This window comes from Pectinophora gossypiella, chromosome 5 (genome assembly GCF_024362695.1).
Source record: "Pectinophora gossypiella chromosome 5, ilPecGoss1.1, whole genome shotgun sequence".
In the NCBI taxonomy this organism is placed as follows: domain Eukaryota; kingdom Metazoa; phylum Arthropoda; class Insecta; order Lepidoptera; family Gelechiidae; genus Pectinophora; species Pectinophora gossypiella.
Genome location: NC_065408.1, coordinates 140790 through 212878, shown reverse-complemented (window position 1 = coordinate 212878; position 72089 = coordinate 140790). Strand labels below are relative to the sequence as shown.

General features: G+C 40.2%; 1 protein-coding gene across 1 annotated transcript; it reads right to left on the bottom strand.

The window, feature by feature from the left end:
- Positions 1–51862: 51862 nt before the first annotated feature.
- Positions 51863–63973, bottom strand: LOC126366907 (uncharacterized). The gene is made up of 5 exons (XM_050010251.1): positions 63750–63973; positions 56235–56395; positions 55177–55674; positions 54720–54937; positions 51863–52910 (listed from the first exon to the last, which is right to left on the bottom strand). The coding sequence occupies exons 1-5, from the start codon at positions 63971–63973 to the stop codon at positions 51903–51905; spliced, it is 2109 nt and encodes a 702-aa protein (XP_049866208.1). The 3' UTR covers positions 51863–51902.
- Positions 63974–72089: the final 8116 nt, after the last annotated feature.

Below are 72089 nucleotides of genomic sequence, written 5' to 3'. Positions count from 1 at the left end.
GAAAGAACTAAACATATTTGTTTATTTCTCTACAAAATCTTGTGAAACATCGTCCCAAATAGGTACGTCTCTATCTCCTACATTGACCCAGACAAATAAATGACTACTATTTATAGAGCCAATATCGCATAAACTGTCTATCGCGAGCCATGGTTCTCTCACCGACTTTATAAAGACATATGATTCTCATTTATAAGGTCTTAAAACAAATTTGCATCATCATTATTTATTTTAAATCTGAGTTAAATTAATTGTATGAATCAATAATATGCATGTATTTGTTAGAGGCGATACATAATTGATTGCAAAAGGAAATCGAGATTATTTTTTAAATTTATACCATTTCGTGCTATGGAATTAATATTAATTTGAAAATGATTTATTTATGAATCCAAAAATAGGATATACTGTTAGGTCAATCTAGGTTTCTAGTTATATTAATCCTGACAAATATAAGTTGAATCTAAATATTACTTAACTACAAAGCGTTTGTTTACAAAACTGATCATAATTATTGTATCGATTTTTAATTTTCAATCACTAACACAAACTTTCCCAGCAGTTTTTTTCTCTTTCCTCCGTTTACGCTAAATAAAACAGTTGTACACGTTTTTTCTGTTCGTTTTCGAAGGTCGAACCGATATACAGGGCTTTCCCCCGTCGTCGTGGAGCGAGGCAGCTGATCCGCTCCACTGAGGGCTAATTTCTCCTGGTTTTTGCTCCACCACTTTCTTCGCTAATTGACAGTAAAGGCTAAGTGCAGCCGGGGGCTAGTCTATTACACCTCAAGGTCTAATTCCAGTTGTAAAACCACCAGTTGATAAGTAGAACTTGTGATGTTTACAACCTTCAGTGAAATTGATGAGTTTGAACGTACTTACAAACGCGCTTTTTTCTTACTCCGATATCGACTGGCCTGCATATTTCCCTTACAAGAAAGTACGTAACTTACTCCACCATGCTCCTTCTAAACGACGCAGAACAAACGTAGGTAATACCTAGCAAATTCCCAGTACCTAACTACTCTTACAAGTGTCAAGATTGTAATGTTTGCGGTACTTATAGGATTTCAAAACACTGTTCGACCATTTGCTGAGGTATTCTCTGATAAATAACCTATCGACCGGAAAAGTTTTCGACACCATGTTTTTTTTTACTTTACTTATTACATTTGTCGCAAATGGAATTATCGACTTGGGCGAAGTTCGACACCACCACAACCTACCATGACCATAACTTTTTGATAAATGTCAAACAGTTCAGCACTTGCTGGTACGGGCGTTCAAACTCCTGTTACCAGGCGAACCGAGTCTAGTAGGAGCGAACCTTGACCCGTGGTATCTGACAGTGCGCTGGTAGTTTCAGCGGGAGAGCCTCGCTCGAGGCTCGCGTCCGACTGGTCGGAAGGCCGCCCCAATTGCGGGCAATTACCCGCGCGTGTGTTCCACGCTAATTACGCTAATTAAGACGCCTGCGCCCGCGCACCACAATCCACGTCTTACTGCGGCGACACCACACATATCTATCATGGAATCTGATTGTTATTTTCTTTCTTATCTGATGTCCGCTGAACTAATCTTGATCCTTTTACTTTAATACTAGTTTTGATAAGTAGTAAGGTAAGTACTATATTTTCAATTTAATTCTGATAACATTTATCGGCAATGAATTGTTTCAATCATAGTGCTGTAGAAATCAAATACACATTTGTATGCATGGCATTGTAAATTATGGCACAATCTTTCAGAATTAAACCTACCTGTATAGGATATTAAAATTATATAATTTCCATTAACTTTCTAAAGTACATTTTAAATTTAGATATACCAAATCTAAACCACGTTTGTATCTGAAGACAAGAACAGTTAACTTTTTACAGACGTGCCACGGTAGCACGCACGAATCTGAGCGATGCGCGCGCGCATGGCGGCGATGTCGTAATGGGAATAGGTAATTAATACTTAGCGGTAATTATCGCCGCGTTTTTGTATCGTTGTCAACGTAAATCTTCCACGGGTCGCATGTTTTGATAACTTACTGCCGTCAAATATTTTTTACATGAGCTAACTTTTATTTTCTCAATCGCATTGTACAAATAGCGAATGTTAGTAATAGAAGTTATATTCTACATACATAATACAAATATAATAATAATCAGTACAAGTTCTTTAATAAGTAATAATAATTGACATTGCACACTTTATTACTCACAAGACATTTACAGGAAAACTTATACTAATGCAGGGAAAGGCGGCCTTATCGCTGAAAGCGATCCCCCAGACCTTCGGAAGTATATACCTACACATGAATAAACCGCAGATTAATGCGCAAATACGAGTAAATGGGTAAAGTACTTTCCTTTGCTTTACATTTTCTTTGTAAGTACACGAAGAATTAAACAAATTCAAATTAAAATAGTCCATGATGCTATGATGAATTTATTTATTTATTTATTTATAAAGTACAACCACATCACATATATTAAAACATTTTACATATAAGGTTACGGTATTATGACTAATATATATGACAATTACGGCGTACATAACTTATACAATTAAGGGTACTTAAATATTTAAAAATAAAGTAAAATTAAAATTACACAACAAACTTAAATATTAGAAATTAGAAAGATATAAGTATAAGTAAAAAAAGTAAAATATAAGTAAGTAATTAATATCTGTTGAGCTTTAAATAATCTAAAATTTTTCTCATATATATATTCAGCGGATCATGGAACACATCAAGATCTAAGATTTTGTTACAAAAAGAGTTGTATTCTTTAAAAGTTCTGGTTAGCGGGGCTTGAAGACCAAGATTCGTTTTACAGCGGGGAGTATAAAATATATTTGTTATTTTATGTCTGGTATACTTATATGGCACGCTGAGTGAGATGCTCTCGTGAAGGAGATAGCATTGTATAACTCCATTCACAAGTTTGTGCAGAAAGCACATATCCAACAATAGTCTACGATCGCGTAAGCTTATCATGTTGAACTTATCCAAGCGTTGTTGGTAAGGCTGTCTGTGGGAGAATCCGCTGGTGTGAAATGCCAAGTACCTGGTGAAGGCGCGTTGTATGCTCTCAATACGTTGTGAGTGTACTGCGTAAAATGGACTCCATGCGATACTTGCATACTCGAGATGGCTGCGTACAAGAGCGTTGTAAAGAAGAGTCTTGGTTTTATTTTGTTTAAAACCAATACAGTTTCTTTTAAGGAATCCAAGCATCTGAGCCGCCTTAGTAACAACTTTGTCTGTATGTGTGATGAAATTTAATTGACTGTCTATTATAACACCCAGATCTCGGATCTCCTCAACCTCTTCCAATGTGACGTCGCCAATCTTATACACAGAAGCAAGTGGTTTTTTCTTCCGGGTATATTTTATATGAAAGCATTTCTTGACATTAAGAGTCATATAATTAGAGTCACACCAGGCCTTAATTTCATCCAAATCAGCCTGCACGAGGGCAACATCAGAGGGAGACTTGACAGGACTATAGATTTTCAAATCATCAGCGTAAAGGGACTTCCGACAATGCTTGATACGATCTGTAATATCGTTTATAAAAATAGTAAATAATATTGGACCCAAATGAGAACCCTGCGGCACTCCTGATTCTGCGAGATAGGCATCCGACTCGTAGCCATTGATTACCACACTCTGGGGTCTTTGATGCAGGTAAGATTGAAACCATTGCAATAGAGAGCCTCCGAATCCGAACATATTAAGTTTATTTAGAAGTAAACAATGATTCACTTTGTCAAAAGCGCTGCTGAAGTCTGTGTATATGGCGTCGATTTGTGACCCATTGTCCACATCTTTACACAAGCTAGTTATAAATGGTACAAGGTTAGTCTGCGTGGAGCGGCCTTTTCTGAAACCGTGTTGATAATCTGAAATACTGTTTTCAACAAAAGACGTAATTATGGGATGCAAAACTGCCTCGAACAACTTCGAAAAACAAGATAGTATCGATATAGGCCGATAATTTCTAACGTGCGTCTGATCTCCCTTTTTATAGACAGGTACGATTCGTGCCTTCTTCCATTCTTCAGGAAATTTACCTTCTTCCAATGAGCGATTAAATATTAAGGTCAAGGGATATGCCAATACCGACCCACAGCGCTTTACAAATAATGGTGGGATTGAATCAGGACCTGCCCCTTTTAATGAATTTATTTTTTTAATAGTTAGTAACACATTACGCTCATTTAATTTTAAATTATTAACCGAATTGTTTGAATTGAATACCCGGAAATCTTGTGTGACATGGGTAGTGACATCGGTACTATTGATTGAACGAAAATGGTTTGCAAATAAGTCAGCAATATCAGGGCCTGACTCGACGACTACATCGTCCATTTGCATTCTAGCTGGAATGGTAGTATGCCCACCGCGTTTGTTTTTGATAAAACTCCAGAACACTTTCGGGTTTTTAGGAATATTAGACTCAATTTTGTTTTTATAATCATTATAACATTTGTCAAATAGTTTGTGACAGCGAGAACGAAGTATCTGAAATTCAATCTCATCACGAGGGTTTCCGAATTTACGATACCTAACACGCGTTCTTTCTTTTTCACTCAAGAGCTTTATAAGTGCGTTACTAAACCAAACTGGGGTGTTAGACTTGGTGGAGCCGCGTTTCGGCACATACCTACTAATTACGTTATATAAAACATTATATAATTCAGATACCATATCATCAACACATTTACAATCTAATATTTTTTCCTGCCAGTTAATTTTCTTGAGATCCTGTATTATAGAATTATAATCAGCCTTATAATAGTTATATTTAACATTAATCTTTGGACGGAGGTAACTAACACTAGGATAAACAATACTTAACAGAAGACTAGGATGATTATTATACGTTTTAGATATATTAAATAAAGGACTAGTTACAGATATTTGAGGTAGATTACTTAATATTAAATCGAGAAATCTGCCAACACTATTAGAAATACAATTACATTGTTGCAAATTATTTGCCGACATAAAATCTATTAGAGAATGACCTAACGCTGTATTATAATTAGAAGGAGTCATTTTTGTGCTATCTTTCGAAGAAGTCCAGTTAATAAACCAGAGATTAAAGTCACCAAGGATTACCAGGTCATCGGTTTGATCTATCACATTGTTTACGCTTTCTAAAAATCGAGATAAAGTTTCTAATTTTACTGGTGGTGGTAAGTAAACGACGCAGATAGACAGTTTTCTTAATGTGTTATTAACAGAAACTTGAAGCGTGACCCATAGACTTTCCACGTCAATTTCCCAGTTCTGTACTCGAACTGAGGGTATGTTACGTGATACCGCTATCATCACTCCTCCTCCGTCCTTCTTTGTATTATTAGAGCACAGTCGGTCTCTACGATATACTATGTACCTACTATCGAAAAGTTCGTTATTTGAAATTTTTGCATTTAGCCAAGTTTCGGTAAAAGCGATAACCTTGTAATCAGAAGTAACCACGTTTTTAAACAAATCATTAGTTTTAGTTCGTAGACCTTGGACATTTTGGTAATAAATGTCAAGCATTTCTAATACGTAACTACCAAAACATTCGTATCATTAAACATAAGTTAATTAAGATTATTAAGAAAATCTAGGTTTTTTATTAGTAGTGATTGGTGATTTTCATCTTTACGGACGAAAATGCGACCATTACGAACCCAGACAAACTTGAAAGCCAACTCCTTTGCTTTTTTGCGAGCCGCAGCATGTAAGTGTTTATTTGCAGGCGACAGATGTTCAGCAACGTAGACGGGTGATCGAGTTCCTCCAATGCCTAAGTGGTGGGAACTTAGTTTATCTTGAGAATTGGTCTTATTGAACTTCGTAACAGCAGCTAATACAGTATCTCGGACACGTGGGCTTCGTAATTTGGCGACAACAGCTCTCGGTCTATTATTATCATTAGATAACTTAGCCACTCTTGTGACATGCAGAATATCATCCACCTTGAGGGAATTATCTACAGCTTTTGCAAGCTGCACAACGGTATCGTACAGATTCTCCGACCTGTGCTCCGGAACACCGTTGATCTCTAGGTTAGATTCTCTCATGTGCAGTTCGACAGTATTCAGTCGCATTGTCAGATCATTCACTGAAGACTTAAGTTTCTCATTATCCTTCGTTAAATCAGCAATTGTTGCAGTTGTTTTCTCCAAAGTTGACTTCATGTCTTCAAACTGGGTATTAAAAAAGTTTACAGCTTCCTGAAAACTAGCCATCTTTTCATTGATACTCCTAAGTTCAGAAGTAACTAGCTGCTTAATGGTCGCATTCATTATTGAAGGAAATTCTTGTTTCAATATTACTCGTAACCTATCTTCGGTCACATAGTTTAGGCAGCCTTGCGGCGATGACACGTTCTGCGCGGTCTGCAGGACATCTGAATCATCATCATCTGTCAAGGAGCCAGTCTCACATGTATCACGCAATTGTAAGGGTGTTTTAGTATTGCAAACTTTAGGTTGTTTGCAGCACTTCGTACACTTCCAAGCGACCTTATGTGATTGGCTCATAACACCAAATTTCTTATTTAATATTCCTGCGCATTTGATATCGTAATTTAGTTCGCAGACAGAACAAACTAAGTATTCATGCTTCGGTAATGCATTGCAACAGCCCGCGCATTTTTTATCCACCTGCTGAGACTTACTTGCAGAGCCCTTCATTGTGCTTCCCGTTAATAATAATATTATTATTTCCCGATAGTCAAAGTTGGTAGGTAGGTAAGTAGCGAACTAGCGCAATAACGGTCGAGCTTCGCGAAGTTCGCGCACAAAACGTCGCAAGCGCCGTGGAGATCGCGTCGCTTACGCGTATTCGTCACACAGCTCCGTGACCCCGTACTTGACCTCGTATTATTTTGTGTTTTTTCAATAAATTACTTATTAAACATCACTTTCTTCCACTAGTAAACACTTGTCCGAAATCACAACTTTATAAGGAATGTATGAGTATAAATTTTAACTTAAACAGTTCAGTTAAAACCACCGTAATTATTTTTTAAAGTGGAGCAAATAAAAACACTGTTTACCCGGCGAACACAGATGAATCACAGGACTCCAATACCAGGGGGGTTAAAATGGCCACATCGAAGCAATTCATCTAAGAAAGCAATATTGCAATTTGACATTTGCGTATATAAAAGTAAGTGCGCAATGCAAACAAATGTCAAATAGCAATATTGCTTTCTTAGATGAATTGCTTCGATGTGGCCATTTTAACCCCCCCAGACGTAACTAAACTAGTTGCAAGTTGTCTTCTTGTAAATTGTGGCTCTACCCTACCCTATAAGGATTATGGGAGCGAGTCATGTCTGTGTGCCGTACCCACCTGCACCCACCTACATCAAATGGTTCTTTTAATAACCAGTAGCTCTGCTACACTGCACAAGTCCAGTCAAGATGACGCAACCAGAAGTCAGAATTGCTACCCAGTTGCAGCAATGTTGTTAATAGACAATTACTGTGATTGGTTGAACTTTTTATGATACCGATTATGGGCTAAAATGAGTTCAGTTGATGAATCAATCGTCTCTAGTGCGACCACGCCCTTGCTGCCCTCAGTAAAGTATGATTAGAATATTTAGAATTAAAATAACTATCGCAAAATGCGTTAATTACACTTAAGACTGTCAGTACTATTCAGAGGCGGAGGATAGGAGTCCTAGTATGGCTTTGTAATAGACTACTCTGGGCGCAATCACACTTGCGTCAGACAGAGTACTGCGGGGAGGAAGGCAACTGCCCTATTTTTCCTTAAAAAAGTAGCATAGAAAATGCTGCACCGACAAAAGCGTGGCTCTTAAATTAATGACAATGATGACACTTAAAATGACACACACGTATTTATAGCATCACGCTTGCATCCCCAAAGGGGTAAAGCGGTGTATAGTACACACTATTGCAGAGTCTATTGCCGTTAACCGGGTTAAAATCCTGGAAACGTGATATCATCTATGAGCCTTGAATTTATACTCATAAAGTCGAATTCAGTGGTTTACAGCACGGTCCGGGATTCAAACCCGTGACATTACAATGTAAGCCCAGGTCCACGCCTGCGCCTGTCGCAGGCACCAATCTCTCGCCTGCTTCATTAATCTGTACCCGTATACATTGGATATTGTATTTAAGTTATAAGCTAGTTAGAGAAATAAACATTATTTTTTAAGTCACGCGTTCTCTGAACAAGAATATATTAATAATATTTTATAATTTACCTATACTCAAACAGTTTATTACGTCCAACTGCCGAGCACATGCCTCCTCAGCCATCCACGGACGGAACAGAGCACATACTACACCGCGCATCTCTATTGACGGATGAGTTACCTAGTTAATCCTTTTTGCGGGAGATTTCATGCCGCCTTGAGTACCATTTAAACCATTCTTAATCTTAAATAACTAACTTATTTTTGTTGTATATAGAGTTTAATATGTGTTGATATATAGCTTCAATAAATTACGTTAAAATGTATATACTTTGCATTAGTAGACTCAATCTTGGGTTATGCCCTTGATTGCTATGGCCTTACATTCAAAACCTATATTGACAAATTAGAAGCAATACAAATCAGATTTCTAAAGTTACTGGTAAATAAAAAGACTAAAAATAATTGCAAAGGAGACTACAGTAAATTATTCAAAATTTGTAAAATTCTTCCCGTACATTTAAAACATAAATACCTTTTGGCTATTAACCACCATGGCAATCAAGAGCATGACCAACTATCTTTAGCAAGCCATAGTTATGGCACGAGGTCGGTGTGCGCGGGCAAATTCGAAGTCCCTAGAGTTAATAATTACTATGGCGATAGAACTCTAAAAAAGAGACTTCCCTATTTGCTTAATAGTTTGCCTGAGAACATCCGTCTAGAACCAAATAAAACTAAATATAAAAAAATACTTAAACAACACCTTCTAGACTCGTGTCCTAGCTAACTTATTGTATGTTATTAATTGACTATTAGATATAAGTTCATATTATTAGTAGAGACTCTTTTCCTGCAGACAAACTGTTTAAACAATTTTGCAGGGCATTGATAATTGTATTTTTAGTATTAAGATTTAATAAAATAAATAATAATAAAAAAAAAATATATTCTTACTTCTTTATCTAAAGCACCATAATATACCTAATGTTGATCGGTTCCCAACTTTTATTGCAAGTACCTATTGATAAATTATGGAGGGCATAGCGTGTTGTGCCCGCAGGCTGCGCCCGCGCCGTATCGTCGTTCGGAAAACTCACGATATACAGTCGAATCGACGTTTTTCTCGCGACGCGCAAAAAGCTTGCGCGGTCACGCCACGCTGCTGTGCGTTTTTGCGCACTCACAGTTTTTGCGCGCAGGGGACCAGTGTATGCCAACTTTCCATGTTACTGTGCCTATCCTAGACTATGATTTTATCAGCCATCTACATGGAAATAGTCTTAAAACGTCGTTAACAAACCATGAAATATATTTGACGCGCGTTTCTATTTAAAAAAGAAAGTTTTAACTAAATTTTTGTAACAGTAAAAAATAAAATATTTCGTTATGTCCATGGACGGAAACCATTGGAATACTTTCAATGTCGCGTCCTTTGTCCTTCAGTATGGCTGGTGTCTGCGCGTGCGCCATATTCGCGCGATTTTGGCCCGCTCCTTACGGAGCGAGTGACGTCATCACGCATTGCATTGTTGCTATAGCGAATCCATACCATTAAATGTTGAAAACTAAAACGATGTAACTCAAAGTACTTCATTTTTCGACAATCTTTGTAACTCGGTAACAATTTTTTTTTTTACTTTTTTATACAATTTGATCTAACAATATTAAAATGATCTGGGAAACCTCTTAATAAAGGATTGACGTCATTTTACTGTGATTTATTACGACAGCAGTAGCAAATGCTACATTAAGATTTATATTACAATTATTAAGATTAATTTATTACCGGTTTCGAATTACTATAGTAACATAATGAAGTAGGTGAACATTAATTATTTTCTTGATAAACCTTCAATCGTATTCGATGTGAGATGCGATCACGTCTACAAGATTTCAACTATGTAGATATCTCATTCGTCCGTTATACTTAGTGAGATTCCCTATGTCTTTTTTTGTTTCATTTATTAACCTAAGTTATGCGTTGGTTTTTCTGGCTGAAAGGTTTGGTCTTTATTAGTTTCGGACGATGATTCATTATCGTCTAATTCGGAATAATATTTTTAAACGGTTCACAGCATTTCATTACATTTAATTAGAAAAATACCCTCTCTAGCGTACGTTACAACATAAAATTATTGAGTAGGAAAATCACACTTTTATCTACGCTAATGTTACTTCGTGAGGTAACCCACATACCCGAGAAATGCGTTTCGGAAGTATGTGACCTAACCTGTATTGGGCTGGTTTTCCTTTCGCGGGTTAGAAGGTCAGACAGGCAGTCGTTTCTGTAAAAAACCGGACCTGTCAAATCTTCACGTTACGGGAACACAAGATAACGCTAGGGAGATAGATAATGTTCTTTTTTCATGTTTAACAGCTCTGAGTTATTTTCCTGCTGTGCATCTAAGCTGTTGTAAAAAATGATTAGTATCAAGTTATTATTGTTTATTCTTCTGAATTGGGAGGTTAAAATGACCACATCGAAGCAATTCACCTAAGAAAGCAATATTGCAATTTGACATTTACGCATAACAAGTAAAAAAACAATATTGCTTTCTTAGATGAATTGCTCCGATGTGGCCATTTTAACCCCCCTGTGCCTTTTATAAATACAAAAGTGAGATATGTCGATCTGTCAATAAGTGCAAAAGTCACAGGCTAGTACAAGTACTGATGATGGGACGTGAAAGGTACGTATGATGGCGGTCATTGACCCGATGGCAGACGTGAGTGATGCGCTGACGCATTTGGCAACGACATGGACGATGACTCGTCGTCAATATGGAATTTTTTTATTGATTGCTATTTCGATTCCTGGTGGGGACACATCTAACCAAAATAAGACTTTTTGAGGCTATTCCTCGTTTGGTCAGGATATTTTAGGGTGGTAAACAGTCAGTATTAGCGTCGATATTACGTAGTCTTTATGACCTGAGCCAAGTCAGTGGCCTTTGGTGACTCAATAATAACCCTATTGCCAGGGTTGACGATCATTGATCTCACAATCCACATGAGAGAAGAAGATTGAATGTGTTCTCTTTTTTATTCTCTCCCTCTCCAGTACAGAGGAATTTGTATGGGATTGTAAATATTAATATTGTAAATATAGAAGTCGCTAGGTTTCATCAAATCAAATCATTTATTCGCATAGATTCATTGTTTTGTAAAACAGTTGATGGGTTTTATGTTCCAAGTAGGTATCACATGATCCGCTAGATATAAGCATGCGAAAATTTAGGAGGTAAGTAGGTGGGTACTTAATTGACAGTCACATTCGAGCGCACGAGAGAAAAGACTGAGGTCCCCATTGTCGGATACGACAAGGAGGACTATAGAATTAAATCTACTTACTAACTTAACTAACCTAACATAAATATAAAAATAATTAAAGAAAACAAACTTACAATAATTAACAAAAATAAATATATAGCCTCAAAACTCTCTAAACATTATTAATATTAAACTTCTTAGCATCTTCAAAATAATCTTTTATACAATAATAATATTTATCACATAGCCAAATATACAGTTGAGATTTAAAATAATTTGTTTGCAATTCTTTAATGTATCTGGGAATATGATTGTAAATTTGTACGGACATTATGTGACAACTTTTACTGTAGAAAGCGCTGTTACAGTTTGGCTTCTGTAATAGCGTTGGATCCCTTGGTCGCAATGTAGTGTCGTGCTTTGGTCTTAATGGGAAAATCGATGTAAGGATTTCCTTCAGATCCTATTTACAGCTGATTCGGGCGTAATTTGCACATAAATCATATTAAAATTGCCGGAAGATACAATTTCCATCCACCTCCATAATCTTCATGGAAGGCAGGCAGGTGTCTTGCTGTGTTCACGTTTATGGCGCCTATATCTTCAATTATTCCACCATCAATGGCAAAATTGTCCTAATGGACGTCCAATTAAACATTAGTTGGAGTTTGTTTGTGAAAGTTTTACAGCTTCGCCTTGTATCGATTGGAAAACCTGCAGACACCTTGATTAGCTGATTATCGCCGCGCCTAATGGCGGCTAAGCGCCGATTACCGCGCCAATCACCTCTAATTGGAGACTTAATTATATTTGTACAGACGATTCTAAGCGCACACAATGCCAGGTGGAGGCATATCGGTCAGATACCTATTGTTTATCAGCACGTCAGCGGCGCGGCCGCCGGGCCTACCCCAACTCCATGTCACGGACAGTTACAGAGAGAGAACCAATTACCTCGTCAAGTGTAAGATTATAATTAACCGGGCAGGTACTCGCGCGTACATTAAACAAAAGGACAGTGTTTATTGAATTGCAAATTGCCTCAAACATGGCGATTGTGTGCATATATTCATGAAATCACCATTTATTTATCTAATATGAAATTAAGAGTAAGTTATATTTACCGAAGAGCGGCGAGAACAAGCATGTAATTTGGACGTTGATGAGCGACCCCGATGATCACGCGCAGAACATCCCGCAGTTTCACGCGTCGTGCTCGCGCCGCCCTCGCCCCGCGCCGCGCTGCTCTTATGCGCGTGCGCCGCTAATTACTCTCAAAACGATGTTTTTCAGATTTAACGGTACGCTATCTTAATTCGGGTTTACTGCCAACTGATAGCCATCTAAAATGATAGGTTTTGCTTTAATCCCGCGCCGACCCACCGCGCACTGGTCTGCCGACTACAACCAACTATTATACTATATTCTCGCATATCTAACGTTCCATGACAACACTAGAAACTATATAACGCTAATTTACTGTGAAATGCTTCGCGTATTATTAGCGACATTTGTCATAGTACTCGAGATAAACGGCCAATAGAATAACAACCAGTTTCAAGCCGTTTAAGTATCGACAATGAAAACGTGGTAATAAATAAATACCTCTAGTTACATAACGCAATTAAAGGAATCAAACACTGCACAATGCAAACAAATTATATGAGCGAGTACCTTGCTGGATAGCTGTGCATTGAAGAGTTAGTTCCGATGGGGGTTTGACGAACTGGTACTGAGCAAACAGTGTGCAGCGCGCGACGCTGCGCACACGCGTCGCGGCGGCTGCGCGTGTCATTCATATGCATTATGTATGATAACGTGTAATTATAATGTTAATCACTCGCGTACACCGAGGTGTTGAGGATTACTTAATTTTTTGCATAAACTTGTTCTAAACATTGATATTGCATTAAATATTTTAATTAGTAGACGTTAATTTAAATAATATATAAAAATATCTAATACGCTAGTTTAATAGTGTCCAGTTTGCGATGCAAAGGTCGTCGGTTTGAACGCGTGGTACTCGAGACGTTCAAAGAGGTGATATATATAGACAAAGTAACTGCGAATATAACTCGTAAATCATATCGAGACATGCTCCACTAGGTTGCAATAACGCGATCTTGTGAAGGCTACTGATCAGGCCTGTGGATAGGTAATTGATTCATGTAATTAGTTATTAATCACATTTTGTGGGGTTTGATGGACTACTGGCTGTACGGCTGGTGAATGTAATGACATCTGCCCGCGCCTGCGCACTGGAGCTGTATATTTGCATAGAAATATGAACTGAGGCCGGCCACCGTCCACCGGGCCCGCGCCTCCGTTTAGTGTAAATGGAGTAATGACGTTTATTAGTATTAGTTACACGATTTTATTGGCAATATTTTGGCGTAATAAGTTAGTAATATAATGTGATTTCATTTAATTCCAAATTATAATTTACATTCAATGCAAATATTTTATGCATGATATAAATATTTATTATTGAATTTGGTTAGTACAAACTTCTTACAATTTAATGTTGTAATAGTAAACAAACGAATCAAATGACATATGAGATAGACGTACATAATAATCGATTTTGAATAAAATAATGCATTGGTAAGTATACTGTCATACTGTGCATTTAAGCGGCGCTTTGTTTTTAATACCTTCTCTGCCTACCCCAGTAAAGTTATGAGCATGAGTATATATAATTTGTACTTGTATGTATACAAAAGATAGAAAGAAACAATATTTGATAGCTATAGCTTGAAATGAGCGGTGATAATAGTGATGTAGCAGTATGCTCCTGAAAGTGCTACGCGTGTAGCGCGGGCCCCGCCCTAGTGTAGACATCAACGGGATACCGCGACACATTTTAATGGAACTTTTATCATTTTGGTAACTAAAAATGTGATTATAATTACACTTACAAATCTTTTAATTTTAACTAGCGACTGTAATGCAAGCAGACTATTAATAAGATACATTATAACGAATTAATTATTTAATTAGTTGTTAGAAGCCAATTTATAAAATTGGATATACATATTTATGGGAAAAAAATCATTAATTAAATATTTTGATTTGTAAAGATTGACATATGATATAATACGGTACGGTGATATGTCAATCTAGCACAGTGATTCTATTTACCCGACTGCGACGTAGAAAAAAGAAAGTTATTTGTCTGACGGCTATGTATGTATTTATGTACGTCTGTCCCTCCTAAATTCTAAACCACTTGTCTTCTCACTAGAAGCGGCTTGATTGCCCGGTCGGACATGCACTGTACCTTACGCTCTATGTACCTATTATAGCTAAAATAACAATGAGTCAACATGGTTTTTAATGTATAACTGGTAGTCTGCAAAATTTTCGATATTGGTTTAAGTGAAATGTCGATACGTCCAGTCTGTCGAACCTGTGGACCTAACAAGAACTGACACAGTTACAACGCAGGTGTCACGCGACCGTCCGGACCGACTAGTTCCTCCTTGTCACCGTGGAACAACTTGTCTTCAGCCGGTAACGGTGACAGTGACGCAACTGACAGCAACATTCGAACACCAATCTACGAGTGACGATGTAAAGTTGATTGCAGGTCTGAAACGATCGCGCGGATTCATCGAACGGTGATATTTATTTTACCAGGACCTAACCAGGACGATACTGCTACTTTTGGTCACTAGTTCATAACATGAGCCTTGATTCGTCCTTCCCGGTATTCTAAAAACCTCTAGTGTACTCTCTTTATTGTACACATTAATACAAATGATTAATGACAAAAAAAATAACAAAAATAGGTACAAAATATATCAGCCACTAAGTAAGCAAAACAAATCATTTTTCAAACAATTAAAAAGAATATGTAGCGTTCGATTTTTGAAATTAAACCTTTATGGATCAGTGCGGTGGACATGGATGCCTCTTGATGTGTTTGGTTAGAAAATCTTGCGCCCAGTAGCGGGAAATAGTATATATTAATGTATTTATTTATAACAATGTAAACACAAAGTAGTCGTGCTTCATTCCCACCTCTTCACGGCGTGCCCTTTATCTATGTATAGTGCGTAATTATAATTTATTGTCCCGCTGGCTCTAGTAATTCAACCAGCGCTCGTATTTATAGGCCTATGAATTAGACCGGTGACACTGCCTTTCTAACGCGACCTTCGGCAGTCATCGCGCCGCGGATTACTGTCGCATACTTATCACAACTGCAGAATTACTACACGCACATTAAAAAATCATATTATTATTACTTATCAACTTAATTGCTAATTAGCTTGGGTGTTCAATGTACTATCTTTGTTTAAATTAGAGTTAGGCACTTTACATCACAAGCGAAAACGTCGGAAGGAACGTCGTTTAAAATAGAAAATTGTGTGTTTAAATAAAATAGTGTACCTAATCGATCGCCATTACAAATATGATGATATCTTGAGTTATTACAAAATATACATTAGCTCGTTAGTCAGGAGATATCTTCTTAAACTCGCGTCCGATGTCGTCTCGGTGTGCGCTGGGGCCGTCTTCAATCTTTTTATAGACTCTCCAAAGTTGTGTTCTGCTGTCGCCATCAGATCGCGAGATAACGCTCACATTACGTGACCACAGTCCAGCCTACAGTCGACCACCAGTATGCACGCCGACTTGGTCTATATTTCCTCCGAGCTTAGATCCATTTTCTCACGTCATAACATCAACCACTCCGCAGGTGCGCCGGAGTTTATCTAGCAATTAATATCGAGGAAAAACAACTGTCTAGACACGTCAATATTTCTAAACGATTAGCACAATTTGCAGTCTTAAACACTTTATGCAACTATGTTTTTCTCATCCATCAAATGTAATGCACTTGCAATTAGAGAAACACAGGACCTTGTCACGGCAAGTCGAGATAGCGATCTGATTGTGACAAGGTTCCGACTCGAACCAACCCTGATAGAACTATGTGTGTCTAAACAATGATGGCGGCGATAAGGACAGGGTTCTAACGTGCGAGAGCTTATAATCAAATCACGCATGAGACTGTCTAGTAAAAGCCGATAAAATAGTGATTTCCCGTCTGAACGGAGCTATTCATCAATGTGGGATGATGATCATCGATCTTGGGTCGAAGCAAATTTGACAGCAGCACCGCAAGCCCCCGCCCACTGCACAATGCCTGATGGGGCATTATCGATTTTTAATTACACCCAGTGACAGTGACGTCTTTGTTGTCTTGATCCGTGCAGAGCCCTCGCTACGCCGATGATGTATGTTGGAGATATTAAGTTTATCTGAAGCCGCGGCGATAGCTATTGTCGAAAATATGTCCATATTTAATTTGAACTTCTTCTTTTTCTCTCGTGTGGGTTGTGTGGCCAACAACCAACCTCATCAACCGTTACCGGTACCGTACCGGGTGCTATTAAAATTATTACTATTAAATCGCCAAAAGGCCCTGACATAGCTCATGTTATGAGATTATCTGGATTAAGGGTTAAAAAGTTTCTTTTTAATTTTCTTTGTTTAAACACCAACAATTCAATAATATGCAGCTGCTTGTATCGTATACGTAGTAAGTATACATTTTGTTTTACATTTTTTTTTTAATATTCTGCTGATATTACTTGCATAGATTTTGGAGACCTATTGGAAACTTCCTGGCTCAACCTATCACGAGCGTGAATCTGCATTGGCATATTTCTGATAGAGTATCACGCCGCATTTCCTGACTGATAAACTATTAGAAAGGGTATCTATCGTAATCCAAGGTGTGTGCGATGATCAGCTGATGATCGATCACGTTATGACACGACTCCCGCGCACACGCACCCGCCGCCTTTGTTGAGCGGTTTATGCCGGCACGGCAGGATATGACGGGGGTTGGGAGTCACTAACACACAAGCAATATGGAGGTGGTAATAACTATGTCAAATATTGTACTTTTATAGTCTTCTTGGCAAGAGTAACAGGCTTGCTCCCTTAAACATAGCTGGCGAGGAGTGAGTGTTATACTGTACACCTCTGCCTAACCCTTTGGGGACACAGACGTGATAATATGACAGATAGACAGACAGAAGAAACTGCCTAAAGTAAAGATCTTTTTGGCTGTAGAATAATTGATCCTAGTAGCAAGTCACTTATGGATTCATAAGCTCCATTCACGAGATTAAACACCATCACTTTGTTTACACCACAATTTCCAACTAATACTTATATCGTCTATATATAAACAACTAACCGCACGACGCCGACGGTCGATTCCACCTATAATTAATGAGAGCCATTAAACTAACCAAAATCATCACAACAATGAGATTGTAAAAAATCAACAAGTTTCTGAAGATATCTATTACCGCACGACACGACGAAGTTTACTCGAGTTAAAGGTTAAAGTGACTCAATATATCTATGATCCATGAGTTATGATACACGAGCTCGTTTGGCTGACTGACTCATCAAGCCGAGCGCATGTCATGCCGCTCGAGTCACAAACCTAAAACTTCGATAATAACTTATTACGACGATCGAGAAGTCCACAAAAATACATCTAGAGAGAGATGCAGTGTAGTAAGGACCTTTGACAAAGACACCCGAATTCCTTGAACATTTTAACCACTGTGTTTACCACTCAATAATAGACTTTAGCAACCATCAGCAACCCGTCACACCGTAGTGTCACGGGTTCAAATGCCGGTTCGAGTTCTACATAATCTCACGCCTATTTCCCACCGGGGTAAGCAGAGACTATAGAATTCCATTTGCTTCGATCCTGACACACTTCTCTTGCTTCCTCCACATTCATCAATCGCTTCATACACGCACGCCGGTTCAGAGTAGATCGTATTGAACCTTTTCTAAGGACATCTCCAATTTGGTCATCGTAAGTCCTTCTCGGTCTTCCTCTGCCAGCCCTACCATCAACTTTCGCTTTATATACCGAGTTCTAAACCTCTGAATTTGACTTTATGAATTTCAATTCATGTTTCGGTTACTGGCAATGGGTTTGCCCCCTAATACATAGGACTTAAACATAGCTGGCGAGGTGTGGGTGTATATATGGTACACGTCTGCTTCCCCTTTCGGCGATGCAGGCGTGATGTTATGCTATGTTAACCCTCGACAGTGTATAATACTTCCTATCCTAGCAGAGGTGTACTGGTTCTACTCAGTAGTGACACTTACAGCTGCAGGCGTTCACTGCGACCGTACATACATATGTGATGTATTTACTATGATTCATGACAACAGTCATATAAGTCACAGATAGCATCGCGATACCTGTCCCATTATACTAGGTAGATACGCAGCTAGTACGTAGGTAACAGCATTCATACAATAAATTAATTGGCAGTAAGTTTCCGCCCACCGGCGCACGAGTGGAACGCTGTAAAGTATTGCACTTTATTGTACTCATGCCTGTTTACGTCAATACGATAATTGTTATTATATTTATCTTCTCAGGTTACACACATACCAGTGACTGACTATAGTGCGTTAAATGAGTATGAGCAAATATCGTAAAGTTAAGTGAAACTACACCTAACGAACCTAAAGTACATACTAACCTTTGTTTGAGTGACACAAAGCACATAAAAAATATTTATAATATATTTAGATAGGTAATATACTTTATTGAGCACAATGGATACAAGATACAGATATAAGAACAACAGATACAGGAACGCACTACAGACGGCCTTACTGCTGATGCGGCAATTTCTTCCAGGCAACCTTTAAAGACTTCACTTTTTTAGCTATCAGTAAACCAATCAAGTCTTTATTAACAATAACCTAGGTATTCTTCTAAAGAAATCGCTATCTACAAAGTGTTCCACCTATATAATAGACTATCGATCGATACTTGCGTTCACTATATTACTAATTGTTCGTAAGTACATAAAATCTCCCGATCGCTATTACTTAGATTCTCAATATTTTATAAATATAGTGTTTTGCTTGACACCTACTACAAACTTTACCTCTCTATAATACTAATGTAGAGAAGCAGCTTATAATGACAATTGTTTATAATATATATAGGTTGTTTAGGACCTAACCTAACCTAAACTTTAGGTTTATAAACCTTCCCTTATTATATTCTTAATCTGTAACATGGCCAGTTCTTTTTATAATTATAGCCTTTTAATGATTTAATTAATACTTTAATCCTAGCATTGTATCAATAGGTTTGTTAGTGTTCTCATCAGGTTCTACAATCAATACAAGCGATTGGCGAACAAACATTGGACTTACTATGACTATTCTTTGTCAATTAACAAGCTGTTGGGTATTCTCAATAAATACATACTTAAATAAATTACCTTTGCGTCTTCACAACATCATGGCAGCACCAATATACCGCATCCATTGAAGTCCCAACTCTCTCGAGTGCGCTAGTCAGCCCGGTAGGGTATGCAAGGTAAGTCTGCCTGAAGGAGGGTGTTGTGCATTGTCCGGGAGATTGATGGCCGCCGCTGGATTACCAGTGACGTGATGACGTCACACTGAGGTGGAGAAAGGGTGGAGGGCGCGACTCACGGTCGATTAGCTGCGTTATTGAGACGGACTGGTGGCGCTGGATACTTGTTGCCTAGTGAAGTAGAATATGTTTTGCATTTTTTACATACATACTTAGATAAACTACATACGTAGATAAATTGTCGCCCTAATAGAGTAGGCAGAGCCACAATGAATCGGATAATAATTTATACCTACTTTTAGTGGGTAGGTCAAAAAATAATGTAGAAAAATAAGACGGTCACAGTCACCAACCTTGAGATTTTTTTTTATACTTAACAAAAAAGGAAAATCTAATTAGGGTTCACATTAAACACGTGAAGTACCTTAAAAAATTAGGTAAAAAAAAAACAATTTTTCATGATAAAGCCAGTTTAACTTCACACGGCATCGACGGCGTAACATAAGTTTAATTAACTACTTAAACAAAAATAATGTTTTTTGTCACAGCAACCAGTTTTGATAACGTGTCTTTGTTTGAGGAATGCCATTTATTATTAAGCGCGGTTTATCGCGCGGAAATGTAAAAAATAAAATAATTGCCAGCCGCGTGTCACGATGGGCTGGCTGATAGCACGCTGCACGGCTGCCGGCTTATCTACTGAGTTAGTTTTATTATTTAGTTATTAGAAGATTTCCTTAATTGTAGTAACTCACATCCTGCGTCTAAATAGGGATGAATTATGTCGAAGGTTGTAACAACTCTGGTATTGGCCTCTCAATACCTATATAAATGTTATAGTAACATAGCATATAACTTTTTTTCATGATTTATTGTAGGAAAGGAGCGCTGAAAGCTCTCATCTGTTACATAAAAATAAGTCAACAGGCCCGAGGGTACCCGGTTGTAAGCAGGTACCAGCGCCTCGTCTACAATACAATACAATACAATACAATACAAAAACACTTTATTGCACCAAAATAAAAAGAAATAATTACAAAAACTACTAATAGTAGAAGAACATTATTATTAGACATCATAGTAATTCCAACTACGTGCGTACATATTTTACACTACTTACCCTGCTAACCCCTACAGGCGTGATACTACGTGTTAATTCCACCCAATCCAGATCGTTCTATGAAATGTCCGAGCTGATCCGCAGTAGCATGAAACATCCTAAAATCGACAAAACGACATTATATTATATCTTCAAAATCGATAAAATTACCGTGACAAAATTTTATCACGTTGCGTGTGTTAGCCGAAAAAGAAATCAAAACAAATAATGACTTTAAAACTAATGATTCAAAGTGATCAAATTATAAGTTGCTTAACTAAGTGATAATTATATTTAATTGATCGCAACGTTGTTATTGCCATATTTACATAATTATCTATCAGAGCTATCTGACTTGGTGTTAACACTGTGTGCTTAGAACATGTTTAGAATATGATTAGCTAATAAAATAAATGCATTATACATAAGTACATAAACTTACGCCTATTTGCGCAGAGAATGGAATTCCAAAATTCATGAATTATAAATGGATTATAGTTCTATATTTACTAGTTAGTACTAATTTTATTACATATTTAAACCCAGCTACGTCGACTTACCTCACTTTTAATGACATTTGTCCGAAAAATGCGACAAAATTTTGTCGCAGTCATGAGATCGCGTTAATAAAAAAAATTACAACCTAAGTCTAGGGACACCCAGATCCATTACCTCTGAGCTCTTAATATATATATGTGATAGCGCGACAGCGAAATATTGAAAATCTAAATATTATGTTAACTGTAAACAACACGTGCGGCTAGCAAACAAACAACACCTGCACTTGTTTACGACACACGTGCAAGGTACGGTAGTGGGGACAACCCTTATAAGACGGCGAGCCGCACGAGTTGTACCATTCTTGTGTCGAACTCCGTACAGAGAACATCCAATAAAAGTAATCCGTGACAGTGAGCCATTGTTTAACTGGCGCTATGCGTCCTCCACAAAGGTCACTGTTACCTTGGGATCAGAGTATAATATTCGTACTCTAACATCAGAAGTAGAGGATCGTCCTGCTGCCCACCCATTATATTGAAAAAGACTTAAAGTTTCAAATACTCGTATTATCCTGATAAGATAATAATCGTGGATGGAGTCAGGATCGAGGATAATGGTGCCTACCTGCATTTGAATACTATTGTTACGGTGAGTCGTTTTCATACTGGAACTTTATTGTTATTGACTTCATTGCTGGGTGTATTTTAATTTTTAATAATGAGGAAATTGATTTGAAATTAACTTGGAAAGTACTATTTCTCTTTATTTTAAAACAAAATTGACGAGATATATTCCCGCAATACGTGTCAATCATAATTCAAACCGCGTTTTCAAATCGGTTTTCATCATCGTCAAATCTTGGTATTTTGGTCTAAAAATGTTTTGAATTGGTGCAGACACGCTAACGCTGCGTGGTTTAAGCTGTATTTTCTCACTCCAAGCAATAAAGAAATGAACTTTCGTTAAATTACAACGTGATTTGTAATCTACCGTCATTAATCAAATCTTTATAAACCGATTGAAAGAGTCATGTGAATGTGATAATACACCTAGTTATTTTGTTTCATGTGACCACTGCTAAATGACGACGAGTGAATGACAAACGGCGAAGGCGTTACAGCATGGCACACTCTGAGAGTGGCAGCCGTGCCGCGTGTGTGCCGTGTGGTGGTGACTTCGTGGCAGCGTATTGTATACTAAGCTGGCGCTTGATTGCCGATAGCCGCCATTTCTTTTAATAGATTATCAGAATGACCGAACAATCTTCAGAAAGCAAGAAACGTTTCGATTCCAAATGTGCTAAAGTAAAATTATTTCATCCAGGAGACTTTGTGCTTTGTAAAGATACCCAATGGTCTAATAACAAGCTAGGTCCTAAATATTTAGGGCCATATCAAATTGTAAAAATTATTGGCAATGATCGATACGAAATACAAAGTCCTGGCCAAAAAAATACTACAATAGCTCATGAACATCTCAGATTAATACCAAACCCGAATTTAGAATGATCCGTGATAGCAGTTTACAAGAAATAAAAAAAATGGTTGTAAAGGTCACTTGTCAAAACAAGCCACAAAATAGCCTCTGAGTTCATCGAATATTTCTGAGACTGGAACAGCAGTTCCAGTCTCAGAAATATTCGATGAACTGGATTAGCTGCTGCTAATCCAAGCAACTAAAGCCTCTGAGTTTGGCAAACGTCCCTTTCACCGTGATGTTGTTGAAACAAGCTATATTTTTGGCCGCTGAGTTTGTCAACTGAACTTTCAACCAGAACAAGCTTATAAAATTTAAGCCTCTGAGTCTAGCGAAAAGTAAAAACTATTTGATTGATTAACATCTTCACCCATTTTAATCCGATCTTTGAACAAATAACGGACTAGGAAACTATTATTTTTTAATTTGTGGGATCGTATCGATGGAACGATATAGACTTACAACTGGGCGTAACAATGCAATTTAAAGATTGAAACGATTATTATTGAATTTGCCAATTGTAAGCTCCTGTCGATGCACCGATATAGACTTACAACAACTGACTTAACAGCACAAATACTTAGTTACAAATTGAATATGCTACTACAGTGAACTAAAAGATACCCTTGTTTCAGAATAAACGCAAGCTCAGAGCACGAGCTGCGTATCAGTATGGCCGTGATAGCGCGACAGCGAAATATTGAAAATCTAAATATTATGTTAACTGTAAACAACACGTGCGGCTAGCAAACAAACAACACCTGCACTTGTTTACGACACACGTGCAAGGTACGGTAGTGGGGACAACCCTTATAAGACGGCGAGCCGCACGAGTTGTACCATTCTTGTGTCGAACTCCGTACAGAGAACATCCAATAAAAGTAATCCGTGACAGTGAGCCATTGTTTAACTGGCGCTATGCGTCCTCCACAAAGGTCACTGTTACCTTGGGATCAGAGTATAATATTCGTACTCTAACATATGTGTGTGTGTATGTATGTGTACTGATTAATCACGTAATCTAGTACTCTCAAGTATAAAAAGGGCTTCCTTTTAGGACGTAGGTGCTCACTAAGACGGCATTTTGCGAAATTCAACCCCAAGGGGTTAACAAAGGAGATGACAAAAAAACTTTCATAAAAATAAAACTTTGTCATTTTTCAGTCAGTTTCATGACGCGGGTGAGGGGTGGACAGACAGTTTTGTATAGGTGTGCCCTCTTAAATCTATATAAAATAACAATTAGTGTGGTATCATTCTATCGCAGCGCCACACACAAAGCGTTTTATTTTTTAATTTCCTTGTAACAAGCAACAACAGAGTGTTATCTACATTATTGTCCTTGCAGCGTGGAAGCGGTGACGACACACGCGCGGCGCGGGCGCACGCGGCGCCAAGGCGTTTCCTCGAGCGTGGAGCATAGCGAAACCGAGGAAGACCCAGTCTTCCGGGTGCTTCCACTTTATTGCTGGACGAGGTACGTATGGTACATACGTGTAGTTACGTCTGTATTCCTGTACTGTAAATATTGTTTTTAATGTTTATAGAGGTAAGTACGTAGTCGTTAAAGGACCCATGTCAGGGGCCTTTAGCGGCTCAATATACTCTTCTTCTTCGATCGTGTGGATTGTGAGATGAATTACCAACCTCATCAACCCTGGTATCAGGATTACTATTGATCCGCCAAAGGTTCCTGACATGACTCATGTAACGATTACTCACTTACATTAGTAAGTAGTAACCGGGACCAACGGCTTAACGCGCCTTCTGAAGCACGGATCATCTTTCTTTCGGACAATCAGGTGATCAGCCTGTAATGTCCTAATCAAACTAGGGATCACAAAGTGATTTTTGTGATATGTCCCCACCGGGATTTGAACCCGGGCGTCCGGCTCGTGAGCCCAACGCTCAACCACTGCACCATGGAGGCCGTTCGGTCGGTCATAGATATCTCAACTCACCCGAGAGAAGAAGATAGGGAAGAACGCTTAAACACGGCCAGTGTTTATATGTAGTGTCACGTGTTTGTTTGGCAATGTCAGGTAGAATGAGGAATAATACTACGCATAGAACGGTTACTCTCCGCTCCCCACCAGCGGCTGAGCTAGGTTTACCTCACCCCCTCTCGGTCTTACTTTAGCTATCAATCGTATGGGAGTCAGATGTCACTGCCCTCAATGTCCGGGGTGTGGTATGGACTGCCTAAGTTCTGTAAGTAGTCTAAACTTATAAAAATTGCTAAGTACGTTTAATAGAAGTATAATGTATACAGGGTGTTAATAACGAAAACTTTGAGGGATGTTTTGTTTGAGTTGATATCAAGTGGAATTTTCAGTCGCAAATTATTATCGTCGATATCAGTATTATGGTCTGAATCATCACCATCAGTATTTAGTACAATGTCACTAACATCCTGTATAAAGTAGGTACGTATGTACCAAACGTACGTAAGTACGTATGTATGTATAAAGTCCCACCTATTTCCCACCGGGGTAAGCAGAGACTATGGAACTCCATTTGCTTCGATCGTGACACACTTCTCTTGTAAAGTAGGTACTATTATAATAATAACATGTATACGTTTAAATGTTTTATTAGTATTCAGTAAGTCACCGTTATTTCGTAGATAAAATGGTCGATAAGACGTGTAGAATACCAATTGTCGTATTATTCTATCTCAAAAATCAATCTTGATTGGAAAAACATCATAACTACTGTTGTATAATAAACGTCTAAAGCACTATTATTACGGAATTATCTGAGATCTTTTCGTATATTCATAATGTATTCATAATACACGGATAAATACAGCTATCCGCGCTTATTAGCGTATCCGTCACCATCTCACAATAATCTCGCTTGTGTATCTGTATCCGAGGAGGTCTGTCCCTCTGTCCCTCCCAAGAGGTCATTACTACGCGGCCACGTGGGAAGCCAAAACAATGGACGCGATATTAACTTAGATAACACTACCTAGCGATATGTTATGTGGTGATAAACACTCGGTTTAGATTACGTTTTTATTGTCAGATATTTTCGGTTTATTGTTAGTCTATAGAGGTACATTCTACGTCAAGATAATGTCGGAGTTAACGAGCCAATATTGGATATAGTCTGATAATGAGTGGGGCCTACTTACGAGTGTACGTAGTGTTGGTTAGAACACATTGACGAGCTGTATCGTCACGGTATCGACGAAACTTGATCCAACGTAGGAAGTACCTACTCACTCGCTGGAGGTGACAACAGGCGAGGCTAAACGGTACTTAAACTGGGACATGCGGTGTTATCGGCCAATCGGAATGCCTCGTCACCACGGCGATTGAAGCAGATTACAATTTTAATTGCTCTAGTTTACGGCAACTACATACATATTCGGGTCTGCACTTTCGGCTTAACTGGGTGAGAAAACTCGAAGCGCCTATGCTCAGTAGAGATCGACTCGAATAGGCTACAAATATGATCTGTAAAGCGCTTACTTGTGCTTAGAGAACATCTACAATTGTCACATGTTCAAATATAAAGGTGTAGCCGTACTACCTCCGAATAGACGAAAAGATCCTCCTCCAAGTAGCGTCCTGTATATATCTTTCATATTTCCGCCGCAATTTTTTTCACCATGATGCCAAATTTAAACCCAATTTAATAAAACCAAGAAGCCTAATGACTGAAGAAGATTTTTTAAGATGGAGGTGTTCATCAAAATATTAAATCGAATTTACCAGCCCAAAATGAGTGTAATAAAGCTATCTCACATAAGGGCGTGTAGTGCGACGTCGGCGGCGGCTGCGCGGGCGCAGGTATTGTGTGCGTGTTCCCACGGCGCGGACACGTCGCCTCTTATCTAGATTTCGGGTCGTGACCTTGCGTCGGGCGTGACCCCCTCCGCTGAAACAGGTGCTTCTTACTTCCGCAACTACCTTCAGCAAAGGTACAAAATTGACCAACAATATCACCAAAAACATACGTAGATTACTCATACAAACAAACAGATGCTGGTTTCAGATAACATTGTGGAAAAGATCGAATAACAATAGCTTACATTTGACGTCTTTTCATTTCCAAAATAGCATATGATATGATAATAGCATATATATGATTTGATATGATGTTGTTGATTTTTTTTTGTGTGTGGCGTCCTTTTATAATAAACTTTTTCTATTCTATTCTATTCTAAAGCTGTTGTTGTCAAATATACAGTTTCACAAAGGAATATTCTCCGTACACAACGTAATACTCATATACTTATGTCGTATAATGTATTATTTACCGTTCTCTTCTAGCCGCAGTCGATGTTCATGTTCTCTGCCTACACTTGTCAGCACAGACATCTATTCATAATCTAACAATTTAATATAATAGCTTTTATACCTAAGCCACTTAATTCATAACTGATTTAATTTACAATTCCCGCATCAAAAACCACATAGAATAAACATATATATATAGCGCAGACACTTCCGCCACGAAACAGGAAACAATTGAACGTCGCGCGGTTATACTTTTCCTCCTTCCAAGAATAGTGTGCTCCTGTCCCCTCGTCATAATCTGGCATCTCGTCACACTCGGCAGTATTTTCGGAGCCGATCCTCCGACCGATACCGGCGCATTGTCCACATTATCGTGTTTGACCTAATCGGATCTTACCACCTATACACCTTGCCTCCGACACACACTAATGGACATTTTGAATCTTAAGTGTAATGCAAAAAGAATCACGGAGGGTGGTAAGGATAAAGTGGTGTTGTATCATGTGACACAAGGATTTGTCTCGTGCGTTTAGAAATAAACGAGATGTTGATTGTGTTATGTAAGATGACGGATTTAGATTTGTGTCTGTCACGCGGCGGCGCGGCGCGGGCGCGGCGGATTAGGGGACGTCGTGTTTGCTTTGTTTTCGCGATGCTACGACCAGTGCAGAACACTTAAGGGCAATTTGTTCAAAGGATTGTTTATGGATCATTTTTTTTACATAACGAAGCCTCGAACCTATAAGTAACTACAGGATTATCTGTTTACTGGTAAATAAACTATCCATTAAAACCTGATCCTGACATTATTCTATGCGTAATACATCGTCATCCTTTGCACGGAGCATAGGGCACGCTAAAGCTCTTTGAGGCGAGCATTAAGACTTAAAAGGCGTTTTCACAGCGGGTCAGAGGTGGGCATCAGACCAGCCCGCCGCGTTGGTAGCGACAATGCTAACTGTGCAGTGAATAGACGGCTGATCCTCAGTCGGTTCACGTTCGAGTCCCGGCGTCGGGCCTAATACGGCGCAGGCGCACAAAAACGCCGGGTAATGTCGCGCGCCGCTTTGTGAGGCACGTACGCGCATCCTTCCTTTTGTCGTTACTCCACCACGCTCGCATGGTGGCTGGGACGTTGTCGCGACTGTGGGAGAGTTCACTCCTGTCATCTCCAACATCTAGTACATGGGAGCCGTCCTCAGTCAGACGAATGTATCCAAGTTGTGACGCAGCTACATCAGTTTCAGCTCATTATTGTTTTATATTATCGCTAAGTTAAACGAACTGGGCCGAATCTATGTTCTTACATCATTCATATTGAAATTTAAAAGTTTATTGAAAGCCACACCTCGTTTTACACAGAGACTACACATTAACGTTATCGTACACGTGCATCTGTGTGACGTCTGACGCCATACAATTGAAGACTAAAGTAAGACCGAGGGGGGTGCGGTAAGCCTTCCGCAGCCGCTGGTGGGGAGCGGAGAGTTGCTCTTCTATACGTAGTATTATTCCTTATTCTACGTTGAAACCGTAAGTCCACCATTCAATAAGTAAATGTTGAAGGATTTTAAGTGTGGTTCACGTTTATTGAAATTTCGCGAATACATTTCGCTTTTTCGTTTCGAGGTTCTGGCATGATGCGACCTATTCGCCTTTTTTTTAAAGTTAACTAAACACCATCATTTTTATTCAACTTTCTTTAAACGTTTACAACAGACAAGACACATAAAACCTTTCCCATAAGTTTTTTTGTAAATTTTATTACCAAAACACCTGCAACAAGGTGAAGAATGAATCATAAAGATGTATTATAGCGCAGCTTAGATCGCATCGGGATTCACATCACGACGATGTCGTCAATGAACGATGCGTTTTTATGAATGCTCGATGCGCGCGCGCACGTGACGTCACAGGCCTCTCACACACACAGGCAGACTATAGAAACCACTCAGGTGCAAGATGGGTTTAATTAAATTTTAGAGTCCTATTTAGAGCTGTCGAGCTGACAAAGAGTCGTTAACAGAAGCGGAGTGACATGTTCTCAGCAACTTGAGTTTTTGTCAGACTGATGGACGACGTGGGGCGCAGGCGCAGGCTCGTAATATAGCTACCAGTTTTTGCCGCTGCCATATAAATAACTTATTGTATGACAATTATAATGACAAAGATGTCGTCTAATAACAGTGAAGACATACAAGTACATAAAAGAATTAACAAAAATATGCATGGCACAAAAAGTATCACGCGATTGATAAGCTAATTGCAAACAACAAAACAAGGCGCGATAGCATCGCGGGCGCTAACGAGTGGTATCGCCGCAGTATCGCCGATCTATTCAAACGATCCCATAAATATTAATATGAAGCATTGAGCTGCATTACGTATTCACGAATTTGTTTAATGAAAACGCCCGATTGTTGTCTTGTTTTTATTCTCGAGAGCTGCCGTGTGATTGCCGCGGGTCATGAGAACTCCGTACCACAGGGTGATTTTTTTTATATTACTACGTTGTTGTGGTGTCCGTAATAGTACATCTACTTATACGTCCCACTGCTGGGCAAAGGTCTGCCCTCAATCTAGGAGCATATTCTACCACCCTGCTTCACTGCGGTATAGTAGGGGTGTTTGGGATAGTAACTTTCTAAAGCAAGTCATCATCTTACTTTTTTGCACAATCAGCCATGATTCAAGCCTGCAAAGAGACACCTGCCTCAACAACAATCTATCGATTTCCAACTTGCCGCAAAATGATTTTAAAGGCGTAATCCTTTCATCTAGATATTGTATCTTAGGGAGAAGTGTAACTGACACAAAGGGAAATATTTATAGCAGTCAGCCATTGTACTGAGAATAGGCAGACAATGAGTTGGAACAGAACAGCTTCAAGGAAACAATGTGGCACGCAACCAAAATAGAGATGTTATAGGTGTCAACGGTTGCGTAACGCGATTTCTATACGGCGATAAGAGGCATTGTTCTGTGGTCCCGGCGCAGGTGACGTCACGCGCGTGGGCGCGCCCGCACCCGCTCGCCTTGAGCCGTCCACGTCGCTGATACTGGCGACTATCCAGCGCCGGCGCACTGCTACACTGCCTGTACAACCCCAACTCCTAACTAAGCACTAAGCACGCACCACTTGGACGAGCGCACGGCACCACCCCCGCCCGGCGCGACCGCTGAAGGACGAACTCGAAACACCCTGTGTTACTACGCCGTACGAGTATTTGTTTTAGTAATGAACATTCCGAGTTTTAAATAATAAAATTTATTCATAAGCCGGCACTTACCATATTTGAGTGTGCGAGCGGCTGTCCATATGTATGAGTGGTTAAGATATTCTTATTTATGGGTCTATGTCAAGGTCGCCGGCGGTTAAGTGCGGTATCATCACTTTGCATAATATCAAATTATTTATTCGCTCCGCGCTAAAACTGTCTGGTGTACGTTCAATTTGTAATTCAAATAAATTCTCGGCATTATTCTCGGCGGCGAGCTGTCATAATTGTAACGTGCGAGATTTTTTCTTGTTTGAATAGCGTTTGGAGTAATTAGCATGGCACGCGCCGGCTCTAGGCGTGCTCCTCGCGTGCCTTCACGTGCTGACACGGCGCGTCGAGAGGTTTGATTGCGAGCCTGATATATTATTTAAAGTATATCGACATGATGTGCTAATTAGTGGTAGCATTTCACCTCGGCTGGTCCAGCCAGCCCCGAGGGCACGGCGCTGTCTCCGCGTCACATTAGCATGCTACGGGCGGCGGCGACGTGCGCGCGTATAATTATTGTCTTTATTAATTTCATTCGCGGGAGGAGTCACGAGGGTGAAGGAACTCATTTCCTCGACCATTCAGCTTGCGGCAGGTCGCGACCGTAATGTATGGCAACATTTACATCGAGATGTTCATGCTTATTTGTTATTAAAAGTGAGTGACTTATTACTTATTAATGAGAGTAGTCGCGTGCGCCGCGGCGCGTGCTCGCCGCTAATTCGGTTACCTAATGAACTTGTCAACGGTCACATTTGGCTTGTTAATGGGCGGCCAAAAAAGAAAATCAAATATTGTACCGAGCTACATGTACACTGTTTATAGCCAATCTCACTGCTTTGTTGCCTGCCATTACTCGGGTAGAACCACTTCGCGTCCACTCATTATTAAGTTTATTTCACTCGTAATACGTAATGTGTTACTATTACACGGAGCTTGATTAAATAATTAATAATAATGTCTCATTTGATGATTGATAACAAATGTTTTCTAATACAGCAAACGTCTAAAACTCTCGAGTTATTTACAGCACAGATTTATTGCGTTTTATAGTTTTTTGCAACTGGTTTTTAAGGCACTAATTAACATGTGAAACTATAGGATTTTCACACCAGTAGCAATTAATAGAAGGTGCTCTGACAGGTCGTAGTCGAGTCAAAATCATTGGAGCGTGCTTCCTTCAACCAATTACCTCCCTTCTCTCCCCCGCGGCCTGCGCCCGCGCTGCTGATAACGCTTCGCCAGCGATAGTACTGGTTTTATACAATATGACTTTTGGCATTTAATACCTCAGTTTGTCGAACAAGTCTTCTTAGTTGAGAAATACTATACGTTACTTAGTATCCATTACTAGCTATATAGGTGTGTTATTAAATTCACGTTATTCAAGAACGATATACAGCAAGAGCATCAGTCCATTACAGGTATATTAAGGTAAAGGCGTTGATTTCCAAATTAGTTTTCCGAACTTCAAAGTTTCTTTTTTCATCTTTAATCAAAATATAAATTTAGCCTAGACTAGGGTGGAACGAAACCAAACAGACGTATGGCACAGATTCGGGGTCAGTGGAGGGAAAAAGAAGGATCCCGTAGAGTATACCCTAAGATAAGAAGCAACCACACCCGACGCTTAGAAGGCCGTGATGGCTGTGGTTTGTACGAATGTGAAGTTTCAGGGTTATGTTGAAAATAACGTCAGCAGGGCCTGCACGCCAACCGCGGCGCCAATTATATTGACGGCTTCGACCAATTGACGCAGCGAATGCTATCTACGTGAATAGACGTCGAAGGGCTATTGGTCGAAGGTCTCGATATAAATCCCTCGCGACTCGGTTGCCGTGCAGAACTAGGTGGGCTGCACTAGGTAAAAAACCCAAGAACGACACAAGACAATTTCACTAGATGCCGTAACAACTGTAGCTACGAACAACTTGACTGCCTAAACTCACGCTACTAGGTATATACTTTCCACATTTAGCCTAACAATAATGTTAATGCGTTCGTGGGAAACCCAGCGGCAGAGATGGCATAACCTCATTTATCGAGTATCGACTGTCGATATTACATAAATGGACGCGCAAAAACTCGTCAGACGTTTTCGCACAAAAACTCGAAACGCCATGTCGTGATGACGCGCCGCCCTTCGCTGCCAACCGTCACGCTACCAACGTATTGTTACTTGTACCTACTTTTTCACGTATAAGGTAAAAGTAGGTACGTTTGGGTTAAGGTGTTCTCATTGCCTTCAATGTTGCTAGAACGATAAAGTATTGATACGTCGTAGAGACTCGTCAAACGTGATGGGACCGTCCGAACTGTCACACGGCGGGATTTATGATACTTGATTACATCTTTACAATTCTTTCGGTGTTAGTTTTAATAGAAACTATGTTTTGAGCAATGAAACAGTTACCAATCAACACAATCAAAGTCGTTTAAAATTATCAGACAATATTACGTGTAATATCGGAGTGAAATCAAACCCAGCTAGAGAAGTAACGAACCAAGTGAACCAACCCAACGAACTCTTTACTCCGCTGGTTCGTTTTATGTCTCCTCGCTATTGCATTGCATCTCAATAAACGTTTAATCGGAGTGCATGCGATAGTCCCACAGTATTTTTTATCTGCCGGCAATAGTAGGCTTTCAACATTTTAGCGTTTATCTGTTGGCGAGGAATAAAGATGTGGTTTGATTGGGCCGCTGTAATGTGTGCGCGGGCGCAGGCCGGCGGGGGAGGGGAGGTGCGCGGGCGGCGTCCTCGCTCATAACGCTGACATGTTTACGAGACACCGCGGCGGCGGTTTTTGCCACTAACATCGAGGTAGAGTCCAGCGTGCGACCGCGCACATGCTGCCCAACAAGTACGTTCACATTAAGTAGTCCACCGTGCAGCCATCATTGATGTTCACAACAACATTGGTACCTGGGCTATGATGCCGATCCGGGCAACCATCAACTTAATTTTAACTTAATTTGACATGACTAACTAGCTCTATCACTTTCTTGCAATTATTGGAGAGTAGGGAGGAGGAGTATGGTTTTAACGTTTCAGCTGTATTTGACACATTTTATTATTAAAACTATGTAAGATATTGAGGAAAACCGCAGCGTTTAAACGCCAGTGTGCAACACCACCCAATACCGTTGTGAGCGTATCTAGTGCGTAGGATCGTCTATTGCGATATCAGATGTGTTTATTGGTCGCATCCAATAACTTAGATATAAAAATTGTGAAATTCCACTCCAGCCGGTTCTCGTTTGACAATCACTATAAATTACCACCGACTCTTATAGTTCTACCATATCGAACGACAAAATTAAATGCTTATACGAGTTTGACATGGTTTCTGTAAGTTTCGGCTGTCAAATAACTTACTTTTAATATCGGAATGTCTTCTAGAAGCGAGCAACTGGGCGAACTCGATACACCTGATGATGTAGAATGAAATTGCTTGCGTCGTTTTGAAATTCCAACCAACACATGTATGTGTCTAGAGATGTTAAATTGATTACAATAATTGTGTTAAATATATACATAATACATATGTAAGGTTCTGTAAACGATGCGGATAATTTTCCGCGATGATCTGACTAGGTGCGCAGGAGTTGGCAAGAAACTGATTACATTATTAAACTATCAACAGCGAAATTATGATCCATCATTTATGTAGTTTAAATATTCATTAGAAGTGAGCGAGCTTGCGTGAGGCGATATTTCATCGTCGCTTGCGGTTTTTGTACCGCGCTACGGCGAACCAATCTGAGCAAATAGGTAATGTAACATGGCGCTTTTTGTGGGAGGACTATTCAAGCGTTCCATATAAATACTCTCGGAATCGTATTTTTTATTATGTTTCATATTTTAGTAGTTTACATTTAAACCCTAGATACGGCTGAAGTGATTTTTTGCAAAAACCTAGTCGGACACAACCCATTACGTTCTCATACATTTGACGTACCGCGGAAAGCATTATCTTTTTGTGCCAATATTCATTTGGTCTGTTAAAATGATCCATCATAATCATGCGAGTGGCACGCACTGCTCTCGCCCACATCTGTGAACACTCGTCACTTTTTGCGCACAACTTGTACCTACATACTCTAAGCGCGGATTTCGTGGAGATCGCTGCGCATGCGCTACAGTTCTGTGTAACGGATAAATACTAGGATACTCGGCAGAACTTACTAGATGTGACTAATCCTTATTTATTTGATAAACTAGTACCTACATATTCATGAGTGAGTCCAGGAATGTATGGAAAAATGGTTTTATTTACTCTTTGTTAACTTCGAACTTAAAAATTACACCTTATGACAGAAAGTAATTACAATGGTTGAGCAGTAGCTGCCGGTTCATTACAGGTTCAGTGTTTATCTTTATGAGTGAAACGTTTAATAATAGGTGTTCGGTTAGCTCAGTAGTGAGGATTGTCAGTGAGTGTTGATTATTAAAAGACAGTTCTGGAGATAATTAATGTTTACTAAAGTAGAATAAATGTTGAATGTTAATATGTTTCGAATGCACCCGGTCGCGCCGATACCGAAAAATGCACTAATTATAAAATATAAATTACCGCGATGCGTCGGCAATGTGCTGACGACGCATAACGTGTTTGCGTTAGACGCGTGTTTGGTGTATTACACCGAACATATTGCCGGGGGCAAACGATAACTTGAACTACAAGTTAAAGTTAACAGTTAAGTTTGACAAAATATACAAAAAACAATAAAACATGAGACATTATTTAAAAGACAATTTTCTAAAAATTGGAGAGTTCCCCTTATCAGATACACTACACTCGACACTTTCTTCTTGTTTTTGTTTACACTCGCGCACTTCTATGGTTTCATTCACTACACGCACGGCGGGTTGCGGCGGCGGCGCCGCGGCGCGTGCGCTGCGCCTGCCGCCCGCGGCTGCGTCGTCGGCACCTCTCTCAACCTCCCTCAACGAAGATGAATTTCTTGATATTCTCCTCACGTTGTAGTAACATTTCGCTCTTCGATATGCTAATATTATTACTCCAAGTATTCCAAATCCCCACAGAGAGTATATGGAAGCATATTGATGAACGTCGTGCACAGAAACTTCTTCAGATATAGGCTGACTTTCTTTCATCATCTTTACTCTCTCGCCAATGTTCTTCAATTCGTCTTCATTGTATAATGTAAAGTTTTCTTCTTGAATTCTGAATGATATGTTCATCACGTGGTTTATGGGGTCAATTTTTGGAACTTGTATATCGAATGTTACATCCGTTTTACTCTCCATGACTTGATGAGAATGTACCGTAAAGTTATCTGATTTTAGTATACAGTTTTCTTCCGCACTAATTATGTTAGATTCATTCAAAGTATGTGCTGTAATCTGATCCTTGCACATAGTACGTAACTGACACCGATTACAACAGAAATAAAAATATTGATTTGTTTTTGATAAACTTATCCATTTGCTCTGACAAGTCTCTATGTTTGTTTTGCATTGATTTATCTCATCTTTGATACACAAATCGTTATCGGTTGTCATTTTAAATATAGGTACCTTTAGGTAACACATGTAGGTAGTTACGTCACGCGAAATGCATTGTTGTAAGTCTTTCTCTGGTATTGGTATAAACGCATCTTTTTGTAAGTTGATAGCTAAGTGGTTTTCTATCGGCTTTATAGATATCATATTTTCACCTGCGCGGCGCGGTACAGGTATGATGTTGAATATGTCATAATTATCTCTTGTTATAAGTGGGATCCGAATCTCGAATATCATGTAGTCGTCAGTTATTCGTGCCTTAATTTTCAGTAGGTGGTATATACTTTCTAATCCTCTCTGAATGTTTTCTATTGGGAGTGTCAGGTCTCCTACTAGCTGTCTGGATATAGTGTTCAGTTCTAGTTGCAGTTGTTGGGGATCGATAATGTGAATGTTCATTTTGCCGTCATAAACGTTGGTGATAGTATCTAGTAAGGCTTCTTGAATGTTTCTCAAATGTGTTAATAGATTATTAGCTGCCATGGCGACCACCGTGAATTGGGACATGCTCTCAGCAGTTGATATTACTTTTGCCATAGTGTTTGTAGTTTTTTCTAGGGATATTAATTGTTGATTAATAAGTTTATGCTGTTTCTGGATAGCCTCCTCGGTTCTTTTCAGTAAGTTATACTCGGCCTCAACAATTGATGTTTGGTTTTTCCACAAGTTTACCAGATGTTTTTCATTATGTTTAACTAGTTCAATGTCCCTTTGGTATTGCTCTGCGAATCTGTCATCCAATACGCCAAATAATGTGTTCGCGATGTTTCCGATTCCGTTTATTAGGCCGCGTCGTTTACGTGTCTCCTGTTTCAGTTGATGTTTTAATAGGATTTTATTATAATGTTGAAGTTCATTGTACGAATGACGTAATTGTAACATTATAATATTACAATGCCCTAAGTTTTTAATTTGTAGGCATATACTTTCGAGTTGTTCGTTATATTTTACGTATGCGGATGTGCCTTCCCAGTACGGATTCATATTATAGTATGCAACTAATCTCCACTCATCTCTAATTATCTGCATTTTTCCCAATTTATCAAAATAAAATCCTTGTGTTTTGTTTAATGAAATCACGTCAATGCAGTTTCCAGTAGCCACAATCATCATCAAAAACAATAAAGTCATCCAGAATGTTGTTAGGTAACTTCCTCCTTTTGTTCCAGCTTTCTTACTTTCCTTATCATCACTGTTATCTTCCTCACATGTCGTTTCTTTTTCTTGTTTAGATTTTTCTAATGGTAATACAGCCAGTTTCACTACTGGCCTCTTCATCACTCCGTTTTTTGTTTTTAATGTCACCACTCTAGTGTATCCGTCGCACCCCGGATGAGTTTCCACAACTCTGCCCAACGCCCATTTCCCTGGTGGTAAGTTTTCTTCATGAATCACGACTACATCTCCGATTGTAATGTTATGTTGTGGCGTTTGCCATTTTCGCCTTGCTGTTAACTGGCTCAAGTATTCTATTTTCCATTTCTTCCAGGTATCGCTGAATATTTTCTGAGTTAGGGCCCACCGCGATCTTCCGTCTTCTTCTGTTTCAATGACGGTGACACCTGACCTTCCTGTCAGAAAACTAGCTGGTGTGAGGAACTCTATGTCGTCTATATTCTCGGTTAGCGAACACAATGGTCGTGAGTTGAGACAAGCTTCGAGCTGGCATAACATGGTGGCGTACTCCTCGAATGTAAGCTTCTGTTCTCCTATAACTCTCTTCAAGTGGTGTTTCAGGCTCCGTACGGCACGCTCCCACAGACCTCCAGCACTAGGCCAGGATGGGGCATTAAAATGCCACTCTATTTGCATCTCTGTTACTTCGTTAAGAAAACTGTCTTTGAAGATGTTACGAAGTTGCTGCCACTCTTCTTGCAGTATCCTGTTAGCGCCAACGAAGTTTGTTCCGTTGTCACTGTATAAGTGACGCGGGGCTCCTCTTCTTGCAGACATACGTCGTAGCGCAGCAAGAAACGCTGAACTTGTAAGCTCCGTCACTAATTCCAAATGCACGGCTTTGGTCACCATACATATGAAAATAGCAATGTAGCCCTTTAGTGTTTTCATTCCGCGTCCCTTGTTGGCCTTGATGTCAACAAACCCGGTATAGTCCACTCCAGTGTGGTAGAATGGCGTCGCTTCGTTGACTCTAGCTGCAGGAAAATCTCCCATCAGTTGTTGCTGCCTCTTTCCTTCATTTCTACGGCACGTCACACACTGCCTCAATTGTTTCTTCACCACGTTGTTCCCTCCTGGAATCCAATACTCTTGCCTCAGCTTGGCCATCGTCACCGTAGCTCCTCCATGAAAAGTATCTTTATGTGCCCAGTCAATTAGTAGTGTGGTCAAACGAGACTCCTTCGGTATGATTTTTGGGTGCCTCATTTCCGCCGAAATGTTTGCTTCTCTCAAGCGACCTCCAACTCGCAAGATGTCTTCTCCGTCAATAAATGGATTTAAATGTAAAAGACTGCTCTTCGATTCAACCTTTTCATGTTTACGTAAGTAGTTTATTTCCGTTCTAAATTCATTCAACTGCACATGTTTTATAATCACTGACTTAGCTTTCTGCAATTCTTGTAATGTAATACATGTCGTAGGTAATTTGTTTTGTTTACGGGTCAGTGCACGCAAAATCCAGCAAATGATACGTTGCACTTTCCTGAACGTGTTATGTTTTTCTAGTAAACGGTCGATTATGTTATCATCTGCTTTTTCTTGAACTACATTTATCGAGTATGACTTTTTCTCCTCTTCTGTAGTGTTAAATGTTTGATTTTCATTTTCAGGTGTAAATGTGGGCAACCACTCCGGACCTTGCCACCATAGTGAATGTTCGACTAATTGAGATGCTGTCAGGCCTCGGCTTGCAGCATCCGCCGGATTCTCTGATGATTTTACATACCTCCACTCGTTCTCAGGCATCACTTCTTGTATTTGTTTTACTCGGTTGGCAACGAAAGGCTTCCAGCGATTAGGTTCACCTTGCAACCAACCGAGAACGATCTTAGAATCCGTCCATCCAAATGTTTCGATTAAATGTTTGTTTAGTGATTGTTTTACTTTATTCATGAGCTTCGATAATAAATAAGCACCGCTCAGCTCCAATCTCGGTAATGTTAGTGTTTTCTTGTGTGGTACAAGTTTTGATTTTCCGGCGATCAATATTACGTTGTTAGTGTTTTTCACTCTCGCGTATACCACACAAGCATATGCCTCGATAGAAGCGTCACAGAACCCATGTAGTTCGATGACGTCATTCTCATTCGATGATATCCATCTAGGCACTTTGCAGTCGTTTATTCTGTCAATGTCTGCTTGTACTTTAGACCACGCGTCATAGATGTCATCTGACACCCGCTCGTCCCAATGAGTGTTTTCTTTCCAGACTTTCTGGAATATAATTTTTAGTTTTGTGCTGATGGGTGACAACCAACCTAAGGGGTCGAAAAGTTTAGATATTTCAGATAAAAGGTTTCTTTTTGTTGGTTTAGGCGATAATTTGGATATGTTACATTTGAATAAGAATATATCGTTGGTTGGGTTCCAGCACAAACCAAGTGTTTTTGACACGCTCTCTGTTTTGAATTTAAAAACTGTTTCTTCTCTGTTTTCTTCAATGTTTATATTTTCTAATACCTGTTCATTATTTGACGACCACTTCCGCAAGTTAAATCCTCCCGACTTCATAAGTTTGATTAATTCGTCAATTAGTTCAGTCGCTTGTTCAATAGTATAACACCCATGTACTACGTCATCCATGTAAAATGACTCCTCTACTACTTTCGCTGCGTTAGGGAAGTTGTGCCTTTCATCTGTCGCTAGTTTACGTAAAGTCATCATGGCCAAAAACGGTGCGGCTTTTGTGCCATATGTTACTGTTTTAAGTTGAAATATTTGTAAGGGTTGTTCTGGACTCTCTCTCCATATTATTCGTTGCAGTGGCTGGTCCTCTTCGTTTACCAGTATCTGTCGGTACATTTTTTCGATGTCGGCAGTAAAGGCATACTTGTATTGTCTCCACTTTATCAAAAGCGACTGCAAATCCTGTTGTAAGTTCGGTCCAGTGTACATCAGGTCATTTAATGAGCATCCTGTGGACGTTTTGGCGGACGCATTAAATACAACCCTGTATTTTGTTGTGGTTGATTCGACCCGCTCCACTCCGTGGTGTGGCAAATAACACTCGTTCTTCGAATTACTGTTTACTGGTGTCATATGTTGCAGGTCACTGTACTCTCTCATAAATGTTTTATAGGCTTTAACTAAGTTTTCTTGCCGTTGAAATTTCCTTTCTATGTTTCTAAATTGAGCTATAGCCTTTGTTTTCGATTCTCCTAATTCTTCCTCAAAATTAGGCTTCATGGGAAGTCGCACCTCGTATCTTCCGTCTATGTTTCGTTTCACGTTTTCTTGGTAATTTTTAATGCAACTTAGTTCTTCCTGTGATAATTCTCCTTGTTCTTCAATATCTTCCACTTCCCAAAAATGTTTTATATCGTCCAAATTGTTGATCACTACGTTACAATGGTAAGTTCTCGCATTTCCGCATAAAAGCCAGCCAAGTTGAGTCTGTTGCGCCATCGGCTGTGACGCGTCTTCAGTCTTAATTATACTAGTCAAAATGATGTTAGAGTATATGTCTGCCCCGAGTAGTATATCTACCGGGCGACTAATGTAGAATTGAGGGTCAGCTAAATTAAGATTTTGTATGATAGACCAGTCTGGTTTAGCGAAAGATTTGTTTGGTAGGCTTTTTATCAAATTGTTCATAATGATTACCTCAGCCTTGAAGGTAAAGTTGTGGTAAATGGAGCTGCAAGTAATGTTAAGTTTTCCTTTACAATTGTTCTCTCTCTGTCCAACTCCATATATTACTCCCTTGCAGTTTTCTCTTTTAATGTTAAGTATTTGGGCCGCTTGCTCTGTTATGATAGAAATTTGGGAACCCTGGTCAATTAGAGCTCTCAGTGTGTGTAATGTTCCATCTGCTTTCTTCACGTTAATCAAGGCCGTGGCTAATAAAATTTCCGTATCATTATTCCGTGATAACTCTGACTTGTCTACTCCATTTACGTCGCTCTTAGAAGTTGTTGCCATGTTAGCCATTGACATAGGAGTCGAAGGCACGTTTGCTGATGTGGATTTTACAGAAGCCTCGTGGATAAGTGTGTTGTGCTGACCACCACACTTATGGCATGTTTTTGTGGAATTGCATGCATTTCCGTTATGCGTAAAAAGGCAATTGATACATAATGCAAGTCTTTTAATTGTATGATATCTTTTTTCAATCGGCATTTGTAAAAAAAAATTGCAATTATATATTCCATGTGGATTCTTGCAAAGAGGACATTTGATACCGGAAATATGTTGTAACTTCGCTACTGTTGGATGTGCATAACCTCGGTTTGTTCCATTGTTTTGTTGATGAAAATTGTTTCGGTTATTGAATTGAGGAAATGATTTTTTGAACGCGGGCATATGTTGTTGCTGTTGTTGTTGTTGAGGATGGGGTTTCTGGGGTGCTGAATCTTGTTTGCGTCTAGATGACTCTAGAGTGGTGAATTTAGTTTCCATGAAATCTAAAAATTCTTGTAAAATCGGTAATTCTTTTGAGTTTTTAAGCGACTCAATATAATCTTTGTGTGTTTCCGAGTCGAGTTTTTGGGACAAAACATGAATCAGCATAGGGTCCCAAGTATTTATGTCTACGCCCAGATTCTTAATTGCATGTAGGCACTCCGTAGTTGTGTCATACATCTTTTTGATTAGTCCCGCTGATTGTTGTTGCATGTTAGGTAAACCGAATAAAATATTCATGTGAGAGGTAAATATCATCTTTTTGTTGTTGTAACGATTGTTCAATATCTCCCAACATACTAAATAGTTATCAGAGCTTATCTGCAGATGTTGAATGAGGCGTTCAGCTTCTCCCTTCACCTTGCCTTTTAAAAACTGCATCTTCTGTGCGTTAGATAAAGCAGTGTTGTAGTGAATAGCTTCATTAAATAAATCCTTGAAAGATACCCATGAATTGTAATTTCCATGAAATACTGGTATCTCTAATGTTGGAGTAGATTTGTCTCTGTGAGCGACCGACCATATCTTCTTGTTAATTTCTTTCTTCAAACTGTTAAATATCTTCTCATCTCTGTTAAATATTGTTTCATACATAATATCCGATTGATATGCCTCACTTTCAATCTCCCAATGTAAAGAATCTATAACTGACCAACGAGATTCAAGTGTTTTCAGAGCATCATTTAATTCCCACTTTTCTGTTAGTAAATCCACATTAATGTTAGATACAGTGCGTGTAAAAGCTCTCATATTTGCTTGTTGTTTGCGGTACATCTCATCAAGTTTACTCCGCGAGCCTGCATCTTGTTTCTTGGGCGAGAAAAAGGTTGTGTTTTCCTCGCTGTGTTCGTCGGACGGCGGCGGTTGCTCTATGGACGGCGGCGGCAGCTCGTCCTCCGTGTGGGGGATGTTCCGACCCCCAGACGTGCCGGCAGAGTCAACAGACGCGTCGCACTGCTTCGCTAACTTCTTATAACCCTCGTTCAGTAATGTTGTTAGTTCCAAAAATGTATCACGCGCTTTTTCATGACATATAGTCACGAAATAAGGATGTGTCCTGATTTCTGACTTACATAATTGTTCATGATTCGACTCAAATTCCGTCCATAGTTGGACTAATGTTTCAGAACGCTTTTTAAAATAATCTACTTTAGACTTCCGCTCTGCCCCATCTTTTTTAAAGTTAGTATAAAGCGATTCAATCTTCTGTTTAATCTCCAGTTGCCTCTCGTACAGGTTTCCGCCTTGCTCCATCTTGAAATGTTAGTTTAATAAGGAAAGATCTTACTTGAATATCTTCTCTCAGCCAATGTTTCACCAAACCTCTCCTTAAGTTACCGCAATCCTCTATGTTTCACTCCAGCAATGTTAACGTTCATGTGCACAAGTCACACGCAGCCCTCTTTCACTCCAGTAATGTTAAATGTTAGTGTTCACTAGTTCAGTTCACCCCACAAGTTACACGCGGCACACTCACAGACACGTGTACGATTCGCGGGGTCCTTGTAACGGCTCGAAGGACCAATGTTCGGTTAGCTCAGTAGTGAGGATTGTCAGTGAGTGTTGATTATTAAAAGACAGTTCTGGAGATAATTAATGTTTACTAAAGTAGAATAAATGTTGAATGTTAATATGTTTCGAATGCACCCGGTCGCGCCGATACCGAAAAATGCACTAATTATAAAATATAAATTACCGCGATGCGTCGGCAATGTGCTGACGACGCATAACGTGTTTGCGTTAGACGCGTGTTTGGTGTATTACACCGAACAATAGGAAACGCGTTATTATAGAGAGGGACAGGTTATTGTGGAGTTGTTTATGTGAGGTGAGGAGTGTAATTCGAGGCGTCCCCCGGGGTGCGGCGATTACACCGGCTTGTTTACGAGTGCATCGGGCAGTGGCTGGCAGTGGCTGGCAGTAGCGGCTAGTGGCTGGCAGTGGCAAAAGTTTCCCAGCACGACGGGCAGCCGTCCGGAACGCCACGCAAAAACTCACACCGCATCACGGTCAAATGAAGATGTGTAATTAGCTGTTTTTTGCCCGTCGATCGCCGTTTTTTACCTCCATATATGGCCGCCAGCCAACGCCCGTTTACGTTGGCTGGACTTCAAAATAATAACTGGCACCCCCTCCCCTCTCGCAGAAACCTCTCCGCCGTAAACACGGTTTTTACTTTTCTATTATCTTGTCTCCGACCGAGCTGAACTAACAAGGTCCGTTTAAATACTGTAAATGGTTCTAAGAACGTCTATAATTACCGCTGACTCCATCCCAATACAATTTCGTGATATCGCTCGGCCGCCATAAATAACGCGCTGTATATGGCGTCGCCCGGCCGCCGGTCTCCACCTTGCGAATTAAACGCTCGCTCAAGAATTATATTTTATCACAAAATTCCCATTTTCCTTCAAATCGGTAATAAATTATTTCGCCCGAGGTGCGCGAGTGCCGCCGAGCGCGACGCGGCGTGTTAATGGCGGGACCAAAAAACTGTGCGCTTAAATGAAAATGGCCAACAATTATTATATAAGCCGGTCGGACCTTTAGGGACCCCCGCGGCGACGCGGGCGACGCGACGCGAGCACACATGCCGCGCCGCGCCGCGCCGCCCGCGCATACCTAGAGACGAGGACGCAATTAGCGCTCGCGGCGATCCTGCCGCCACTCACCCAGTAATTGATACCCCGCCGCATCAATGGCTGCCCAGCCTGCGCTTGAATCACTGCCTCTATATTACCTAACGACGTGTGAAAATGGTTTTATTTGCTATAAAGGAAATTCAAATGGTTCCAGTGAGGCTCGAGACGTATGCTATCTATCAAAATATGCATAAAATGGGAATGATTTTGAATGGGATATGTTTTACGAGGCGCATAAACCTCGCGAGGCGCGAGGCGAGGCGCGCGACGCCGCGGTATGCAACCATCTCGGTTTACGACGACGCTCGCTGGTTCCTGTAACATGTAGAACTAAACAAATCAAATCCTCTTTACAACCACCTTAATGTTCCGTAAGTGTTTGCTGAACGCGTATTTACATTGAACTGACATCAAACATGCGTCGACCACATAGGTTTGTTTAAAAACTACTTTGGTACATTCAAATATAAATCTTCGTATATCATTTTTAAGACGAATTCGATTGAGTAATATTTTTTTCAACCAACAAATTCCATCGCTTGTCATAAAAATACTTACATAAGCGACGTTAAATACTTCAAGATGGGTGTTACAGTCCGAATACGGAGCAGGTCAGAAGAAGCTGTTTTTAGCAGTAATCCCGTCGGAATCGGCTTACTGACACTCGTGTGACGAACACATCAACTGCAAATAAGATAATGGGAATAACCTTTAGTACTTACATGCTTGCTCTTTAATGTGATAATATAAACGTTGATGTCACTAATACTCGAACAGTTGAATAAAAACAATTATAACTACAATAATTTCTAAACACAATCAATAATTTCTTACTTGACGAGACTTGATGAGAGTACGCTAATCTACACGTACATAAGATCACGCTGCTTCCCACTGGAGAAGGCAAAGATCACGACATTCTACTTTGGCGCTACGATTCTGACACACCACTGTCATTCTCACCAAAATCTTTATCGTAGTCAGAGCATCGCATGATGAACTAAGTACCTACTTTTCACCGAGTTCGTACATGCCAGCCGATTTAAAGTCGTCCTTTACTCTTGACCTGATCTTTCTTTAAATCATCTTGAATTTGATCACGGTACGTTTGTCTAAATAACTTTGTGTAAATTTGATATTGCAATTTGTTATTTGTGTATTTGTGTGGTTGTAGCATTGGGCTCACGCTCTGAAGGTCCGGGTTTGATTCCCAATGGGAACACTATTGAAAATCACTTTGTGAGACTGTCGTTTGTTTGGCTAAAACATAGCAGGCTGAATCACCTGGTTGTCACCGATAAAGAAAGATAATTCCGTGCTTCGGAAGGCACGTCAATGCCTCCACCAACCTGCAGCTTGGTAGAGTATACTCCATACCCCTCCGGTTGATTAAGGGGAGGCCTGTACCCAGCAGTGAGACATATATACGCTGTTTATGTATCGTTTGTCTAGAAATCTCCCTTCAGACTCTTCCTGTTACATCCCCTTATAAATCTCTTTTACATGTCCCCGCCTTCCAAGCAGCATAAAGTAAGGTAGTTAAATTATAACGTTTACACGGACAAGTGTCTAGTGCGCAGGCGTCGGCTCAACGTAATCCTGTGGCGAATTGACGTCTGATGGTTGATGGTGGACAGCCCTGCAGCACTTGCCCGGATCAACGCTGTAAAAGCAATATTGCAATTTGACATTTGCACAATATTGCTTTTTAGATGAATTGCTTCTTTGTGGCCTTTTTAACCCCTCTCTTTTAGTTCTCACTTTAATCCAAGGTCAGCTCACCTTACCTGAATAAATTCATACACCAGATTTTCCCGAAATAACTGCCACCTAACCCTCCAACTGAATGAAACATAAAGTCACGTGAATCGCCAATTACAAAGGGCAATAACTTATAAATACTTCTGAAGCTTCAGACATGATTATGGATACTCTTAGTCCAAAGTAAACCTGTTATGCATGTATAAAAATGTTGACATACGATAGGATCACGCCTGCATCCGCAAAAGGGTAAGTAGAGGTGTAGGTATAGTATGTTAAATTAATAACTATTTAAACAAATGTTATTGATTCTTCAGTTCATTAACATGTTGGATAGTGTTGGTAGAGTTTGACCATCTGAATTTAGAATATGACCACACCAGTCCAAAAGACGACTAAGTAATTTAAATTCCACCACAATTACAGTGTATCTATCTTTTTTTTTACATGAATTCAAATTTTATTACAAAATGTCCTAAGGCTTGAGAATAAATATGGCGCTCGCACCATGTAGAGTGGCGCGGGTGCGCGGGCGCAGCAGCGCGGACACAGCTCGCGGGTCTCGTGGCCCTGCTATAAACGCGATCGCTGCTCTTGCGCATGCTTTATGGCCGATATAAATAAAATAGCCTGGAACGAAGTGGAAATTACTAGAAGTGGTCCTATTAGGTACGTAACGCGGGAGCCCACGGACCCGTATTAGCATAGCCCTGCAGCCGGCGCTACTTTATGTTCTCGACGCGAATTTATGTTCGATTTGCAAGTGAATTTTATCGAAGCTCGTATTAATAGAATTCATTTTCTTATCCGGCGGTTTGAGCTGACGATGTTACTGAGGTGCTGGATGTATGCCGCGCTGTTAGCCTATGCATGGGATTATGCTTACATGGGCATGCGACTCGGGGCGTTTATCACCCACATGATATACTATCCTCGAACAAAGCTGTGGGAATAATAACTATACAGATAATATAAGAGTTATTTTGTGGCATAAAGGGAGGGAAAGATAAATATATAATTTAATACTTATTTAATAAACTTTAGCAAATGGTAGTGCTCATGTCCGCTACCAGTCCAGATAATAAATATTTCCATCGATCATGCGTCCGCGCCGACACCTCGCCCGCGCTTTGAATACTCGCCCGCGCTCCGAGCTGCGATACAATGAATACATGAAAGCCAATCGCGAGTGGTGCTCGTTACTTAGCGCTCACTTCACTCAGCACTGCTGGTTGCATCTGAACTACGCCACAACACGCCGCCGCGGCGACACTCCAAATACAAACTCTATAATTCCCTCAACAAACACACATCACTCTCGTACAAAACTATAACCACAAACAGACGCGGGGCGCGGGGTGAGGGGCGCGGTCCGGACCCATACACATTCAATTACACACGATTAACACTTACAAACCGCCAAATTAACATGTCATGAATATTATTTAACTTTTTCCAATTATGATAATTCAATCGCAGTGCCAAAGTCGCACTGCCCTAGAATTAAGTCGGGAGCAAAAACCTCGGGCAGATCTTTAGCAAAAATTTGCATACATTACAATACTAATTCTTGCGCACGAGACGGAGCACCGAGAAAAAATGTTCTACACCCGGAAAGGAAGGCGCGTGCGCACCGCGAGATGAGCCCCAACACTCCGAGTGACAGTTTATGTAAATCAGCCGCATTAACATTTTAAAATAATGAATCACGTTATGACAGATGGTGGACGCACAGCGCTGGCGCTGGCGGGAGACGGACGATGGTTCGTGGCACCAACCAGCTGAAGCGGCTTCCATTGTCACTACTCGTGTTCCTCCCAAGCTCAAACAATGGACGTCCTGTTAGAAGCCTAATTGGAATGCATCGTCCACCGTTTAATTGTTTTTAATGTTCATTTGCAAGGCAATAGGTAATCCGCAGAAGGTGCCATATATTTTCATACACATTCTGTAATACAATATGTATTAAAATATCCAATTTGTCAAGTGTTGAATCGGCGTATCGGTAGGAATGTCGTCCATTATTTAGAGACACGAGTCGTGCATGACGTTTCCTAGTGGGTGTGGACAGAGGCTCTCCTTGGAGCTGCGCGCGCGCACCCACTACGCCGATACTACTTCTATTATTATTTTATGATTCTCTGCGGAGCTTGTTTCTGCGTATTTAGAAATCTTGTTTGATTTTGTTGTATATTTTGTTTGTAATTTATTTTATTTTATATCTACTTGTAAAAAAGGGGTATATTCTTGTTTGTGAATTTAAAGTATACGAGTAAGCCGGTAGCGCCAGATTAGCGGAGAGCACGCGCCGGCGCCGCGATCTCATCATTATTTAATTTGATGCGATCATACATTATTTACACCAGTTTAATATTTATAACTCTAATCGCGTTTTGTAACGTGATGAAATGCGATGCACCGACTGACGTAACAAACGGACGACCTCGTCTCGTGTAATTCCAAAACTAGTTTATATTTGAGTTTGTGATTAGATCTAGATTGTAAGCTGGTAACACCGCCGGCCGCGCCGGTTACATACCTCACGTTGCCAAATCTGCTGCACCTTGAACAATACCGTTCGCGCCACTGTTACGTCATCACTTTGAAGCTCTCGTTTCTAAAAGTAACATTTTTTTAGAAAAAGCCAAGTAACTTATCAAGCTTGGCTCGGCCGTGCTATGCCAACCGTGTCTTTGAGAAAAAATAATCAAACTATTTATACAATTCCCCTTTATAGCTGTAAGGAAACATTTATAGACTTTGATAAAGCTTATAACGTCAAACAGACCAGTCTGACAGGTAAATATATTACTTGACTATAAATGCAAGCCGATAATTATGCACATAATCACTGTGATCAACTGCCACAATTATTGTCCACGAGCGAGCAATAGATTGAACCGAAATGGAACACGGTTACTGCGTTTCGTAAGTACATACCAGAACCTTTGTCAGACGCGACGCCTCGAGAATATCTAGCAGCTTCTGGCGTACTAGATACTATTATACTAGAGGGCGAAGCTAAACTAATGGATAATACCAGCCAAGCTGTGGTTGTCAAAACTAAAAATTCCATAATTGTAGAGTTGAGGTAACTCGTTCCAACAACCTCCAAAGAGGACAGGTTTAGTGAGTGCACTCGGTGCGAGTGCGGGGCCCAAACGCGCAATTAAAAACATCGCCGTTACGCCAATTAATTTCTCAAAGTCAAAATTCTAAGTTAACGTTTTCCTACTACAGCTGTTGCCATACACTGTGTTCCTGGAGGCAAATACGTCGCAGAAGAATGTACGACTGGTGCCGAAGTAGAAGCGTAGTGTGGCACGGTGTGCACGTGGCTCCGAATAGATTGTGGTCGTAAGGTGTTTGGGAGACTCGATACGGTTTGGGGGCTTTATAGTCGCGGAGCCGGCAATTAATTCTGACCGAGCAACTGAGCAGATGTACAATGGTCCACAGGTTTCTCCGGGGAAGCGCGTGGCACGTGGCCGGTGAAACGACTCAAGGCGCGGACACTGCTTCAAACTAACGACATCTTCATTTGTAAACTTTTAATTGCCTTAAGTAATATCTTTATCTCTGCTTTCAATATAAATGAGGTTTCTAAAAAAATGTTCATATTGCCAATGAAAGACTAGAATATATTTTTTTGATTTAAGAGAAAATGATATTTTTATATTTTGGAATTCAAATTACTTAATTACCTATGTATACAAGACACTAGGTACTTATGTAGATTTCAGTATCATTGCTTAATCATTATAACGAATCCTTAATTCGCTAGACTACTTTATAGCTTGGCTTCCGGCTAATATAATTTAGCCTCATAATTACTAGCTTCATGACTTTAACTACTTCATTCCCAAACTTCAATGTCATCGTTCTGGCGTATCGTAAAACATAATAATCAGGCAAACAATCTCAGTGGAGGTATTCTGTCTGAAACAATTACAACAAAAACTGTTATCGTCGCAATCAACGCACATTTATCATAGTTATTATAATTATAATTCACACTTATTGCGTAAGCTTTAACATTGAAAACCTGCTCGGTGCAATTGACGCTCGGAATCTGTCTCATGCGCTCCATCCATCAGGCGAGCTTTGGAATAGTATTGATTGATCTTTGGAAGTTATCGCATTAATTCACTTATCACTTCAATGACCGCGACAGTTCAATGTTCTAGTTACAATAACTTTTTCTATCGACAAGAGTACCGTGACATTCTGTGCATCAAAATGAGAGAGTTTTATTTTTTTGTTGCAGAAATATATTAACGTCATTCATCGTTTTTCCGAGATCAGTGGAGATTCATTTTGTATCAATAGTAGCAGTTATGTAAACTACGATTGATTTGAAAGTTCTGCAGAAGATGTTAGATGAAATCACCAATCCAGTCCACTGTTGCTTGATTTAACCTCGGTGCGACGCAAGCAGCACTGCACCCGGCAACCGGCATCAGAGTGTCCCATCAATCGTCGCGGCGACTATTTACCCGCGTCATGTCTCCAGTGAAATATGTTATGAGTTTAACACGGTGTGCGTGATACCTCTAATTAATTTTGCCCACGGCGCCGCCGTGTAAGGAGCAGCCGACCAGCGATACCTTCATAACGCCATAGTAGTAAATTGTGGAAGTCAAAGTAGACAAGTGGTTGAACGTACGAGGGATGGGCTCGATGGTACGGATACTGTGGATGTACTTAAACTCGAAACGTACGAACTTTTATAAACAAAAACCAGAAATTTGATAAACTACTTAAAATAAAAGAAAACAAAAACAGATTAATATTATAAATACGACAGATATATTAGAAAGTGAGGCTAAATGGCAAGCGTACCTTTTCAAAAGTTTACAGACTGTAGATGCCAATAGAACAAAAAAATAGACATGTACACTTTTTAGTATATACTTGTGTAACCTCTAGACATATACATAGAAAACTTTCATATGATGATTAGTACTATGACACAGTACACAACACTGACTGTCGCAGAAGTTATTATCGTTGATGGAAATTATTTCACTCACACATTTCGTTTTTTATATCGCTTCCTTTTTTAGTCACGTAATGGACGGGTAATTATTTCTCATCAGAACGAGGTGGTATTTGCGACAACCTTCTAGCCTCTGGTGGCGATTCGGTTCACTACCTGTCGCAAATTGGAATTTCTTACACAGCCCTTTTATTGCACGGCCATATTTCATGTCAGAGCAAAGAAGTTGTCGCTGTACAAACTATTGAACAGTTGAATATAAATATGTCATACGATACAAGTTACGAGTTTGTTTGTTGTTTAGCTAAGCGCAGATAATGAACGCAACTCATTGCCAGTTTGATTCTTGAAGACAATTTTTACATGAGAAATAATTAACGGTTAAACGAACTTACCTGTAAGTGAAGTTCTATCGTAATTATACGAGTGCTTCGTTCGAAGAGATTAGTAACCTGTAAGATGATAAGCTTGAACACAATGTAGTAACGCATAGTGACACCATTCATTGCACACATAGTTGAAAGCATATAGAAAAAAAAATAATAACAAAATTCTTTTTTTTTTTTTTTTAATAAAGGGTAGTCTTATATTGTCTGCCCCACTCGGATAGTCTCCGCGCGCTTCATTAGTTTAGGGCTCTGTTTGCGATATTTGCAGAACAGATTTGGGGTCTAGGGCGGGCGGGGGTTACTAATCTCTTCGAACGAAGCACTCGTATAATTACGATAGAACTTCACTTACAGGTAAGTTCGTTTAACCGTTAATTATACTTCGTGCTTCGTTCTCGAGATTAGTAACCTGTAAGATGATAAGCTTGAACACAATGTAGATGTTGAGAGCAGGTTCGGGAAATATCGCAGTAAAGAAAACTATAACGAAATGTAGATGAAATGTATAATTGTCTAGTACTTATTATTATAATGTGTCTAGATGATTACAAACTAAATAAAATTACAAATTATTATTTAATATAGCACAAGCCAACTCTGCCTCGTTTGTGGTCATGATGGTTCTATTGTAGAATTTTCCAAACGTGGTGGAGTTTTGACTCCAACTAGCAGTTTTTCGAATCTGGTCAATGCTAACCCCTGCGCTGTATGCCTGGGATGTGGCAGCGTGGCGCGTGCTATGTGCTGAAAAGATTGACACATCCACACCAGAATCTTTCAGTGTAGACTTAATCCAACGACTGAGTGTTTGTGTGGTGACGGCTTTATGAGGCCGCTTAAAACTGATAAAAAGGTAATCTGACTCTCTAATTGAGGCCGTTCTATTTATGTAGCTAATTAATGACTTGGCTGGGCAAATCCCAGGTTTTTGCAGAAAGAAAGGTAAGGTAAGGACTGGATTATTCGTACCGACTTTCGAAGTTTTGATGAGATCTGAAATTTTGATAACAATCTTATCTGGAAACATCTTAATGTTATAAATATTTATTTTCGACAGGGTTTGTACCCTATGGGCGGTAACCAGTGCCAGTAATGTTACACATTTTTTTGCAAGTTTTTCCATTGATATGGCCTCGTTAGGGTACAAGAGAGCCAGGTAATCTAGCACGCACCCAGTGTCCCAAGTGATATCGTACTTGGGAATAGTAGGTCTTAGCCTAAACACACCTTTGAAGAACCTTTGAATACGATAATCCGTCGATATATTGGGTCCTAAAATTAAGGACAAGGCTGCTCTACAGCAATTTAACGAACCATATTGATTGCCACTATTATATAAATCAGTAAGGAACTCCATGACTTTAAATATTGATGCATCGTATAAAGGTGTGTTATTTTGTTTACAAAAATCATACCATTTATTAATATAGGTGTTGTACTGTTTAAAAGATGAATCAGCTAAAGAACTAATCATTATATCTACTGCCGAGGCTGGTACGGACCGTCGCAATAGTGCTGCCCGGATAATATTCCGGCAGCCAGGGTAAGGTTCGAGTGAATGTTCCTCCTGCTGGAATGAGAAACGATTACATGGTCATTTGAACTGAACTCAAAAATATAGGACGTCAAAAGACTGTGGAAAATTGGGTACCAAGGTTGTGTGGGCCACAACGGGACGATCATGATACCGGTCGCTTTGTCGGCGATAATCTTGCGCAGTGTTTTAAGTATCATCGAAACCGGTGGGAAGGCATAAAAATATAGATTCTTCCAGCTTATCGTATATGCATCGATAGCGAAGGCGTCAGGGTCCCTGTGCCAAGATACGTACTTTTCACATTTCTTGTTCAGTCTACTGGCGAACAGGTCAATGTCTGGGGAACCAAACTGTGAAACTAACTGGTCAAAAGTAAAGTTTTCTACCTCCCATTCTATGTCTGGATGTGAACGTCGGGATTCAGTGTCAGCTACGATGTTTTCTTTAGATGGGACATATGAAGCCTTTATAAAGATTTTCCTATGTTCACACCATTGCCAGATCTGTCTAGCAATGTCAGTGAGATGTGGGAATTGAATCCCGCCCATGCGGTTAATGTAGGATAGCGCAGTAGCGTTGTCTATGCGAATTAAAACTTGACAATTTTCTAAATGTTTTGCAAAAATTTTAATCGCAAAGTAAGCAGCTAACAGTTTGAGATAGTTAATGTGCATCCCGCGCTCCGACTGTGACCAAGGCCCATTCGCGGTGTCACCCCCGCAGGCCGCGCCCCACCCCGTAGTTGAGGCGTCAGAAAATATTTCAACCGCGTAACAGTCGTCTCGAATACGGTGCGCAGGGCTCTCTATAGCACGTAGCCACCATTGAAAGTCCGAAAGTATGTTTTCCGGGATTTTCATATACCTGTCATAGTCATCATGAGGTTGTAAGTTTAAATACTTACACCGTTCTAACTGTTTTGTATATAACATTCCATATCCCACTGCGGGACACGCAGACACAAGAAGTCCTATAAGTTGAGCAAATTTTCTAATTTTACACCTAGTAATGTTTATGATTTTTTGTAACTCTGCTTTGATATGTGTTTTCTTTTCGGGGGGCAAAGTTATTTGCATAGTATGTGAATCCAAGATGAAGCCTAAAAATTTACATGATTTTGAAGGGGTCAACTGACTTTTTTCCCTATTGATTATAAAACCAAGAGCGGTAAGTAGATTAATAGTTGAGTTCACGTTGTAAGAGCATTCAAGATATGATCTTCCTAACAATTGAATATCGTCAAGGTATATTGTGGAAATATGTCCAGCTGCTCTAAGTAGACTGATTACAGGCTTCATTAACTTAGTAAAGATGTAAGGCGCTGTGTTCAACCCAAATGGTAGTACATTAAACTCATGAAGTTTATTGTTCCACATAAATCTTAAGTATTTACGAGAATCTTCGTGAATTTTTATTAAGAAATAGGCGTCCTTTAGGTCGACAGTGGCCATAAAACAGTCCTGTGACATTAGTTTAATTGATGTACGAATATCCTCTAGCTTAAAGTGACTTGTGTCAATAAACTTATTCAAGTTCTTTAAGTTTAATATAAAGCGCATTTGACCATTAGGTTTTGGGCGCAGGAAAACACTAGATATAAATTTATTGTCCTTCGCAGTGTTCGCATGCTGAAATGGCGCCGATACCTAGTAGGCTATTAATAGCCTCTTCAAAGCATTGCATTTCACTGCTAGAGTAGTTTGGGATCGGTTGTACATAATGTTGCACGACTGGTCGGGCAAAGATAATTTTATAACCTTGAATTGTATTCAAAATATTATGGTCGGAAGTGATAAGTGACCACTGCGAGTAAAACTGTGCTAGTTGTCCAGCGTACAGTACCGGGTCTAGCGGCGGCGGCGCGGCGGCGACGACGGCCTGGAGGCGGCGGCGCGCGTGCGGTTCGCCCACGTCGTCGTGGCAGGCACGCGGTTCTTCTGAGCCCCGGCTCCCGTCGGCCTGCGCTGCTGCTGCGGTGCTGGAGCTTTCCAGTTTAAACCTTTGTTTCCCTGAGGTTTCTGCGTTTGAACAGCAGATTTTTTCCCCACCTTGTTTATCACCTTAAGCTCGGCGCCCGATTTGTTTACTGCCTTAGCCGCTTTCAAGGTATCGGTTAAGTTTTCTCCGAAGAGATATTTATCCACTTTGGAAGTACTTAAGTTTTCTTTTAGATCCTTTTTAAGGGAAAACATTGCGAAGTTTCGTCTAGTGATGGATTCTGCATATTGGATGTCGCATAATAGGCGAGCAGTGTCCATCAATTTCTTAATGAGTTCGTGATCCTTATTTTTGACACTACTTATGTGGTCAGTCATTGCGGCCCCAAGGACTGTAATAGCCATGGCGAGTTGTTTCTGCCGGGCTTCAATAGCCTTATCCCTCTTGTACATACTATCGGGCAGAGCAGCTTTGATTTCGGCGTTGAGTATAGGCGCGCCGATAAGGCCGCAGTTACCCGGAATAGGATATTTGTCGACCAGTTCCTTCCGAACATTTTTATCTAACCCATTTGTCGCAAGGTGTTCGAAACGGGATGCTAGGTCCTTGTGTATATCCGGTCCATATTGTATGGTTGCAGAGGGGTCATCGCCGAGAATCTCTAACAATGCGCTGTCGAGGACGTTCTCTGCAGCAGGTGGGGTACTCGTGGTAGCCCGAGCTTCATCCACGGCGGCGGCGACGGCAGTGGCGGTCGCGGTCCTCTCAGCCACCGCGTAGGACGGTCCCGGTTCGACATCAGAGTTGGGTCCGTGTAGAGTGACGATCAACGCCGTCCGGTCGCGCCGATTTTCTTCGCCTAGATGACAAAATTATACACGTATAAAGATACGCGTCGTAACTAGGGGGTGGTATGACTCCCACAGAATCATACGTCAGCAAAATCCGAGATTACGAGATAGTCCCACAGACGTCTCTGTACCCGAAAATTAATGTAAGGTGTATTTCCCATAGAAAAACACGCAAACATATTTTAATTCCTGAGGAATTATTCGTGTGAACAAAAAAGGTGCCTAAATATCTATACCTATACCGTACTCGTGGAGGACTCCCAGAGAGTCAACCGGTTGAGCATAGTAGGTATGTGGTTATAAGTATCTAGGTACTTATATAATATATAATTATATATTTGAATCTGAGCACGTTGTGGCGGTGGAAAAACTCCCAAAGAGTTATCCGATTGCCGATTGTGCCGTAACGAAATTTGAATTTAGAACAGGCAGATTGTTGGTCATGTTTTGACCTTGACCTTGTTTTATGCAGTGGCGAGATAAACACCTAAAGTGTCTGACGAAGCCGTACATAATAAAAATTTAAATATCGAACTTGACGAAAATTATGGAAGTTTGTACTAAATACCTTGTGGGTTCTTCGAAGTAGGCGATGGTTCCCGTGACGACGCTTCCGACGATGATGATTCAATAACTCGAGCACGAGGTCTTCGTGAACGCATTATCATGCGTTCTAATGTTTTTAGACGTTTGTTAATGTGATTCACGTCACCAATATCCTCACTGTGTCTTTTGGACATTATTAGTTAGTAAAACTATTGTATTCTAAGAGTTTTTTCTCGAATTATAGGTCAATTATTTGAACCGTGCAGAATGGCGGAGCACACAAAAGCGAATGAAGCGCGCGGAGACTATCCGAGTGGGGCAGACAATATAAGACTACCCTTTATTAAAAAAAAAAAAAAAGAATTTTGTTATTATTTTTTTTTCTATATGCTTTCAACTATGTGTGCAATGAATGGTGTCACTATGCGTTACTACATTGTGTTCAAGCTTATCATCTTACAGGTTACTAATCTCGAGAACGAAGCACGAAGTATAATACTCTTTAAGTATGTAAGTAAATATTGAAACTGTGAGTCTAATTTCATATTGACCAGCACCTAGAGAATTTACTGCGATACCACCCACGGTATAAATTATGAAACCTGAAGAGTGGTGCGGATAAAGTTCTGGCTACGTAGCCAATGCCAAATAAAGCAAACCAATACAATAAGTCACTTAAAAAAAGATAATCTCGTGAAATGTTTGAGACACATAACAATAAAATGTGTTGTGTCAATCTTAATCTTTTTAGTTTGAGAATCACATGCATAATTTTTGAACTAGTCGTATTCCAATACTTGTCACTCAATGTTTCGTACTCAGGTACATTATCGTGTCAACGTAGTAGGTACTGCAGGATCTTGTATCCGGCCGTAATTGCTTTTGTAGCCGCTCGCATAAGGTGCATTCTATGTTGCATGTTGATGCAATGTATGACTAATGATCGCTTAGACAGCTTGGTGCCACAACAGGTTTATTCTTTTGTGCGTTTAGTAAGCGGAAACTCAATGTTTTATGTGAACATGCACAGTGTCTTACTGTGTCCGGGATTACACACCAAACCAACGATGACCTACTGTTTAATATTTTGTATACCCCTCAAAATTCGTATTTTGTACTAGTTTACGATCTAGGCTTCTTGGTAATATTACATATTATATATTTAGAAATTATAATGACTACTCTTAGTGTGTATTACCAGAATGCCAGGGGGCTACGCACTAAAACAAATTATTTCTATAGGAACGTTGTTATGAATGGTTATGATGTAATCTCGATAACTGAATCGTGGTTGTTAGACGGTATACTGGATAGTGAGTTATTCGATAATAGGTATTTGGTTTGGAGGCGAGATAGGAATTATAATTTAACGGGACAAAAGTTTGGTGGGGGAGTTCTCTTAGCTGTAAAACGTAATCTGGCCGCAGTTGAGAGACCGGAGTGGCAAAGTTCAGCAGAAGATATATGGGTAAGTGTCTCACTTAAAAAAGGGAGACTGGGGACTATCCATAAGTTACACATATGCACTCTTTATCTTTGTAATCAAAAGGGAGGGAACAGCTTTAAAACGCAACTCAGTAATTTCGTTAACAAATTATATGATATAATGTTGTCTCACCCTATGGACAAATTCATAATTCTGGGGGATTTTAATTTTGGAGATAATGTCGCATGGTTACGTGATGTGAGCTCGGAGGTAATGTGTCCGGTCGACATCTCGGGTGAACATTTGGTTAATTTCTTCGACATAATAAATACATGTAATTTGTGTCAATATAACGGTGAAGAGAACAACTCTAAGCAACGTATACTGGATCTAGTATTCTCAAATGACTTTTTATCGGTCAGAGCGTGTATGTCGTCCCTTGTGCCTGAAGATGAACACCATAAATCGTTGGTCATAGATGTACTTTATGCCGTTACTTTGAAAACGAAGGAAATGAATATTAGTAAATACTTGTACGGGAAGGGTGATTATTCAGCAATTACATCCGCTCTAGACAAGATCAACTGGTCTGACTTGCTCTGTTGTTCGTCTTTCAATGATGCGGTTAAGTACTTTTACGATAAATTGTATGAATACAGAGACAAATACATACCCCAAAAGCTTGTAACTTTGAGTACTTATCCTCCCTGGTATAACAGTGCACTTATTAAAATATTAAAAGAGAAAACTAAATATCATGATAGGCACAGAGTGTATGGAAATAGGTCTGACTATGTTACCTTTTCTTTGCTACGTGATCGAGCCGTGAAGGTTGAACGAAGTTGTTTTGACAGGTACATTGATAAAATTGAATCTGATATAATGCTCAACCCTAAGACATTCTGGTCGTATGTAAAGAGTAGAAGACAAGGCGTTGTATGTCCTAATAAAATGAATTACCAAAATACGTCATCTGATACTGGTGAAGGGATTAGTAACCTCTTTGCATCATACTTTCAATCCACATTTCTCACACCTCAATCTCAAATCTCCAATGGTATCAGTGATCGCAGCAATGAACAGACTTACAGTTCCTCTCACATTAGTTCCGTGGATGTGCAGTATTCGGTTGTGCTAAATCTCTTGAAATCGCTAGACCTAGCGAAATCAGGTGGTCCTGACACTATACCGCCTCTGTTCATTGTAAAGTGTGCTGATAGCCTAGCAACGCCACTCTGTATTTTATATCAGCGTTCGTTGACTGAAGGTATTGTCCCGGTCATTTGGAAATCTGCCTTTATTACTCCGGTTCACAAAAAAGGAAATAAATCTAATGTCGAAAACTATCGTCCTATTTCAAAATTGTGCCTTTTTGCTAAGATTCTAGAGCGCATTGTACATTCTAATCTTTACGCGGCTCTTAAGTGCTCCTTCGACGAATGTCAGCATGGTTTTTTGAATGGGCGCTCTACAGTTACTAACCTGGTTTTGGCTAATGAGTTTATCACGGGTGGTATGGACCAGGGCTCGCAAGTTGATGTAGTATATACCGATTATAGTAAATGCTTTGACCGTATTGATCACACAATCCTTTTAAAGAAATTATTATTTGCTGGTGTGCATGGAAGTTTGTACCGTTGGTTTACATCATATATTCAAAACCGCAGTCAAGCTGTTGTTCTCCGGGGTTATACATCCTCTTGGACCCCTATACCATCTGGTGTACCACAAGGATCGATACTGGGCCCCATCTTATTTATTATCTTTATATCTGACGTTAAACATTGCTTTCAGCACTCTAGGATCCTCCTCTTTGCCGATGACATGAAAATTCTGAAAACAATAGACAACACCAACGATTCACATAAACTTCAAACAGACCTTTGTAGATTTCAAGATTATTGCCGTTTAAACCTACTCGATCTTAATATACAAAAATGTTCTTACATAACCTTTAGTCGCAAAGTTGTGTCAATTGATGCGGGTTATACCCTTCACGGTCAGTCTATAACTAAAGTGGATAAAATGAGGGATCTTGGGGTGATTCATGACCGTAAACTGCTATTCGAGGACCATATTGATAGCGTAGTACAAAGAGCTAATAAGGCTCTGGGTTTCATTATGCGTACCTGTAGTGAATTTCGTAAATTAAAATCTATAAAAATTATTTATTGTGCTTTTGTACGTAGTATTCTTGAGTACGCATCACAGGTTTGGAATCCACAATATGAAACCTATATAAACCGAGTTGAAAATATTCAGAAACGGTTTATGCGTTATCTGGACTTTAAGGCACGAGTCTATACATCTGGCTATCTGGAACGCTGCAAGAGATATCATTTCCTACCGCTTGTACTAAGACGAAAGGTCACCGACATAGCACTTCTAATGAACATAGCCAATGGTTCTATTGATTGTCCGGAACTTTTGTCTAAATTGCATTTACGCGCAAATATTCGTAGTTTGAGGCAACGTCCTATTTTATGGGCACCTTTTGCGAGAACTAACTATAGGCATAATACCTACTTGATACGATCTATTGACAGTTTTAACAGCTTACCACCTGAGTACGATCTAGACTTGTTTTGTTCTAAAGTATCCATGATGCGACAAAAAATTGCGAAAACTTTCTTTGAGACACAAGTGACTTATTAGCCCTAGTTTGAGAACGTCAAATGTTTGTACCTACCTTACTTAACATGCTTTAACCTATTTACTTACTTCTTGATTTTTATAATTGTAAAAGGGTAAATAACTTAGCCACTATTAGGTGGAGACTTGTAATTAGCCTTTAGTTATTGTCTGGTTATTATGTTGAAAATGTATATGGCCGTAAGTCTTCCTCAAAATAAATAAATAAAAAAAAAAAAAAAAAATGTATATAGCCTTAGAAGAAAGTTCTGAAAGTGGCGGAGAAGTTGCCTATAATAATAAAGTTAGGCCGAACATTAAGCAAGCCAGTGTCCGTGACAGCGAGATGGTAATTAACGCGGTATCTCGATGTAACGCGTCCAGTTTGGGCAGCGGCGCGGGCGCAGGCCGCCGACCCCGACTGAACCCACAGTACTGCACACTGCTGGGATTTCCCACTTCATAGTCATTCCGACTGTTTATCTATTTATTGATTCAAAAAATATACTTACACAATAGGTGACCTTAACATCTATAGTCAAAAAATTGGTTAAATACATTAAGATTTGGTATGTAAAATATTGCTACAAACTATAACATTAGTACGCCTTAGTTTATAGGTAGAACTTACTGGAGACTATTGAATGTATACTCATTGATTACCATGTTTCAAGCAAATAAATAATATTTTATTTCTATTATATGCTACAGTCGATATAAGGTTATTAATGATCTCTAATAATGTATTTGTTTTGATAGTCATTGCCAAGTTAGTTGCAAACTATCACATACCACACAGCGTTTATTTAGTCGTAACCTTTGAATGTTTATATCATGCGTGATGTGAAAACTGAAGTACTTTAAAGTGACTTTCTATAGGCATAGAGTATGGCTAACTTTCACAATACATCGAGGTGGTGAAGTTCAATGGTCAATTTGCTAAATAACCGTATATGTCTTAGGGTCAAGAACTGAAGGGTGCACGCCCATACGAGCCAGGTCGCGGACCGTGACGGAGAGTGCTATAAAATGTACCGTTCACTCGCATTAAAACAAATGCTAAACTGACTGTAAAGGAATTCGTCGATGCCGCCATCTATCTCCAGTTTCTTTTTTTTAATGAAAAGGGTGATGAGTACTTTCACAATGTTTAAGAATGTTTTTACATCGTAATTACTTGCCCTCAACACAGCTCCAACGTTGTTGAGTTGCTGATATTTATTTCTAGTCGTTAATTAATTCGTCTGTGATCTGGCCAACTGAAGTATTTGATTTTTTTGACAATTGTACAAGGTGCAAATCCGCAGATAGGTAGCAAGAGCAAGTTAGCAAGATCAGCAACGAATTGGTAGTACCATACAGTATGATCAACTTTAGTTGAAACTAACTTATAGTACCTGTTATGTTAACTCTAGAGTTGTATAGTCGTCAAGAGAAGATGCATTACAAGACGACAAACATGAAATTATACTTACACGATTCCGTTACCTGATCGTGAGGTATTAATTGCCCTCTACAATTTGAGGTGTTTATCTGTATAGAGAACCAGTACTTACCAAACCGCCTCTACAGCTGCGCGATAAGCTTTCAAGCCAGATACCGCTCAGAGTGACATGGTAACACATCATTTTCATTCTAGTTGTGTAGATTGCAATCGTGCGGACAGGAGAATGAGCGCGGCTTGCGTCACCGTCTCTATTGCCGCCACCGGGGGGGGGGATCGCCGATCGCCAGCTCGATAATATCAATTATTAAGAGATAGCTACCGCCGTTTTGTTTTCCAATTAGACCGACCGGCTGCGGCCATTTGTAGCGACCGGTTACTGACAACCCAAACTTTATCATCCGCCACTCACTGTCAGGTGCACACGTGACGTCCTCCTTTCAGTTAACCTCACTTATCCACACATATCTTCCCCTATACTCTTATGTTTATTACGTTGTATCCTATAAAAATCTACTTAATACTTATCTATCAGAAGTCGATAGTTATTTTAGTGGACCTGATTCTACCGTTCAATTTTAGATATGACGCAAACAGCGCCAAGTTAAATATCCACCGGGCCAAGAATAAAAAAACAGAAACCTGTACAGATGCGAGTGGCAGGGTTTCGTCATACTGGTCCTAGTGTCAACCGGACGGCGGAGTCGCACAACTAACCATTCTATTTAAAGCTGCCACTGTGTGGTGCTATATGATCAGTCAACAGCTTCAATAGATAACAATCTACGAGTTAAAAACCTGTACCGATAAATAACTACGCCAAAGATTTTTGGTCTTCTTCAGAACATGTTCTTTAGACCAAAACCGAAATAAACTAAAGATGAAAGATGATGAACAATTACTGATGCTCTCGCAAACAGATGTAGGCAACTTAAAACAACGGAAAAAAATAGATTACTTATCTATAAATACAAAAGCTTCTTGGCTTCCTATGACATAGGTAGTCCCAAGTAGCGATCGCCCACAAGCGATCTAAGCGAGCGACATCGACTCCGGTCGTGTCGACGCGGGAGTCGGGGCTACGACGCCCGCGACTTCAAGGGCTGAACGGAGACTAGATTTGTGGATGATCACACAACGACGTGAAAGGCTATGCAAAAATATATCAAGTAATACACGTTACTTGTACAAGGAAAATTAAACGACAAATACAACAACCAATAATCGCTTAATAACTAGAGCTATCATGTTTATACTCACAAGAAGCCGTACCATAAATTAACACAAATACAAGAACGGAAGCTATTAACACGTTAAACAATACGAAATTATATTGATTTGAATAATCGAATATTGAATCTAATTCTACGAGCAATAGTTTATATTTTATCGATCAATAACTGTCCGGTCAGCTCTTGAGTCCGCTGTTGTCGAAAATGTCCACGACAAGTGGATCGCGCACACCGGCGCCCGCGCACACCTACACACGCACACACGCGCGAGCTCCACGAGACAAATGTCAAAGCAAACGGCACATAGCGATCGGCAGCTAGTTGGTGTAATGTATTGTAGAATGTTTGCCCACTTAACTCACCGGGTTTACTTTCTTTTAGGCTCTGCCAAAACCAACTCAGTGTACCCTTGAAGCTAACGGGTATATTATTCCCGTTATACTCATGCTAGGTGTACGCCCTATCATTTTGGCCAGACGTAATCATCGGCGAACAGATAATTAATTATACGTTATCGAACGTCCAAAACCCATTAATTTGGCAACTGGCAATATACCAGAGACAAAATCGTAAAATTTTATGTCCGCACGGACAAGGTCTAAACGATTCTTTAAGTAATGAGTGATTTATGTTATTATCTGCCGAATGATTATCATAACATCTGATATTAGAGGGAAGAATAGAAACTTGATATTATGTTGAACTTGTGAACGTCGTGCGATTCCGCGTTCTATACAATTAGTAACGTCGTTTGTAGTTTACAATATCATTTGGTGAACAAGCATTGGTTTTAGTTTGACTCACCTATTATCCCATAAATTCCCATCAGCTTTCTCTAAACTAAATTCCGTTATATGAAGTGGGTTCCCCACGGTGTTCAATTTTCGTAAGCATTTAGTGTGAGTGGTGAAGTGCGTGTTGTTCGGTGTGGTGCGAGGTGTGTGCAGGTTGTGGTGCGTTGCGCCCACGCATGCCCTGCTCGTCCCCGGCTCCACCGCGTCACCAAGGTGTGAACTCCTCTGTTCCATCACACTCTCTTTTTTATTGTTCTCACAACTTTATTGGCACTTTATGGTCTCCGATGACATTACCTAAAACATTAACATTGGTTTTGGCGAGCTTTATATCTTTATAACACTACATTTGATCGCGTCTCCTCATAAGTTGACTATTTTATAGCTCGCGTCAAACTCGATGTCTTCTTTGTTGTCTCTGAGGACTGTTAGAACGACGTTTCATGCTATTTTGTTAGATATTGTGTTATTTACGAAGCATGATCTGCCATCGGAGCTCACTCTACTTATCATCTGCAATTTCGTAGGCGTTGGCTCCTGGGATGGTCTTTACTTTTGTTTCGAGTGCTTTTGCTGTTTTGTGGAAAAACTAAATATTGGTATTAGGTGGGCTGCTGGCTGCTGGTTTCTCTAAGCTAGTGTCATTGCACTTGGTGTGTGTTTGTGCAGCGTGTGTAATGGCGCGCGCCGGTGGCATTACGCGCGCAAATATTGGCCGCCGCGCGGACGCCGCGCAAGGTCGTCCACGACAAACACCAGCCGGAATGCTTTTACTACTGCCTCTTTAGCCCATTCAGGTTCTGGCCACTTTAGACTGGAGAGACCTTGGTTTTATGGAGTCGTCTTATTAATGACGACGTGGAGTCGCAGCTCTCAGCTCCAGTAGTCGGTGGTCACGTTTATCAGGTGTATTTTTATCATGTGCAGGTTGTGACGGGACGCACGAGTATAAATATTCCGTTATCGCGCGGGCGACGCGAGCTTATTACCCGCCCTCTATCCGATTTCATGAGTTAATCTGTACGACGCAGCGCGAGAACACTGTGGACGTTACCACACATGGGCATCTGTAATTTCTGAGTTACATGACTGTTGTCAAGATGTTCTTACCATTGAAATCAACTAACACAGTCAGAAAATATTGAGTTGTACATGTTACAAGAATCATAAAATATTATAAGTAAATTTCAAGGAGCTAGTAAAAACGATAACAGCTCATTCGCAAAGCGAGATGTACCAATGTGAATAAACATTGACTTCGCAAACAACCAATGAGTCATGTCTCAAATAATATTTATAAAATAAGTCCACACTAAGCCATCCAAGAAATGATTGAAAGTAAGCAGTGATCAGATTAAGTCGGCGGCGCGGCGCGCGCGCATGTCGGGATGTCGCCGACGAGTGTGACAACGCAGTGTACACCACGAGTTTGTAGAAGACAACTGATGAAACAATATTGATGAACAAAGCTGGCCCATTTCTCAAGCGGCTCGGAGTTTGTTCCCATGATTATGAGGATGACGGTGCGGTGACAAGTGCGCGGTATCACAGCCGCGGTTACTGTTTGCCGTACAAACATGCTGCGCCTGCGCTGCCGCCGCGCCGCCTCGCACCAAACATACGCGCATCTTTGAGCTGCCGTGTTGTGTTCACAAAGATTAAATAGTCTATAATACTTACACAACCAATGAATATGATTTGCCTTATTTATCTCGGACGCTGCTACTGAACAAATGACTGACATCTGAACGGTAACTCTTATATCAAGTTGCTGAAAGAACATAATCAGAATCATTTATTCAACGTAATTGTCATGGATAAACTTGTTAAAGATCAATGCAACATTTTGAATCTGCGTTGTTTCGCAAGGTGTTATGGTTGAGGAGAAGAAATGACACGAAACGGCAACAGCAATACATCTCTTAAATCAATATTAATTAAGGTAAGCATTTCAGTTTGCGGGCTGCTGTTGAAAATACACGTTAATAAAGGTACCATAATTGGTTTTTAGTATTGCGGAGTCCTATTATAGACGTAAGACCGAATGTTCTTTTAAAATCCAAAACCCATTGTTTAACTATTGTGTCTGGAAATCTCGGCGTTAAGAGGTTAAGATTTCCTCTTTTTGTGTCACTATTATAATCTAGCCCTAGCTAGGTGTTGTTTGTTACGCTTTTTTATTAGATTCTGCTCTGTACATAAATAGTAGGTACTTACAGAGGTTAAGCATCTACCGGAGAGACCACTCTCTGCACTTATTTGTTCTGAGCGAGTCATCGTTAGTTCACAGTTAGAGGTTGAAACAAACCATGTTTAATTATCCCGAGTGTCGCCGTGTTGACTGTAGCGCCTACTGCCGCGCCGCCGCTAGTTCCGAGAACACCAATATCACCGGTTATATGGAAACCATCATTAACATGCGTGAGAATACAATTCGTATTAGAATCTAATAACATTATTCACACGCGTGAAACCAAATACGCAGGGCCGGCGTGGTCGAGTGTCCGCGCCGTATTTATCACTTCCGCGCGCCGGCGACATCGGTAATTGAGCGGTCAAACCGAGCCCATAAGTCGCGGAACCTATCCAGTTACACAACCCTAGCCCATTCACATCTCACACTTAACAAATTTCGCCTTTTGAACGGTACTGTCGTCCTCCCTCTCCGACCGTTCCCGAGAGAGGGGGACGGCGAGCACCGCGGCAGGTGGACTGACCACCGGTCAATAGGGCTATCAAATTACCTAAGATGTGAACCAATGGGAAATTTATCGGCTCGGCCGAAGCTTGTAAAGTAACGCGGTAGAAGAGACACTAGCATAAATAAAAGTGACCGTTGTAGGTATTGACGCCAAACCGAGTCATTGTCGATCATGTGAATGGAATTAATTTGAATTGTATCGACTGACTTAAGCAGGGTCGCCGGTCGGCGGGTCACTGCGAAGGGCGCTCTAGTCGCACCATTGTTTCCATCAGTTTCTTCCTGGATTTAATTTTATTTTTATTTAAGTAGGCAGTCCATTGAATAGCAATGCGTCGTTTGTAAACGGCAATATGACTGTTGTTCGTTGCATGACAGTTGCAAATATTCATTAAATTATTCGGAGCTTCAAGTTTTTTGTAAGATTTCAGATATCCTGCGGATGATTGATAATGCAATCAAAGTGCACATCTGTAGGTGCGTGAGTCATAGAGCGGCTTGAGTTATGGAGGACAGTTAATCGAAGCCGCAGTGTGTTGTAAGCTGGTGCTGGTTAATTCGGCGTAGCAGCACGCCGCCATAAATTGTGCGCGCGGGCGCAGCGTGGCGTCCTCCGCGCCGCCGCCGCCACCGCCGCCGCCAATCTCGTTGAGCGGACTTAGATATTTTAATACCAGCACGGCAACCCCGCGTCGTGACCACGGATTACGCCGGCCGGAGAGATCACACAAAATCGTGATTCACTTGTATCACTAAAAAATTGCTCCTCTATTTACTATATAGCCATTACTTTTGACAATTATTAATAGATCTGTTCATCATTAAAATGGCAATATTTGGTCACAATGTTATTGTACGAACTATCCTCGTGCTCTCCTGCGAGCTCCACAATGCTGCCTGAATAGATGAACAGTTGCGCAAATCGAATTCAAATCCAGTTGATTGCTTAATACTGATTCCCATGTTCGGAAATTGAACATTTTGAAATCTAAGCAAAGCTCAGTGCGATCATAGTCACATCAAACGACCAATAATTTGGAATCAACAGCCCCGGTAGCCAAATAACTCGCTCTAATCCGTGTCGAATCTGTAGAGATTTTATAAATTTCAATAATACCACCGATACGATGATCAGAATAGTTCCATAAAGTCGGTTCAGTCGGAGTGGGCTCTTTTTTTTGTGTGGGAACATTTCGTTTTTCAATCACAAGCTAACCTTTTTACGGTGGTGGAGTCCGGCGATAAATATCGAAGGTTACGGCCGCGGCCGGCTTTGAAGTACCGTTTTACCCCGAAACACGAGCGAGCCGCGCGCCGCCGCGACGCGCGACATCCACCACAACATACGCACACGTTAGCGTCCTCCGCCTTGCCTTGCACGTGCCGACCTGCGAAAATTAAAAAGTCGTCCTCGTTTTAAGTTTACTTAATTAATACATATTTAAATATTACATATTTAAATCGCAGGCTCAAAGTATTAAATAAAAATATTTCATTAATTATTAAACTAATCGAGGTGATTGTATCAATAATAGAGAGTAGAATATTTGAGAAAATCTACAATTTATGAGTGTTGCGCGGTGTGCACGCGCCGTCTCGCGACTAGGATGTGCCCCACATCGGCGACATTAGCATCCTTTTCACTCGTCTGCTGTCACTGGTGTGAGGCGTCATTGTTGCTGTCATTTAAGTACCTACCAGTAGTAAGTGACTACTTACACTACACAAATTAGAACATATCCAGTAATAAGAGGCACCTACCTCGTCTGAATAAATGGTACCTATATAATGATATATATATCATTAATTTTATTATTAAGTATGTGCATACAGGTTCGTTGAAACTTGTTTAGGTAGCTGATGATACCTAGATCGAAACAGTGATATTTTGATTCCGTTAGTAGATATTAGATAGGTACACAGCTTTATGTATCGTAACAGTTTTATTTTTAAATAATTGTAACTTACCTGCATACAACTTATTCCCGTAAGAGTTCAACGAAATCAAAGCATTCTTAATTGTAGTTGCAAATTACCGTCAACATAATTATTATATTATATCCTTAAGCACATGCACATAGGTAGGTGTGCGTCGTGTGGTGTTAGTGAGGAGTACTTGTAGGTATGTTTTAGTGGAGGTGGTGGGAGGTGCCCGCTGCAGCCAGCCTGGGTGACTCTTGACTTCGTGGCTAAGCTTCATAATATAATTGAGCCGAACAAAATCCGGGCGAGGATTACCATACAATGGGCAGCAGTTCCGCCGCGCGGGTCGCCGGGCCAAAAAAACAGCCCCGCTTCGCGCGGCAACGCAACGACGCAATCAGACGCGCCGACGACGCCAATATCAGCTTTAACGTGAACAATGTGGAGCTATATTGGTGTGCGTGCGCCGCTGCATACGATGTTTGCTTGCGGCCGGGAGGCTGGCAGGCGTCCGTCGAGGCAGCCCATCATGAGCCGACGACTGTTTGACGAGTGACAAGTGGAAAAAACGCGAGTGTAAGTTACCTAGCGGCCGCGACCCGGCCGGCGCGGGCCGCGGTTGAGTTATAGCGAAGTTTTTGTGGCCGGTGTCTCTCCGCTGCGCTCCCCTGATCGATGTCCTTTGTTTACTCTTCTGTCTCGGATGAGATCTTAGCGTTAAGCTTTTTGACGTTTCAACTCTTTTTCTTGTTCGTTGGAATTTCTGCTGAGCCTAAGCGGACTACTGATTAACATTTTATCTCCATTTGCAGTTGAAGTTTCTTTCAACGGTTTCCATGAAGACAACAGAAGTAAAAACATGGAGGACGATTTTATTTATTTCGCGGGACATATGTATTCGTGAAGCAATGATGCCTTATACAGAGATTTGTGGGAATATTTTCTTATATGACTTCATTAAAGATACCAGTCGTCCTCTTGTCTTATAGAGATCTCCTTTCATAGTACAACTATTCTCGTCATATAGGGCTGAACGAAGGAGTAGCATAAATTATGCTTTCAGTAATGACGTTACTTAGAAATTGTCCAAGACACTCGATGCGTACTTTCACGGCGCGCACGTCGGCGGCGGTGACGACGCATGCGCGGTGGACGCGTCGCATCCGGGTGCGCACACGTCCGACGCGCGTCGCCGCTGTCACAACGCACAGAGCAGGTCATTTTCACCGTCCTCGTAGATTTCACCAGTTTTCTACATGCGTAAGTGCAGTTGATTAAAATTGATCAAGTTTTATTCTTCACATTAGATACAAGGTTTTAAATTAATTTCTCTCAGTTTCTAAATTATCCTTTAAAGTATTCTTTAACTGAGGTTTTTTTTTTCTACATTTTTGAATAAATATTTATAAATTAGAATATCACAAGAATGTATTGTAATAGCTTACTTTTCTTTAGTTAATATTGACGGTTATTGCCTTAAGCTCAGTGGTAGCTGCGGTCGTCACTTCATGTGTCCAAAACAATTAAAGATTGTTAGGTTTGCATCTGTGACGCGGCAAAATCTGAGCTCTTCAGTGTATGTTCATTTCAACCCCTGGACAATATGAAACAAAAACACATCGCAGTCTGAGCCGCAGTGTTGACAACACTTATAAATATGGCAGTTGGAGGATCATGATGTATGTATGTGCGTGTGTGGGTATATGTATGAGTGTGTATGTGTGTATATGAGTGTGCACAAGTCCGGTAGCTAGATATCCTCGTGATTACCGGCGGCGCGACGTGACTGCACTGCTGATGCGTCGCGACACTCATTGATAAAAATAACGCTCCTCCGCGGACCAGAGTCGAATCACAGATTACTTCACGATTCCTAATACTAGTAGATACAGTTTATAGTCCAACTTAATGGTCGTGTAATATTAAAACATCCTAAAAATACATCTTGTTCTATAAATCAAAAATGAAAACAAAAACGGTCCTTGAATTTTATCCACCAAAGAACACAAAACAAATGGACATTATTGACGGCAATTTTGCTCATCACATGATAAGGTGACAACGTTGGTTTAACATTAAGCTCGGAGAAGCGTGGGGACGTAGCCATGACTACCCCAATCGGGATGTAATCGTGAACTATTGTAAGACTAAAGAAAAACAAAATAAGTATTAGGTACAAAATACATTATGTATATTCATACTTTTGTCTACACTACCCAATAAACAGTAAGTATATACTTACGCAAAAATACTTTTAACTTCATAAAATCCGAGATTACAATAGCAATGAGGGATTTTCCAGACTACGTTAATCAAAACCAATAGGCATAGATGGCGCTGTAAAGATGTTCCTTTGTTTAACGTTCTAATTTCATGGATAACCGACATAATGCCTATTTTATCTTTGTTTTAGGGTATAAATGATGACTCTTTTGATTACACCTAGGCACAATTACATCTTCCACCTATTATTATTCTGATCAAAATAAAGACAAGCAATATAGGTAGCAAGATAATTGTATATAATGTGATCCAAATATCCAGCAACATCATCATCATCATCAACCCATTAACGTCCCCACTGCTGGGGCACGGGCCTTCCCTATGGATGGATAGGGAGATCGGGCCTTAAACCACCACGCGGGCCCAGTGCGGATTGATGGTTATTAACGACTGCTAAATGCAGCCGGGACCAACGGCTTAACGTGCCTTCCGAAGCACGGAGGAGCTCGAGATGAAAACTTTTTTTTTGTGGTCACCCATCCTTTGACCGGCCTTTGCGAAAGTTGCTTCAATTATTTTTATATATGCGTCTGCCATTACATTGTATTTTTGAATAATTATGTACTGCGAAAATAGGTAATTACCATGTTAAATCTAAACAGCGCCATCTATATTATTTTTAGGGAACGTGGCCTGCAAAGTCCGTCATAAGTGATGTGCAGATGAACATTATCATGCTATGGGGTAATTTGCCGGGCAGCTCAGACAGACAGACGTCAATATTTCAGAGCCGCGTCTCGGATGAATATTCAGTCGGGATCAGATTTACAACGACTGATAAGCAGCTGGGACTAAATTACCCTGGGGGGAGTAAAAGGGAGTATCCATCACCTGAGCGGCTGCCACCTGACGTTGCTAGGTATCCGGTACTGCGCTATACGCGGCATATTGCAAGATTTGTTTCGGAAGAATTGTGTCAACACCATGTCTTTTACAGTTAATTACTTAATAAACTCTGAAAAAAAGGCTCTCAGGCCTACTGTCTTAAAATTTTGTACCGGATGAGAGCCCTCAGCGCTCCCCATTTGTCCGGCCAAGTTGTTAGAGTCATCTGAGATACTACAATAAAACACGTTAAAAAAAACCTACTAAATTAGAATCACTCACTTCGCCTGACGCCTGAAAGAAATTGATGTAAAGCCATATATTTTCTTTCTATGTTATGTTTAAATTGTCTCTTAAGTACAGTATAGTATATTTGATTGATATGAGTTCCTCCTGGGCGCCATTACCTGCAACTCATTTTTTTGGGACACCATCACCATCTATGACTGTAGACCATGTCCAAAACATCCAGTAACTCTGATCACACTCATTATAAAATTCACATTGTGCTTCTTGAACTGGAATTATTACCCAATGGGTACAGGTGATTCAAGGATGTTTTATCGATGGCCGTTGTTAATCGACATCACGCTAATGCACAAAGTCCTTCACTCCTCG

Bases quoted from the DNA above. Each gene is read 5' to 3' on its own strand.
- LOC126366907 (XM_050010251.1), bottom strand. From the start codon at position 63,973: ATGGAACAGAGGAGTTCACACCTTGGTGACGCGGTGGAGCCGGGGACG. The intron at 55,675-56,234 runs GTATTTAGTACA...TTTGTCATCTAG, and splicing joins TACTTCGAAGAACCCACAAG to GCGAAGAAAATCGGCGCGAC. The intron at 52,911-54,719 runs GTACTGTACGCT...TTCTCATTCCAG, and splicing joins CGCCGCCGCCGCTAGACCCG to CAGGAGGAACATTCACTCGA.